The 72,089-nt window shown below is 44.5% G+C and overlaps 1 protein-coding gene across 1 annotated transcript; it reads left to right on the forward strand.

Annotated features, from left to right (window-relative positions):
- Nucleotides 1–22,853: 22,853 nt before the first annotated feature.
- LOC139274849 (mesenteric estrogen-dependent adipogenesis protein-like) lies at nucleotides 22,854–59,921 on the forward strand. Its single transcript, XM_070891550.1, has 5 exons — nucleotides 22,854–23,177; nucleotides 41,930–42,039; nucleotides 46,619–46,731; nucleotides 47,633–47,927; nucleotides 59,292–59,921. Exons 1-5 carry the CDS (start codon nucleotides 22,945–22,947, stop codon nucleotides 59,444–59,446), a joined length of 906 nt encoding a protein of 301 aa, XP_070747651.1. The 5' UTR covers nucleotides 22,854–22,944; the 3' UTR covers nucleotides 59,447–59,921.
- Nucleotides 59,922–72,089: the final 12,168 nt, after the last annotated feature.

A 72,089-nucleotide genomic window follows, 5' to 3' on the forward strand; every position in this document is an offset into this window, starting at 1 on the left:
TTCGGTTTAATAGGCCGATGTACAGGAAAGACTGTAAGAGAGGGTAAGGTTGGAGGTGAGCTGACAAGAGAAGTTTGGTAAAAGCTGGCTGAGGCTCATAATACATCATTTCAGCTTCATCTGCTTTCTCAAAGTATTGCAATATCCTTACACTCACCCTCTATTTCTTCAAGGGAAAATGCCACTGTGTGCACAGTTAAACAAGAACTTCTGTCTTTTGCATCATAAGGGAGGCCTTGAAGGAAGAAGCCAGCCATTTCAATAACTGACCAGGTATATCCAGATCCACAGCTGCTGCCACTTCACCAACAACACTGTCTTGACAGCTTACTTGTGCACGGATGAGCAGAGAGAAAGCATTCAATAGGAATTAGTTATATAGTTAGAAGAGTTGTCACTGGGTGAGTCACTGAACACGAGTGAAAATGAGGACCTAGAAGTGTAGGACCGAGAGAGAGGGAGAAAAACTAAGAGAAACGGGGAGAAACAATCATGTCCTTCTGAGGATCCTCAGGATCCAGATCTCAGGGGCCTGGTTTTCAAATGAGTAATGATTCAGAAGGCAGTGGAAATGGTTTCCATGCATATGGTTGAGATGATGAATGTGGGAGGAGTCAGTTTCCCGTGACTACAACAGGAAGGTTCTCATGGACTGCAGAACTTCCCAAAGACAGAAAGATAAGTGCTGCAATGGACATTTGAAACAGGACACTTTCACAGGGCTTCCACTATCTGATGGGGATGATTCAGTCCATAATACTAATGCCCAGTTACACCTCACAAACTGTGCCCCCTGTATCCAGTTGGCTGTAAACATTGAGCACAAATGTTGCTCTTTAAAGAGTGGCAATGGTCCCATTGTTTTCATGCCCCTTCGAATGGCTTCACAGAAGGGAACTTTAGACATGGGCCCAGTGTGATGAGGGTTGAGGGGGGGAGGGGGAGAGGGGTTTTGAGTGGGAGAAGAGGCAGGTGTAAAGTCACTTTATTTGACCAGTCAACCTTTATTTATTGAAGGTTCTGGTTATCCGTTGCGCTATCCTTGCTATGGAAACGGCTCTCCTCTTCCACGTCCTCCCCCTTCTTGTACACCCTTTTCATGTTGTGCAGCTGCCAAAAGAAGATCTCGATTTATAGACCCTGGTGAATGAGTGTTCACATGTCGGGAATTAATACCCTCAGAGCTTCTAACCTAGCCCCTTCCATGTCTTTAACCACCTTCTCTTTATAACATCAGAATAAAGGTATTCCCATTGAGCAATGTATGTGAAGAGTGGAAGGCAGAACCCTGAACAGAGCTGGGTGAGAGTAGCACCATAAGTCCTGGCTCCACCCTCCAAGTTCGAAAGCAATCACTAAGCAGGCTCAGAAACACCAATCTTCAGTAGTAGCATAAAAAAATGACCTTCTCAGTATGGAGTCCACCTCGGGGCTATCTTTCAGCTGCTCATACTGCCACTGATCGGGTGGTGGTGATTGTTAGGGGCATAAATAGAGGGAAAGGGGGCAGAGAAATTAACCACACCCCCTTTAATCTATTTAAATGCGGCGGAATGGGCTTGTGCCGGGTCTTAAAGGATACTGGTGGTTTTTAATGGAAGAGAATTTAGGGATTGTTTTTCTTATGGCGGGTTTAAAGCAGTAGCCTTTTAGAAACTATTCTCTGTTAAATTCCTTAAAATCGGGTGGTAACTCGGAAGAGGATCCAGGCCAAAGTTCTCTATTTACAGTATTGTTGGAGCAGAATTTCATTATGTTATTTAAAGGGAATGTTTTTCTCACTGCCATGCTCCACCTCAGTCAACAAGCTTCCTGCTGGAGTGGAACTAAACTACAGAACCAGTGGGAAGCTGTTTAACCTCTGCCGCCTCCAGGCCAGGTCCAAGATCACCCCAACCTCTGTCGTTGAGCTACAGTACGCGGACGACGCCTGCATCTGCGTACATTCTGAGGTTGAACTCCAGGATATGGTCGATGTATTCACTGAAGCATACGAAAGCATAGGCCTTACGCTTAACATCTGTAAGACAAAGGTCCTCCACCAGCCTGTCCTCGCCCCATAGCATTGTCCCCCAGTCATCAAGATTCACGGCGCGGCCCTCGACAACGTGGACCATTTCCCATACCTCAGGAGCCTCTTATCAACAAGAGCAGACATTGCGGAGATTCAACATCGCCTCCATTGCGCCAGTACAGCCTTCGGCCACCTGAGGAAAAGAGTGTTCGAAGACCAGGCACTCAAATCTTTCACCAAGCTTATGGTCTACAGGGCTGTAGTAATAGCCATCCTCCTGTATGGATCAGAGGCATGGACGATGTACAGAAGACACCTCAAGTCGCTGGAGATATATCACCAACGATGTCTCCGCAAGATCCTGCAAATTCCTTGGGAGAACAGGCGCACCAACATCAGTGTCCTCGCCCAGGCTAACATCCCTAGCATTGAAGCACTGACCACACTCAATCAACTTCACTGGGCGGGACACATAGTTCATATGCCAGACACGAGACTCTGTAAGCAAATGCTCTCTGCGGAGCTCCTTCACGGCAAACGAGCCAAAAGTGGGCAGCGGAAACATTACAAGGACACCCTCAAAGCTTCCCTGATAAAGTGCTACATCACTACTGATTCCTGGGAGTCCCTGGCCGAAGACCGCCCTAGGTGGAAAACTGCATCTGGGAGGTCGCTGAGCTCTTAGAATCTCAATGCCGAGAGCGTGAAGAAGTCAAGCACAGGCAGCGGAAGGAGCGTGCGGCAAACCAATCCCACACACCCCTTCCCTCAACGACTGCCTGTCCCACCTGTGACAGTGTCTGTGGCGCTCGTATTGGATTGTTCAACCACTAAAGAACTCACTTCAGGAGTGGAAGCAAGTCTTCCTCATTTCCGAGGGACTGCCTATGATGATGATGATGATGATTTTAGTAAAATGTCTGTTCCCCTAGCTATCTCTAATCAGCACAGTAACATGGACAACTGAAAGGCATCAGGGAATGTGGTTATCTGCTTTCACACCATTGAGTAATTCTGAAGCAATTCAGTAGAATTCTTTCCCCTTTAATAACATTGCAAAACCAGTTTTTCAAAAATATTTTACTTGTAATAAGAGTCCGTGTTGTGTACACAAGTGCTATATTTTACAGTGATGAATAGGAAAATTAGCCTATATGCAGCTTTAAAAGTATAGCTTCTTTAAAAAGAATTTGTTTCTGTAAAAAACTAAATATCTGCTACAGCAGGGTGACTATTAGTGTAGTGCTTACAGTACAGTAGTGCTTTGGTTATAACATTACTGCTGCTATCTATTCAGAATCTTTGATTATGGTACAAGCATTATCCCAACATGTCCACTGATAACACACCCAAGGTTCCATTTAAACAACTGTGCTGGTTAATCTTTGGATCCATGGACTCTACTTTCCTGCTTGCATGTGCAAATACTTTCTATAAAGTGTGAAACTGCACACACTATTAAGGAGCAGGAAATGACAGTCGTGCAGTGAAACCAAAGCAGAAAAGAAAGATTTCCCAGGCAAACAGTACAAGCCAATAGAGTTCATGGCACAACTCACATATCATCAGTAATATTTTATATTGTTGGTTTTGTCTACCATATGTCAATTCACAACCACCCATCACCACTGGGTCTGCAAGAATATAGAAAACTCAAAAGACAGTTGCAGACAAAAAAAACAGAAACAGGAACTCAAAAATAATTGAGAATCAATTGGCAAATAAAACAAATGCAGAACAAAATTTAGGAGCAGATTATGGGGTGGAAATTGCAGACGCAGGCCTGTTGGCGCAAATTGGGCACAAGGAACGATCCGTGTGCCGGTATAGCTAGGCCCAAGGCCTGATCTAAATTTCAATTAGATCGGCGAGCTGTGGACACCTGCTGTGCGTTCCCAGGCAGCTCGCTGGTGCAGTGGGCATCAATTTTGGGCCGCTACAGTGCCAGGTAGGTTCTGGGAGAGGGGAGGGTGGAGGTGACTGAGAGATGGAGAGAGGATTTCGGTATTGCGGGGGGGAAATTGGGAGATGCAATTGGGAGCGTGGATGAACCGATTGGGAGGGGGCCGAGTGAGGTCTGGCAATGGTCTCTGGGACTGCAGTGAAGCCGAGTGGAGCACTGCTGCTCACCCTGACTTTCCAGGATATCTTTGTTTTGAAATATTTTTTAAGCACTTACCTCTCATTGGTGGTCGTGGGAGTCAGTGAAGCCTGACATCTGTCGTCCTCATGCTGACCAATTTTCAAAAGCGGGTCCCAATTTACATGCTCAAGGCCTAGGACGCATATAAAATTAGCCTTACAAATTTAGCAGTGGGACCAAAGCCTGCTAAATTGGTATGCTTTACCCGTTTTATGCCCGAAAAATATTAACAATTTTTACCCCTATAACTTTAAATATAGGAAAATGCTCAAATTCTATTATTTGTTCAATAAGAACATAAGAACATAAGAAATAGGAACAGGAGTAGGCCATACGGCCCCTCGAACCTGCTCCGCCATTCAATAAGATCATGGCTGATCTGATCATGGACTCAGCTCCACTTCCCCGCCCCCTCCCCATAACCCCTTATCCCTTTATCATTTAAGAAACTGTCTATTTCTGTCTTAAATTTACTCAATGTCCCAGCTTCCACAGCTCTCTGAGGCAGCGAATTCCACTGATATACAACCCTCTGAGAGAAGAAATTTCTCTTCATCTGTTTTAAATGGGTGGTCCCTTATTCTAAGATCATTCCCTCTAGTTCTAGTCTCCCCAATCAGTGGAAACATCCTCTCTGCATCCATCTTGTCAAGCCCCCTCATAATCTTATACGTTTCGATAAGATCACCTCTCATTCTTCTGAATTCCACTGAGTAGAAGCCCAACCTACTCAGCCTTTCCTCATAAGCCAACCCCCTCATCCCCGGAATCAACCTAGTGAATCTTCTCTGAACTGCCTCCAAAGCAAGTATATCCTTTCGTAAATATGGAAACCAATACTGCAGTCATAAACCATAAATGCAATCCGTTTCTCAGCCAGTTATTAGTCACTTAATTTATACAAAAAAACACTGTCCATCTGGACCGCACATAGAGTTGAAGTGCTTGGATGAACTGAAAGCAGTCCGAGCGTCCAAGTTGATGGATCGGCGGGAGAGGATTATCCAATTTTTGTGTCGTTTCCCTGTGCTCTGCAGGAACCCTCATGGTATCTTTGAGGAAGAGAAGACAATTCACGATAAATACACTAATAAATTGCACCATAACTAAATAAAGGTGTTTTTTCACCCACTCATCAAAATGTTATTTTAGGAATATCACAGTGTCTCAGGGTTTCTATATGGTGAGAAGACCCTGCAAAAAGCTAGGTTATTTGTAAAAAATAAAGACTTGCATTTATATAGCGCCTTTCACGACCACCGGACATCTCAAAGCACTTTACAGCCAATGCAGTACTTTTGGAGTGTAGTCACTGTTGTAATGTGATAAGCTCTGACAAACAGTAATGTGATAATGACCAGATAATCTGTTTTGTTATGTTGATTGATGATTAAATATTGGCCAGGACACCTGGGATAACTCCCCTGCTCTTCTTCGAAATAGTGCCATGGGATCTTTTACATCCACCTGAGAGGGCAGATGGTTTAACGTCTCATCGGACAAACAGCACCTCTGACCCTTCGTCAGAACTGGAGTGTTTGGAAAGAACAGATTCTTAACAAGCTGACCTCTGACCTCGGTCTCCTACATTGTTCCAACGAAGCTTCACGCAAGCTCGAGGAACAGCACCTCATCTTTTGTTTAGGCACTTTACAGCCTTCTGGACTAAACATCGAGTTCAAAATTTCAGAACGTAACCGCTGGCAATATTTGGCTCCCTTTCCCCCCCCACCCTGCCAACCGCACCCTCCCTGCCCCCACACTCACCTCAGAGCCTGTTTCTTTCTCTTTTCTCTCCTTGTCTCTAATGGAAGTTGGTCATTATCCCACCATTCATACCCTATCTTTACTAATGTTTTTCTAATTCTTGGCATTACCATTTGAATTTGGGCCATCATCCCTTTTGTTTCTCTAATCTCTCCTGTCTTCCAACCTATCACAGACCTTCCCTTTTGTTCTTTCTTCCCCTCCCCCTTTCAGTGCTTGTTAAGAATCTGTTCTTTCTGAACACTCTCCAGTTCTGACGAAGGGTCATCGACCCGAAACATTAACTCTGCTTCCGCTCCACAGATGTTGCCCGACCTGCTGAGATTTCCAGCTTTTTCTGTTTTTAATCCATATTCCAGCATCAGCAGTATCTTGCTTTTCACGAACAAGAAATGCTCAGAGCAGCAAATAAAGAGATATAAATTAACCACTGGACATTCATTCTACAACTATAGCTACATTTAACTTACATCACTTGTTAACTTTCTTAACTCCTGAGGGTTAATCTTTAGGAAACATGTAGCAGCAGTGCTGGTGGGCTTAGACCTGCTCGTTGTGGAGAAAGCTTCTTCCCCACATAATTTGAGAGTTTCCTCAACATCTTGTTCTGAAACCTGGTGGACATAAGAACATAAGAAATAGGAGCATGAATAGGCCACCTGGCCCCTCGAGCCTGCTCCACCATTTAATAAGATCATGGCTGATCTGATCATGGACTCAGCTCCATTTCCCTGCCCACTCCCCATAACCCTTTATTCCTTTATCGCTCAAAAATCTGTCTATCTCCGCCTTAATGGCCCAGCCTCCACAGCTCTCTGGGGCAGAGAATTCCACAGATTTACAACCCTCTGAGAGAAGAAATTCCTGCTCATCTCAGTTTTAAATGGGCGGCCCCTTATTCTGAGACTATGTCCCCTAGTTTTAGTTTCCCCTTGTTGAGCCCCCCTCATTATCTTATATGAGGTTTGAGGTAGTGGTGTTCCAAGTTAAGGATTGGCTCAACTTTCGGGATCCCAAGGACAAACAATGAGATGTCAAACGACAAACCACAGGGCTCAGTACTAAGTTTCCTGCTTTTTGTGGCATATATCAATGATTTAGACTTGAATGTAGGCGGCATGATTAATGTGTTTTCAGATGATACAAAAATTGGCCTTGTGGTTGGCAATGAGAATGATCGCAGTAGGCTGCAGCAAGATATCCATGGACTGGCCAGGTAGGCAGAAACGTGACAAATGGAATTCAATCTGGAGAAGTCTGAGGTAATGTATTTGGGGAGGGCTAACAAGACAAGGGAATACACAATAAATGGTAGGATTCTGAGAAGTGTAGAGGAATAGAGGGACCTTGGAGTAAAGGTCCACAGATCCCTGCAGGTAGCAGGACAAGAAATTAAGGTGATTAAGAGGCATACGGAATACTTGTCTTTATTAGCCAAGGAATAGAAAATAAGAGTAGGGACGTTGTGCTAGAAATGTATAAAACACTAGTTAGGCCACAGCTAGAGTACTACGTGCAGTTCTGGTCACCACATTACAGGAAAGATATGTTTGCACTAGAGAGGGTACAGAGGAGATTTACAAGGATGTTGCCAGGACTGGAGAATTTTAGCTATGAGGAAAGATTGGATCGGCTGGGGCTGCTTTCCTTGGAACAGAGGAGGCCAGAGGGAGAGTTAATTGAGATGTGTAAAATTATGAGAGACCTAGACAGAGTGGATAGGAAGCATCTATTTCCTTTAGCAGAGAGGTCAATAACCAGGGGGCATAGATTTAAAGTAATTGGTCAAAGGATTAGAGGGGATTTGAGGAGAACTTTCTTCACCCAGAGGGCTGTGGGGGTCGGAAACATATTGCCTGAAAGGGTGGTAGAGGCAGAAACTCTCATTGCATTTTAAATGTACTTGGATATGTACTTGAAGTGCCATAACCTGCATGGCTATGGATCAAGAGCTGGAAAGGAGGATTAGGCTGATTAGTTCTTTTTCAACTGGCACAGACACGATGGGCTGAACGGTAAATTTCTATGATTTTATGCTCTGCTTCTCAAGTGCTAATTTCACAGGGCCAGCATGTTTCCCTTCCCCCCTCCCTCCCAATTATGGTCTGTTTCTCTCTCGTGATCATTCCAAGTTAGACTCAGTTCCCTGCACTCTTTCTTCACCTTATGACCAATCTCAGTCTAAGCTGTTAAGTTCACATTAGTTTAGGAAACCTGTGAGCCAGTCCCATGCAGGCCAGCCTTATGATGCATCACCGTAACCAGTAGAAACTCCAGGTCCCACTTCTTAAAATGAATCATCCAAGGAGGCTTATGGCTGGAAGAACTGAGCTTCTTTCCTCTACAATTTTATCCTTGGTGTATATGACCCTGGCATGGTTTACAGGCCCGATCCTGCAAGCAGCCTGTTTAAAATCCACATGAGTAACAGGGTAGATTTTCAACTTGCCTCCTGGGTGTAAAACTAGCGTTGTGAATCAGCCGCCTATTATAGGAGCTGCTCGATTTGCGTTTCTACAATGGAAATAAAAATAGGACAGTTACTACAATGGGCAGTCAATCCCAGGTCATAGGTCCTAGGCAGTTCCTCGAAATCGAGGAAGACACAATATTAGTTTTACACCCAGGTGGCAAGTTGAAAATAGATCCTAATGTCTTTTCAGCTGCTTATATCTTACACAGATTAGTGAGTACAAAATTGAGTTGGTGAAAAGAGAGAGACCCAGGGAATGGAATACTAAAATATATCATGAAGCAGGAACTATCTGATTTATTGTTAAAGAACTTGAACTTAGGCCAATGCGTTTACAGCTGGAGGGTACAGTGAGCTGATTAAATAAGGTGAGTCAGTTTATTTACCAGTATCTGTAAAGCCAGTTTACCTAAAAGTTCAATTTCAGCCCTGGCCAAAAAAAACATACAAATCAGAGACGCACCCATGGTTGCTGAAGTGTTTACCTGACAGTACATGCTTTGGTTACCTGCATTGTAAAACATTTTGGGAGAGAAATTCCTTCCTGGAGTGCAAGAGGCAGCAGGCGGGGAGGTACTTGTGCAGCACTGCACACTGGGCCGTGCAGCGCTGCCGTGTTGGAAGGCTCCTTCCCTGCCTTAAAGGGAAGGGCCATCGCTGCAGGCTCTGCAAAAAATTACGTGTTTCCAAACTGCAGCCATGATCCGGCCCGATCAGCCCAATGCACTGTGGGGGAGAAACTTGAAACAAAAATCAGAGAGAGCAATGTAAATTTTTTTTTAAAACATACCTCGGCCACCTCACCTTTAAGCATTGCCCCTGAAGTGCCCGGCCTCCCAATGAACGCCTCCGGCAGCTGCCGGTGTTTTCGCTCGGCGCTGCTGCAGGGTTCGGAACTGAAGTTCGGGTCGGGGCGCTACCGGGGCGATGTGCACGGCGAGTATGTTACGATTGCCAGATGAAGGAGATCGGGGCGCAGTGCTGTACCACCACTGCAAACCTCCCACCGATTATGCAGGGAGTCGATCTTCTCGCCGCGCCTGGTCAGTAAACACCGCATTACTGCCCCCTGAATCTTTTTTTGAATCAATTTCATGCAAGTGCAGTGCAGGTGGTGAGGTTCATTGTGAGAACTGTTGTTTATTGTAGTGTTGAACCATCCAGTTCTGAATGAGTCTTAACTTCTTCCAGCTAACAGCAACAACAACTTATATTTATATAGCGCTTTTAACATTGTAAAAATGTCCCAAGGTTCTTCACAGCAGAATAGTCATCAGCAGAATTTGACACTGAGCCACATAAAGATATCAGGACAGGTGATCAAAAGCTTGGTCAAGAGGTAGGTTTTAAGGAGTAAATTAAAGGGGGAGAAGGAGTGAGGCAAAGATATTTAGGGAGGGAATTCCAGAGATTAGGGTCTAGGGACCTGAAGGCACCACGTCAATGAAGAGTGGATCATAGATTTTAATGTGAAAAAAAAATTATCAACCCTTCTGTGCTGAGTTCTTCAGGGATCAAGCAATACAATATCCTATTATGTTATTACTCCGGCATAAATAAATTTCAGATTAGGGATCCAGAAGAGTATATGCTGGTTTCCCTCACCTTTGTAGATAGACTTAATTGTGCACTGTATTTGTTCATGAGAACCAAACTGTTCTACAGGAGGGATTATTTAGATTCACATAGTACAGCAGAAGCTACCTGGGTTCAGGTGGATCAAGATATTACCCACAATAGAGCACCGAACCTGTTATACACCTCTGGGGACAAATTACAATGGCAACTAAATTGGGACTATTTTAATAGGACCATTTAATTGATATCAGGCTAACGCAATCTCACCAGGCCAAAATAAACATCACAAGTGCCCTCCCCAGGAAGAGGGCACCAACATTCAAATGGCCACCCTCAAACTAAAAATGTGTTGATTAGATCATCGCCTGATTTTCTCCAACAAGAAAAATGTTGGCCCCCTAGAGGATGCGGCTGGGGAATTAATAATGGAGAATAGGTAAATGACAGAGATGTTGAACAAAATATTTTGTTTCGGTCTTCATGGTAGAAGACACTAAAAACATCCCAACAGTGGATAATCAAGGGGGTGTAGGGACAATCACTATCACTAAAGAAGTAATACTCAGTAAAATAATGGGACTAAAGGCGGACAAGTCCCTTGGACCTGATGGCTTACATCCTAGGGTCCTAAAAGAAGTGGCTGCAGAGATAGTGGAGGCATTGGTTGTAATCTACCAAAATTCCCTGGATTCTGGGGCGGTCCCAGCAGATTGGAAAACCGCAAATGTAACACCGAAAGCATGCAGAAAACAAGCGCAGGCAGCGGAAGGAGTGTGCGACAAACCAGTCCCACCCACCCTTTCCTTCAATAACTGCCTATCCCACCTGTGACAGAGACTGTAATTCCTGTATTGGACTGTTCAGTCACCGAAGAACTCACTTTTAAAGTGGAAGCATGTCTTTCTCGATTTCAAGGGACTTCCTATGATGATTTAAAAAAGGAGGCAGACAAAAAGCAGGAAACTAGAGACCAGTTAGCCTAACATCTGTTGTTGGGAAAATGCTGCAATTAAGTAAGCAGTAGTGGGATATTTGGAAAAGCATAATTCAATCAAGCAGAGTCAACATGGTTTTAAGAAAGGGAAATCATGTTTGACAAATTTGCTGGAATTCTTTGAGGATGTAATGAGCAGGGTGGATAAGGGGGGGACCAGTGGATGTGGTGTATTTGGGTTTCCAGAAGGAATTTTATACGGTGCCACATAAAAGGTTAGTGCACGATAAAACTTCACGGGGTTGGGGGTAATATATTAGCATGGATAAAGGATTGGCTAACCATCAGAAAACAGAGAGTCGGGCTAAATGGGCCATTTTCCAGTTAGCAAACAGTGACTAACTAGTGGGGTCTCAACTATTTACAATCTATATTAATGACGTGGATAAAGGGACAAAGTGTAATGTAGCCAAGTTTGCTGATGATACAAAGATGGGTGGGAAAGCAAATTGTGAGCAGGATACAAAAAATCTGCAAAGGGATATAGACAGTCTTAGTGAGTGGGCAAATATTTGGCAGATGGAGTATAATGTGGGAAAATGTGAGGTTATCCACTTTGGCAGGAAAAATAGAAAAGCAAATTATAATTTAAATGGAGAAAAATTGCAAAGTGCTGCAGTACAGAGGGACCTGGGGGTCCTTGTGCATGAAACACAAAAAGTTAGTATGCAGGTACAGCAAGTAATCAGGAAGGCAAATGGAATGTTGGCCTTTATTGCAAGGGGAATAGAGTATAAAATCAGAGAAGAATATTGGTGAGGCCACACCTGGAATACTGCATACAGTTTTGGTCTCCGTATTTAAGGAAGGCTATACTGGCATTGGAGGTTGTTCAGAGAAGGTTCACTAGGTTGATTCCGGACATGAGGGGGTTGACTTATGAAAATAGATTGAGTAGATTGGGCCTATATTCATTGGAGTTCAGAAGAATGAGAGGTGATCTTATTGAAACATATAAGACAATGAGGGGGCTCTACAAATGGATGCAGAGAGGATATTTCCACTCATAGGGGAAACTAAAACTAGGGGAGATAGTCTCAGAATAAAGGGCCATCCATTTAAAACTGAGATGAGGAGGAACTTCTTCTCTCAGATGGTTGTAAATCTGTGGAATTCTCTGCCCCAGAAAGCTGTGGAGGCTGGGGCATTGAATATATTTAAGGCAGAGATAGACAGATTTTTGAGTGATAATGGAATAAAGGGTTATGGGGAGCGGGCAGGGAATTGGAACTGAGTCCATGATCAGATCTGCCATGATCTTATTAAATGGCGGAGCAGGCTCAAGGTCTACTCCTGCTCCTATTTCTTATGTTCTTATGTTCTTAAAACAAACTGCATCCCATGGTGTCTACCAGTAACAGAAGGCTTCAAATGAATACCTGCAATATCTCTGTCTAAGGTCGCCCGGGCAAACACAAGGCTTGAAATAGCAACAGGCAGTCAAAGCACTCCTCCCTGGAAATCCTACACAACCTGAACCCGTGGATGTAACTGAATTGAGAAATGTTTGTGCAATTGGGGATTTTAATTTCCCAGGCATTCAATGGTTGGATAGTGATCCACCTTGTATTGAGGGTAGGTCAACTGAACGATTTGTAGATGTGATGCAGTATCAGACTTCAATGTGGGAGAATGTGTGGGCAACAGTGACTATAATATTAGATTCAACTTTAATCAAATAAAACATTTTTATGTTTACTACAGTGCTTTATGATTGGCCAATAGAGTTAGAAAGGGAGAGATGGATTTTTTTTCTCCAATTTTTCATTCATGGGACGTGTGTGGTGCTGGAAAGACTGTATTTATTGCCCATCCCTGGTTGCCCAGAAAGGATGGTGATGGGCCTTCACCTTGAAACTCTCTAGTTTTTGTGGTGATGGTGTTCCCACAATTATGTTAGGTAAGGAATTTCAGGATTTTGACCTAAGTGCCGATGAAGGAACTTTGATTTTTGTCCACATCAGGACAGTATACAACTGCAGAAAAGTTAAAATGGGCTCATAACACCTTCAATACTGAACATTATTTAAACATTTTTTTTAATATGCTTGTTCCTTTGTAACAACAACTTTTAGTCGCAAGTGGCAGTCATGGTATGGGACATGTAAAATAGTGCCATACATATGCACAACAAAATTACACTCCTCAGTGCATGTGTGCTGATATATTTTTTTAAAGGGAAAACCACATCTAAATATAAATCATAATAATGAGCCAAATTCAAATTCTTCCAAGGCAATAGATTTTTGCAAATTGCAAACATACAAGAACATTTGACATTACAAGTATGTTATTATTGGGCCTTGTCTGGCATCAAAACACATCAAACCTCCAACTCCAAGCCTAGGATTTGTGCAGAGAAGTTAGCTTCTGAGAAAGAACTATATACAAACAATTTTAATTCCATATTTTTCCAGACAGTAATGGATTATAAAATATCCTTGATCATTACCCTGCAGGCATGGCAGAATGTTTTCATATTTTCATTATAAGTAAAACAAATCTATTTAAAGTGTGATGGTTTTCAGTGATTGTGTTTTTCCATTGAATTGTCAATCAGGTATATTCTCTCTTTGCAAAAGTAGCAACAACAATAACTTGTATTTATATCGCGCCTTTAACATAGTGAAACATCCCAAGGTGCTTCACAGGAGTACTTTGAGACAAAAGAATTGATTCCGAGCCACATAAGGAGAAATTAGGGCAGGTGACCAAAAGCTCAGTCAAAAAGGAAGCAATAACTTGCTCTTTGATTTTTTTTCTGCCAAAGTGCATGACCTCACACTTTCCACCATTATACTCCATCTGCCAAATGTTTGCCCACTCACTTAGCCTGTCTATGTCCTTTTGCAGATTATTTGTGTCCTCCTCACACGTTAATTTTCCTCCCATCTTTGTATCGTGAGCAAACTTGGATACATTACACTCAGTCCCTTCTTCCAAGTCGTTAATATAGATTGTAAATAGTTGGACAAAGCAATAGCAGGACGTTTGGAAAAGCAAAATTCGGTCAGGCAGAGTCAGCATGGATTTATGAAGGGGAAGTCATGTATGACAAATTTGCTGGAGTTCTTTGAGGATGTAACGAACAGGGTGGATAGAGGGGAACCAGTGGATGTGATGTATTTGGACTTCCAGAAGGCATTTGGCAAGGTGCCACATAAAAGGTTACTGCACAAGATAAAAGTTCACGGGGTTGGGGGTAATATATTAGCATGGATAGAGGATTGGCTAACTAACAGAGAACAGAGAGAGTCAGGATAAATGGTTCATTCTCTGGTTGGCAACCAGTAACTAGTGGGGTGCCGCAGGGATCAGTGCTGGGACCCCAACTATTTACAATCTATATTAACGAATTGGAAGAAGGGACCGAGTGTAACGTAGCCAAGTTTGCTGATGATACAAAGATGGGAGGAAAAGCAATGTGTGAGGAGGACACAAAAGATCTGCAAAAGAATGTAGACAGGCTAAGTGAGTGGGCAAAAATTTGGCAGATGGAGTATAATGTTGGAAAGTGTGAGGTCATGCAATTGGGCAGAAAAAAAATCAAAGAGCAAGTTATTATTTAAATGGAGAAAGATTGCAAAGTGCCGCAGTACAACGGGACCTGAGGGTACTTGTGCATGAAACACAAAAGGATAGTATGCAGGTACAGCAAGTGATCAGAAAGGCCAATAGTATCTTGGCCTTTATTGCAAAAGGGATGGAGTATAACAGCAGGGAAGTCTTGCTACAGCTATATAAGGTATTGGTGATGTTGTGTGTGGAGAAAGAGTCAGACTGAACACTGTGAGCTCAAAGTAAGTGTGACCTTCGTCTTTTATTGTAGGTCTCCAGGATGCCTCCCCAACCTGTGAAGCCTCCTTAAATATCTGTGCTCCTAAGGGATTATGGGATCCCTTGGGACTCCAGGGGATGAGCCCTCTGGTGGCTGTACAGAGTATATACACAAGTATACATATATAACTCCCCCCTCAAAGTCAATAGTGCAACTATTTACAATGCGAGTCAATCTGGGGCCCTTCTTGCCCTGGTTGATCGTCTCAGTGTGAAAGCTGGTGTTGTTGAATCATTTGTTGGGCTGCTGTGCAGCTGGCCTTGCTGGGCTGTCTGGTGTGTTGGGCCCTGCTGGGCTGCTGTGGATGATGGGTTCTGCTTTGTGGTCAGCCGTGGTGCCGGTTGCCACTAGTCTGTATGTTGGGGGATCAAAAAAAGGTAGGGTCCAAGGAGGGTTGCTCAGGATAGTCCGTGAATCTGAGTTTGGTTCGGTCCAAGTGTTTCCGGTGAATGAGTCCATTTGAAAGTTTGATCTGAAACACCCTGCTCCTCTCTTTGGCCACAACAGTGAACCGGAAGCAACTTGGGGGACCTTGTCCATAATTCAATACAAATACAGGATAATTGATTTCAATCTCGCGTGACACATTTGTGCTATCATGGTATGCACTTTGTTGAAGCAGCCTGCTCTCTACCTGTTCATGTAAATCAGGGTGAACTAATGAGAGCCTTGTTTAAGTGCACTTTTCATGAGCAGTTCAGCAGGTGGGATCCCAGTGAGCGAGTGGGGTCTCGTGTGGTAGCTAAACAGGACTCGGGATAGGCGAGTCTGTAGTGAGCCTTCAGTTACCCTCTTCAAGCCTTGCTTGATGGTTTGCACTGCTCTCTCTGCCTGACCATTGGACACTGGTTTAAATGGGTCAGATGTGACATGTTTGATCCCGTTACGGGTCATGAATTCTTTGAACTCAGCTTTTGTAAAATATGGCCCGTTGTCGCTCACCAGAACATCGGGTAGGCCGTGTGTGGCAAAAATGGCCCGCAGGCTTTCAGTCGTGGCAGTGGACGTGCTAGCCAACATTATCTCGCATTCAATCCACTTGGAATACGCGTCTACAACCACAAGGAACATTTTACCCAAGAACGGGCCTGCATAGTCGACGTGTACCCTAGACCACGGTTTGGAGGGCCAAGACCGTAAACTTAGTGGCGCCTCCCTGGGTACATTGCTTAACTGTGAGCATGTATTATATCTGTGAACGTAGGACTCTAAGTCCGCATCGATACCGGGCCACCACACGAGGGATCTGGCTATCGCTTTCATCATTACGATGCCTGGGTGGGTACTGTGGAGGTCATTGATGAAGGTGTCTCTGCCCTTCTTGGTGACCACTACTCAATTGTCCCACAGGAGGCAGTCTGCCTGTATAGACATTTCATCTTTGCGCCGCTGGAATGGCTTTAACTCTTCCTGCATTTCCACTGGGACACTGAACCAGCTACCGTGAAGCACACAGCTTTTGACTCGAGATAATAAGGGGTCCTGGCTTATCCAGGTTTTGATCTGCCGGGCAGTGACGGATGATTGCTCACCCTCAAATGCTTTCATAACCATGGCTAGATCTGCGGGCGGCGCCATTTCCATTCCCGTGGTGGACAATGGCAGCCTACTGAGAGCATCGGTGCAGTTTTCTGTGCCTGGCCTGTGGCGGATGGCGTAGTTGTATGTGGACAACGTGAGAGTCCATCTCTGGATGTGGGCCGATCCATTGCTATTTATCCCATTACTCTCAGAGAACAGGGATATAAGTGGCTTATGGTCAGTTTCCAATTCGAATTTTAGCCCAAACAGATATTGATGCATTTTCTTTACCCTATAGACACACGCTAACGCTTCTTTCCCAATCATGCTGTAGGCTCTCTCAGCCTTAGACAGACTCCTGGATGCATAAGCAACCGGTTGCAGTTTCTCGAAATCATTAGCTTGTTGCAATATACACCTGACGCCATATGACGACATATCACATGCTAGTATCAAACGCTTACATGCATCATACAACACAAGCAATTTGTTGAGCATAACAATTTTCTCGCTTTTACAAAGGCATTTTCTTGACTTTTGCCCCAAACCCATTCGTCCCCTTTTCATAACAAGACATGCAGTGGTTCTAACAGTGTGCTGAGATCCGGTAAGAAGTTATCAAAGTAGTTCAGGAGTCCCAAAAACGACCGCAGCTCCGTCACATTCTGTGGCCTCGGTGCATTCTCGATTGCTTCCGTCTTCGTGTTGGTAGGCCTGATGCCGTCCGTCGCAATCCTCCTTCCCTGGAACTCCACTTCAGGCGCCAGGAAAATGCACTTCGCGCGTTTTAACCTGAGCCCCATGTGGTTGAGCCGAGTAAGAACCTCCTCCAGGTTCTGCAGATGCTCGACTGTGTTCCAACCTGTGACCAAGTTGTCGTCCTGGAAGACCATGATGTGTGGGACCGACTTCAGTAAGCTTTCCTTGTTTCTCTGGAATATCGCCGCCACCGATTGGATTCCAAACGGGCATCTGTTATAAACAAAAAGACCTTTGTGCCTGTTGATGCAGGTGAGGGCCTTCGATGATTCCTCCAGTTCCTGCGTCATGTAGGCTGCAGTCAGATCCAGCTTCATGAACGTCTTTCCTCCTGCTAGCGTTGCAAAGAGGTTGTCGGTCTTTGGTAGTGGGTATTGGTCCTGCAGGGAGAAACGATTGATAAGATACTTTGTAATCACCAGAGATTCTGACGGTGCAGTCTTCCTTGAGGACTGGCCCACTCATTTAACTTGATCGGTGAAATGATGCCCTCTCGTTTCAGCCAGTTTAGCTCGATCTCTACCCTTTCTCTCATCATGTATGGTACTGCTCTCACCTTGTGATGGATGGGTCGTACCCCTGGAATTAGGTGGACCTGTATTTTTGCTCCTTGGAATTTCCCGATGCCTGGTTTGAACAGCAAAGGAAATTTGTTTAAGACCTGGGCACATGAAGTGTCATCAGTGGGCGATAGTGCTCGAACGTCGTCCCAGTTCCAGCGTATCTTTCCCAGCCAGCTCCTGCCGAGCAGCGTGGGACCATCGCCCAGTACCACCCAGAGTGGTAGCTTGTGCACCGCTCCATCGTGGGAGACCTTTACGGTAGCACTGCTGATTACAGGAATCAGTTCTTTAGTGTAAGTTCTTAGTTTTGTGCGAATTGGAGTTAAGACTGGCCTTGAGGCCTTGTTGCACCACAACCTTTCAAAAGTCTTTTTGCCCATGATGGACTGGCTCGCACCCATGTCCAGCTGCATTGACACCGGGAGTCCATTTAGTTCAACATTCAGTATTATCGGGGGACAATTTGTGATGAATGTGTGCACCCAATGTATCTCTGCCTCCTTGATCTGAGGCTCTGGTTCATCGTGATCCTCTGTGGATCTGTCCTCCTCTGCAACATGGTGGTTTGCAGGTTTAAGAGGCTTTGCAGCTCGCCTGCACATTCATTGGAGGTGTCCCATTGTTCCACAGCCCTTGTAAATGTACTCTTTGAATCAGCAGTAATGAAACGATGATCACCCCCAGAGTGCCAACAAGGTGTTAATGACTTTGCATTCATCACCCTTGATGGTGGACTCTGAAACATCTGCGGACGTGTAGCTGCAGATATGTGTAATGTTACAATTTGAAAACAACATCAGTTTGTTCACAGTACTTGTAGCAGCACTTGTGTGCTGAGAGATTTGCTTCGTATTGTCACTGGTGGCAATGAATGCCTGGGCTATCGCTATGGCCTTACTCAAGGTTGGGATCTCTACAGTGAAAAGTTTGCGAAGTATGGTTTCGTGGCCAATACCAAGTACGAAAAAGTCTCTGAGCATGTGCTCCAAATGTCCTTCAAATTCGCAATGTCATCCAGGCGTCTTAGCTCGGCGATATAACTCGCCACTTCCTGGCCTTCAGACCTTTTGTAAGTGTAGAACTGGTACCTCGCCATCAGAACGCTTTCCTTCAGGTTCAAATGCTCTCGGACCAGTGTGCACAAATTGTGGTATGATTTTTCCGTGGGTTTCGCTGGAGTGAGCAAATTCTTCATGAGGCCATACGTTGGTGCCCCATAGACGGTGAGGAAGATCACCCTTCGTTTGGCAGCGCTCTCTTCCCCATCTAACTCGTGGCCACGAAGTAATGATCGAGTCGCTCCACAAAAGTTTCCCAATCATCTCCCTCCGAGAATTTCTCCAGGATGCCCACTGTTCTCTGCATCTTTGGGTTTGCTATCAGTATCTTGTCGCCGCCACTTGTTGTGTATGGAGAAAGAGTCAGACTGAACACTGTGAACTCAAAGTAAAGTGTGACCTTAGTCTTTTATTGCAGATCACCAGAGTGCCTCTACAACCTGTAAAGCCTCCTTAAATACCTGTGCTCCCAAGGGATTATGGGTCTCCTGAGACTCCAGGGACGAGCCCTCCGTCGGCTGTACAGAGCAAATACAAGTCCACATATATAACAGGTGAGGCCACACCTGGAATACTGTGTGCAGTTTTGGTTTTCATATTTACGAAAGGATATATTTGCTTTGGAGGCAGTTCAGAGAAGGTTCACTAGGGTGATTCCAGGGATGAGGGGGTTGACTTATGAGGAATGGTTGAGTAGGCTGGGCCTCTTCTCAATGGAATTCAGAAGAATGAGGGCTGATCTTAGCGAAACGTATAAGATTATGAGGGGGCTTGACTAGGTGGATGCAGAGAGGATGTTTCCACTGAAGGGGGAGACTAGAACTAGAGGGCATGATCTTAGAATAAGGGGCCGCCATTTAAAACAGAGATGAGGAGAAATTTCTTCTCTCAGAGGGTTGTAAATCTGTGGAATTCGCTGCCTCAGAGAGCTGTGGAAGCTGGGACATTGAATACATTTAAGACAGAAACAGACAGTTTCTTAAAGGATAAGGGGATAAGGAGTTATGGGGAGCGGGCGGGGAAGTGGAGCTGAGTCCATGATCAGTCAGCCATGATATTATTGAATGGCGGAGCAGGCTAGAAGGGCCGTATGGCTTACTCCTGTTCCTATTTCTTATGTTTTAAGGAACGTCTTAAAGCTGGAAAAAGAGGTAGAGAGACAGAGAAGTTTAGGCAGGGAATTTCAGAGCTTAGGGCCTAGGCAACGGAAGGCACAGCCACCAATGGTTGAGCGATTATAATTAGGGATGCTCAAGAGGGCAGAATTAGAGGGGCGCAGATATCTTGTGGGGGGAGGGGGGGCGGTGCCTGAAGGAGTTTACAGAGATAGGGAGGGGTTTGAAAACAAGGATGAAAATTTTGAAATCGAGGCTTGCATAACTGGGAGCCAATGTAGGTCAGCGAGCACAGGCGTGATGGTTGAGCGAGACTTGGTATGAGTTAGGATGTGGGCAGCCGAGTTTTGAATCGCCTCTAGTTTACGTAGGGTAGAATGTGGGAGGCCAGCCAGAAGTGCGTTGGAATAGTCATGTCTAGAGTTAACAAAGGATGAGTGTTTCTTCAGCGGATAAGCTTTTGCAAGGGCGGAGACGGGTGATGTTATGGAGGTGGAAATAGGCGGTCTTAGTTATGCTGATGGATATGTGGTCGACATCTCATTTCAGGGTCGAATATGACACCAAGGTTGCGAACAGTCCGGTTCAGACTCAGATAGAAGTTGGGGAGAGGGTGGAGTCAGTGGCTAGACATAACTGAAAGGATAGCGTGTTATTAAAAGAGAAGTTGTTTTGTTACTATGGCCCTGATATTTTGGGGGTGGTGGGAAGGGAACAAGGGGACAGTTTTACAGTAGGGAAACCTGGAAGAATTGGATTCCCTTAGGACTTGCCGAATTTAATGGCAGGACCTGATTACCATTTTTAAAATCCATTTCGCAGCTTCAGATGATCACGGTTAACCGGAGTGATTAGATGTGGAGGGGAGAAGTTCGCCGGGGCCCGGGAAGAACATTGGGAGGGCATCGGATGGCAGTGGGCGGGGGGTGGAGTCCAATCTCTGGGTGGTTTGCTTGGTGAGCTGGGGGGAAACATTCCTGCTCTTCGTGGCCCACAGGCAATGCTGGATAACCACTTAACTGTTCCACATCTCTCTCTAGAACATAAGAATATATGAAATAGGAGCAGGAGTAAGCCATTCGGCCCTTCAAGCCTGCTCCGCCATTTAATAAGATCATAGCTGATCTTCTACCTCAACTCCACCTTCACGCACTATCTCCCCTATTTAGCTGCCAGACTTCTCGAGGCCCGTCAGCATTAAAACTGGAACAGAGAAAACGATCTGAGGCACGCAGCCTCATTAAAAATGTAAATGCGAGCCCGTCTCCTAGGAGCAGGACGGTCACCCGCCCACCAGTTTTGGGGGTTAAAACTTCCCCTTATGTTTCCAAAAAACAAGAGAAAAGGAGGTTGCATTCTATAAGTATTCTTTGCTGTGCAGTGTGGTACAGCTGAAGACCAGTGAAACCAGCACTTAAAAAAAGCATTGAATAGCTGACAACTATTTTTGAAAAACATCTTTGATGGATTCCAAATTAATGTATGAAATTGCAAGCCAGCTTTATGTGCCCCTTTGTGACAGAAATACAGTGCACTTTGCACTAAGATGTGGACCAGCCAAACTGCTCTAGTAATCAGAAAGGAATTTATTTTAATGAATTCACACCCTTTGTGATGAAAATAGTTTCCAAGGTTAAAATCAACATTTAACTATATGGATTATTTTACTTGACCCAGATCCATTTTTATAATTTATCAAACATATACCTATGTATTAAATATACATATGTATCTACAGTACTTATATACAATAGTTTTTTTTTCTCAAAACGTTCTCCTAACAAAAAAGATGTGTCAGGGATGGCATAGCACCTTAAAGTGCCAATTTAAGTCACTTTGTGAACTCAAATACATCATCTCACCTTCAGAACATGATTATTTCCATAAGGTCCTTGTCCATCCCTCTTCCCTCTCAACGCTTTTCAATCTTGCTGGTTTACTTCCTGATCCATGTTGCTTAGTAAGTGGTTTGGGTCTGATATGATGGTTCTCTCCCTTTTTATTGCAGTGCACCATACTCTCCCAATACTCCCAGAACCACGCCCAGTGTTTATAAGTTAATGTCCATGGTAACTTGACGTAACAGTTCGTTCTTATAACACCTCTGACTGAATACGAGCAGGAAATCTGCTGATTCATTATTAAACATAGTGGGGTATCTTTTCAACTTGCGGTTCAGGAAGTTTTTATAATGGGCGGTTGATGCGCAACGCCAGTTTTACGCCGAGCAGAAAGTTGAAATCTAGCCTGGCGTTTCCAGTTAAAGAGTTAAAATGAAGAGTAAAGCACATCAAAAACTGACTTCTGATTGTAGCTGAACAAATGCTGAGATTCTCACTGGGAATGGGATCAGATTTGGGGAGTATATTCTCTGCTTTCTGTTTCAGCAAAGAATAAGCATCTTTTCAGAAAGCGGGAGACCAAGAAAGTATTCAACAGTTTCATGGGCGTTTTTTCCCCCTCAAAATGATAATGTGGCAATTTTCGTTGTCAGTAATAGCTAAAGTACTGGAATTTCCCATCTTTCTTTGGTATTTGTTGCTTTGAGTCTAACTCCAGCCCACTTGGTTTTGGCTTGTTATGGTATTCTTTGACGAAAAAACGGACATAATAGTGATTGTGCAACCATTCCGGTTCGTTTTCCTTTTGCTTATTAACGAATAATTGCAATTGATTAAAGCTTACTTCTGCTGTACTGAGGTTGATCTCCTCCAATGCCCATTTCTCCCACAACCTATCCCAGCATAGACACTACTGGGGATAAGTTTTGCAGCATTTTTTCCTGCCTATCCCACAAGAAAATGCAGCTACCTCAAAAAGGGACAGTTCTTAAAACACCCTGTCTGTCAGCCAGATTGAAACCGCTTGATCTGGTTCTACTGGCATCAGCTGTTCAAGGGTGAATCCCGGTTAAGGATATTTAACTTGACTCTTGACTCAAGTGTTGACTCATTTGCATTCCTCGCCTTTATATCACTTTTAGGAAGTAGAATAAGGCTCAGTTTGAGCCCATTCCAGTCCTGGCAGGTAACAACGCACCTGCATCGGCAGGCGTTACGTTTTCGAGCCTCGGATCTATTGTGTGACCGGCAATCGAGCCCGTCTTCATTCTGCCTGCGAGATGTCTGCCGCTGGCCCCGGGTCCCCTCTGCCGCCCGTCTCTCCCTCTGCCACGGACTGTGAGATCGCGGTGCTGCCCCTCGAGTTGCTGCTCAACTTGCAGCGATCGCAATTCCATTTGGTAGGGAAAAACATTCAAGTCAGCAAGGAACCGGGAGCCGGATACAACGTGATCTCCAACGGACAAGTCAAAGTGAACGGGCAGCAGTGTAACCTGACCAACTGCATCCAGAGGTGAGAATCGCAGCAAGTGTTAACTTGGGGACAACTCCACTGCATGAGTAGTGTCTCGTGGCTGGGTCTATTGAGGGCACCAGACCTGGCCATACTCTGGATTCATTTTTGGGGGGTGGAGAGATAGGTGGTGGATTCAAGGCAAGCGTCAGTCAGCAAATTTGTTTCTACACGAGTGATTGACAAGGGTTGAAACTCTTTTTGGAGTTCACCTGCAAAACATAAAACATTAAACGGTGCCACCCGACCTGGGTGACACTCCAGACATTTACAAGGCCCTTTTTTCCCCCCCCCTTTTTTTTTGACAAGGGTTGAATTCCAACTCCCTGAATTAACAGGTTATTAAATGAAATGATTTAGTTTCGGAAATGCTTCTACGCTTTTTTCATTCTGAACCTTTTTAAGCCATTGGCTTAAATAATGTTAGCTGTTGTTTAGTTTCATACATTTGGTGTAATGGTTTATAAATGACAAAATATTCACATTTCAGCTATGCTAGTGATCGGTAAAGTAAATAAGCCATTTGATGGAAAATAAACATATCTCTCAGAAAAGCGTCCCAAAGCACGTCACGTATAACACATTATGTTGCAGTGCAGTCAGTGTTAAGTAGGCGAATGTGGCAGCCAATTTTGCACACCGGAAGATTCCACAAAACGTAATGAATAGCCAGTTAATCTATATTGGTGAAGGAAAGAATGTTAATCCGGAGAACTTGCCACTCTTCTTATATGGCGTTGGTACCTTTTTTAATAACGGATTGAATCTTGGATCCTAGCTTTAACTGTTCATCTTCAGTGCAGCACCTCCAACAACGTGGTACTCCCTTATTACTGCACTGAGGCATCAGCCTTGAATATTTGCTCAAGTCCTGGAATCCACTATCTTCTGATTCAGAGGCGAGATTGCTACCAACTGAGCTACGCTGACATTGATTAATTTAGATACTCCTGTGCTGATTACCAGAACCACAAGAGGTTTGAAGTTTCCATGAATTTAAAGGAAAATGCACTGGTTGACCATTCTTAAGAATAAATACACAGTGAGGAACAATTAAAAAGGTCCTTCAGTCCATCAGCCCAGTTTCTTTCAGTGGACTTTAAAATCATCAACCTTCCCTCATTTGTTTAATGTCCTAAGAGAGGTGAATAACCATAAGTAATAATCCTAAATGGAGAAACTTCAGGTTCTACTGGACTATAGCTGTTCTTGTACGATGTGCTCTCAGGAGATTAATAATGGAACACACAAGTGCAGTGTTACGATTTTGGCGCTCTCCTGATATTCCTTATTTGTTCTCAATCAAAAGGTGGCTTACATAGGCAGACATATACATCATCATCATAGGCAGTCCCTTGAAATCGAGGAAAACTTGCTTCCACTCTGTGTACTCTGTGAAGTGAGTTCTCAGGTGACTGTACAGTACAATACAGGAATTACAGTCTCTGTCGCATGCTCTCGGCAACGAGACTCGAGTCAACCCCCCCTCCCGGATGCTCTTCCTCCACTTAGGCTGGTCTTGGGTCAGGGACTCCCAGGTGTCGGTGGAGATGTTGCATCTTATCAAGGAGACTTTCAGGCTGTCCTTGAAATGTTTCCTCTGCCTACCTGGGGCTCGCTTGCCGTGTAGGAGTTCCGTGTAGAGCGTTTGCTTTGGGAGTCTCCCGAAGCAAATACTCTTGCATGGAGTGAATGGATTAGCTCACATCAAAAGAAAGCTTCCATAGACAAACCCACACCTATAATCTAAATCTTATAATTTTATACATGGCGTAACATTTATCCATTACCCTTTGGCCAAATTCTTTGCACCAGAATTCCATGTGGATTGCTGACCATATGCTCCTATCCTCCTCAATAGTTGGAAAAAACACAATGCTGTCAAATCTTATAGTTATGGTTAGACTACAAACCAGCTTTATTACCAGAAATAAATTTACATAGAAGCAGAAATAAACTAGCAGTTAAACAGCACGATATTGCTTAACTTACACTGATACTTTTAAACTTGGATCCTGAAGCCAAAATGTTTTAAAAAAATATTCAAATTATTCTTATTCCCATCCTATCAGAACTCTGCAATTGAATCATTTGATGTTTTTTTACTTGGAGCACATTGTGGTCTCCAGAGTTCTGTTTAATCATAGTACCATGGAAATATGGTTAAAACAAATTAACTAAAGACACGGTGAAAGCTGGAGCATATATTTCAGAACAAAAGCAGACTTTTCAGAAGTAACGAATGTCTGGGGAAAATCCTAATTTTTTTTCTCAACAGCACAGTAATCGCTGAATTATATCTATAACTTTAAATAGGTGGGAAATGGATGCTGTTTAATGAATAGTTTCCTAACCCAGACCTGAAGAAGAGCTAACTGAAATATTCATCTGGCAGGACTCATGTGTGCCCCTATTTAGTTCTATCCACAAGCTCACAGGACAAATGATCAAGAAAATCCTAGAAGCCATAGATCTAATCCAGTGCGCCAATCTGGCTAAAGTTTATCAGGGAAAAAATATTTCAAACATGATGCTGAATAGAGCCTGCATCCATCACATATATACGGATATTGTCTCACCAGGGCCAAGTATAGATTTAGGCGGCGAAATTGCGGGTCGCGAAGCTGGCAGACATCCACTCCCATGGTGATGTTTAAAAGGGAGGCTTGCAGTGCCCCAATCCACCATCTTTATTTGTTGGTCAACTCTTGGGTCGGCCCAACCATAGCGGCTCTATTGTGGACCGGGCCTCCATCGTGTAGCCTGGCACTCCGTCAGGGCTGCTGGCCTGGTCTCGCGCTGCCCTGATGATCCAGTGGCAGCTACCAAAGGGCGATGCAGAGTGCGCAGTGGCCCTCTTTAATCCAAAGGGAGGGGCGTTGTAGCATGTCAATGCTGCACTACCGCCCCGGGAATGCTAGAAACAGTGCTGCGCTTTCTTTGAGGAGCGGTAGGCCCAATTCCACGTTGGGGGCGCGACTTCCAGACCAGGCAATAAAAGTCCCGGTCCCTGAAGGTTACCGCCCCCAATCGGGGTGAGGGGCAAATTTGCCCTTTTTTAAATTGAATTCTGTGTTTGTTGCCCTTTGCTATGCATCTCCAACTGGGAACATTGCGCTGATGGTTTTAGTGACCTTCCATGAAAACCCCAAGGTCTCTCTCTTGCTCTGATAGCTCAAGTACATTGCCATTTAGCACATAATCCACATGACCGTCCCTTTGCCAAATCACATGATATTTTCCTGCATTAAATTGCATCGGCAAGTCAATAGTTTTGTCAGTTACACTGTTTTATGCAAGTTTCTGATTCCATTGAGTTCACTGGAAAGGAAAATCAGACGGGGTGTACAATTGATCTGTGACCGCCCATTTTGCACCCTGCCGATGTTGAATTTCATCCCCTGAAAGTTTGTTTTTAAATTTTGAGTGGTGGTATATTCAAAATCCAGAAGTCCCAGTAACACTTTTTAATCCAGGAAAAATGTTCTGTTTACATCAAAGCGTGTGTTTGGTTCAATCAGTTTGAAATTCTTGAAAGAAAGAGAAATTGGTTTGAATGATAAGAACAGGAGCCTGGAATTTGCGGGCGGGATGATTGAGAACCGACAGCGTTCGCTGTTATTCCGCCTTTGAAACTGACCGCAACTTTGGGATTTGGCGATTTCAGAAGTCCCGAAGTTGCGATCTGCCACTGACCGCTCTGGAACTGGCTGCGCTGTGTCGGCACTGTGGGGTGGGGGACGCAATCAGTGAAATTACGTAAATCATTGAAACTGATGATAAACTCTTCCGCAGTAGTACCACTGTTAAATTCACCATTAAAAGTTGGACCCAAAATGATTAGGTATAACTTGGGTTTTAACAGCGTATTGACTGCTAAACAAATGTAAAGGGCCTGGAAAACTAATTTTAATTTTGTGCAGTGTAAAATTTGTCCATTTTAATGAAAATTTACATTTTTAAGAAACTTTTCAAAACTTTTTAAACAAAGTTTATTTATTCATTATTTCAAGTCTGCCTTTTCCCCATGTGAGAACCCCAATCTTTTACTCTCTCTAACTATTTTTAAAAGTTACGGTTAAAAATTCAAGGGCTTAACACCACCCATTATCGGCAAAAAAATGGCAAAGAGAGCAGCCGTGCTCTTTCACCAGCGGGCCCCGTGGCATGCTCCATTTTCCCAGGACTGCTGCCATTAAGAAGTATCGCCATGCAAAGAAAAATGAGGGAGTGGTGATGCCAACTTAACGTCACCACGGCGAACTTTGACCCTAGTGCTGAGTTCAGAGGATGACTTGCTTCCACGAGAGTTCACAGATGTTTCAATGAAGGACCCAATATTCCAGTCCTGAACTCCAGTTGAGGGGGTGGAAGATGCCTGCAGTGAATTTTTTTAATGTGTGGTGACCGTTGCACATCAGTCACCACACAGGCTTGACAGAGCTAGGCCTTTATCCAGTGGCAAGGATTAACCAGGACAACGGGAGACCTGCTCTGCTGCACGGACCTAGTGCGCACACACATCGCAGTGTGGGCAGGTCCGTGCTGCCCCTGGGCCCTCGGCTCTTCTGGGCCCCGTACTGGGTCCTAAGCACTTCTGGGCCCTAAGCACACCAGGTAAACACACTAGGCAAGCAGACTCAGAGATGCTATCAGTGGGACACACACATCTTTCAGGTAAGTTTGCATTTAAGCTTTTGGACTCTTTTTTTTTTTAATTTATTTTTTTATTTTACTGAAGTAGTAGCTTGCTGCAATAGATGTTAAACATTTTTTAAATGTGTAGGGAATCCTGCTGGATGCTTGTAAGGCCACAAATGGTAAAGGAACGCCTCTGAGAAGACACAAAATGCTGAAAATACTCAGCAAGTCAAGCAACATCTGTGAACAGAGAAATCGAGTTCACGTCTCCAGTCAAGATGCTGCTTGACCTGCTGAGTATTTCCAGCATTTTGTGCTGGCATTTCAGATTTACAGCATCTGCTCGCAGAGGGAAGAAGAAGATGCAGAAGAGGAAGAATGCGAAAAGGAAGAAGCATCAATCCATCCAATGTGACATCAAAAATCAACTCATCACCCTGATGCATTCTCTTAGTAGCTGTCTTGTGTGTGCCTTTGTCTGCCCTGCTGATGTCACACACTGTTACCCCAGTGGCTGCGGCATGGCTGGTGGAAGGTTGCTGCCTTTCAGTGGGGGATGCTGCAGATTGCCTTGCTGGTCGACCTTGAGGAGCTGGTGGCTTTGAGTGTCAAATCAATGGATAGAAACATAGAAACATAGAAAATAGGTGCAAGAGTAGGCCATTCAGCCCTTCTAGCCTGCACCGCCATTCAATGAGTTCATGGCTGAACATTCAACTTCAGTACCCCATTCCTGCTTTCTCGCTATACCCCTTGATCCCCCGAGTAGTAAGGACCTCATCTAACTCCTTTTTGAATATATTTAGTGAATTGGCCTCAACAACTTTCTGTGGTAGAGAATTCCACAGGTTCACCACTCTCTGGGTGAAGAAGTTCCTCCGCATCTCGGTCCTAAATGGCTTACCCCTTATCCTTAGACTGTGACCTCTAGTTCTGGACTTCCCCAACATTGGGAACATTCTTCCTGCATCTAACCTGTCTAACCCCGTCAGAATTTTAAATGTTTCTATGAGGTCCCCTCTCATTCTTCTGAACTCCAGTGAATACAAGCCCAGTTGATCCAGTCTTTCTTGATAGGCCAGTCCCGCTATCCCGGGAATCAGTCTGGTGAACCTTCGCTGCACTCCCTCAATAACAAGAATGTCCTTCCTCAAGTTAGGAGACCAAAACTGTTCACAATACTCCAGGTGTGGCCTCACCAATGCCCTGTACAACTGTAGCAACACCTCCCTGCCCCTGTGCTCAAATCCCCTTGCTATGAAGGCCAACATGCCATTTGCTTTCTTAACCGCCTGCTGCACCTGCATGCCAACCTTCAATGACTGATGTACCACGACACCCAGGTCTCTTTGCACCTCCCCTTTTCCTAATCTGTCACCATTCAGATAATAGTCTGTCTCTCTGTTTTTACCACCAAAGTGGATAACCTCACATTTATCCACATTATACTTCATCTGCCATGCATTTGCCCACTCACCTAACCTATCCAAGTCGCTCTGCAGCCTCACAGCATCCTCCTCGCAGCTCACACTGCCACCCAACTTAGTGTCATCCGCAAATTTGGAGATACTACATTTAATCCCCTCATCTAAATCATTAATGTACAGTGTAAACAGCTGGGGCCCCAGCACAGAACCTTGCGGTACCCCACTAGTCACTGCCTGCCATTCTGAAAAGTACCCATTTACTCCTAATCTTTGCTTCCTGTCTGACAACCAGTTCTCAATCCATGTCTGCACACTACCCCCAATCCCATGTGCTTTAACTTTGCACATCAATCTCTTGTGTGGGACCTTGTCGAACGCCTTCTGAAAGTCCAAATATACCACATCAACTGGTTCTCCCTTGTCCACTCTACTGGAAACATCCTCAAAAAATTCCAGAAGATTTGTCAAGCATGATTTCCCTTTCACAAATCCATGTTGACTTGGCCCTATCATGTCACCTCTTTCCAAATGCACTGCTATGACATCCTTAATAATTGATTCCATCATTTTACCCACTACCGATGTCAGGCTGACCGGTCTATAATTCCCTGTTTTCTCTCTCCCTCCTTTTTTTAAAAAGTGGGGTTACATTGGCTACCCTCCACTCTATAGGAACTGATCCAGAGTCAATGGAATGTTGGAAAATTACTGTCAATGCATCCACTATTTCCAAGGCCACCTCCTTAAGTACTCTGGGATGCAGTCCATCAGGCCCTGGGGATTTATCAGCCTTCAATCCCATCAATTTCCCCAACACAATTTCCCGGCTAATAAAGATTTCCCTCAGTTCCTCCTCCTTACTAGACCCCCCGACCCCTTTTTATAACCGGAAGGTTGTTTGTGTCCTCCTTCGTGAATACCGAACCAAAGTACTTGTTCAATTGGTCCGCCATTTCTTTGTTCCCCATTATGACTTCCCCTGATTCTGACTGCAGGGGACCTACGTTTGTCTTTACTAACCTTTTTCTCTTTACATATCTATAGAAAGTTTTGCAATCCGTCTTAATGTTCCCTGCAAGCTTCTTCTCATACTCCATTTTCCCTGCCCTAATCAAACCCTTTGTCCTCCTCTGCTGAGTTCTAAATTTCTCCCAGTCCCCAGGTTCGCTGCTATTTCTGGCCAATTTGTATGCCATTTCCTTGGCTTTAATACTATCCCTGATTTCCCTTGATAGCCACGGTTGAGCCACCTTCCCTTTTTTATTTTTATGCCAGACAGGAATGTACAATTGTTGTAGTTCATCCATGCGGTCTCTAAATGTCTGCCATTGCCCATCCACAGTCAACCCCTTAAGTATCATTCGCCAATCCATCCCAGCCAATTCACGCCTCATACCTTCAAAGTTAGCCTTCTTTAAGTTCTGGACCATGGTCTCTGAATTAACTGTTTCATTCTCCATCCTAATGCAGAATTCCACCATATTATGGTCACTCTTCCCCAAGGGGCCTCGCACAACGCGATTGCTAATTAATCCTCTCTCATTACATAACACCCAGTCTAAGATGGCCTCCCCCCTAGTTGGTTCCTCGACATATTGGTCTAAAAAACCATCCCTTATGCACTCCAGGAAATCCTCCTCCACTGTATTGCTTCCAGTTTGGTTAGCCCAATCTATGTGCATATTAAAGTCACCCATTATAACTGCTGCACCTTTATTACATGCACCCCTAATTTCCTGTTTGATGCCCTCCCGAACATCACTACTACTGTTTGGAGGTCTGTACACAACTCCCACTAATGTTTTTTGCCCTTTGGTGTTCTGTAGCTCTACCCATATAGATTCCACATCATCCAAGCTAATGTCCTTCCTAACTATTGCCTTAATCTCCTCCTTAACCAGCAATGCTACCCCACCTCCTTTTCCTTTTATTCTATCCTTCCTAAATGTTGAATACCCCTGGATGTTGAGTTCCCAGCCCTGATCATCCTGGAGCCACGTCTCCGTAATCCCAATCACATCATATTTGTTAACATCTATTTGCACAGTTAATTCATCCACCTTATTGCAGATACTCCTTGCATTAAGACACAAAGCCTTTAGGCTTGATTTTTTAACACCCTCTGTCCTTTTAGAATTTTGCTGTACAATGGTCCTTTTTGTTCTTTGCCTTGAGTTTCTCTGCCCTCCACTTTTCCTCATCTCCTTTCTGTCTTTTGCTTTTGCCTCCTTTTTGTTTCCCTCTATCTCCCTGCATTGGTTCCCATCCCCCTGCCAAATTAGTGTGTCTCCTGCTACTTCTTCACTCTCCTATCCCTCTTCTTGGCCAACTACTGGCTATCAGGCTGCATTTCCAGGGTGTGTGAAATGAAGTCCAAAGGGTGGAGTTGCGGTGAGGAGAGGGCGGGAAAGCAGGTGGTGCATGTCAGAAGGAGGATAATGAGGATGCCAGCATCTTCTATTCTTTCTGCCCCATCGCTAGCTAAGGGCTCAGCCATGCCAAGAATGGCCTGCACTGTCTCCTCCAAGGGTGTGAGATGTGCCTCGCGATTGGTACAGATTGATAGTAGGTGAGTGATTGAGGGGGAGTCATGTGTGCATTGAGCAGTGTGAGGCTAATGGTGCAGTTGGTAGGAGATGACCTTTTGAAGATGCATTCATTGACCTTGACTAATGATGTGAGGTCATGAAGCATCTTTGGGCACTAGAGGCAGGTGGTGGGGATGACACTGTTGGCAGTGACTGCCTCGGTGCTGAAGTCCCACATCGTTCTTTCTGGAGGGCCTCCTGGCCCCTGTGGGTAGAGGACCTCTCTTGCAGCGTTGACCCCCTACGCAAAGCTGGAGTGCTGCATGCGATCCCTGGGTGCCCCTTCCCTGGCTTGTTGAGCCATTTGTGCCAGTACTGAAGCACTTTTCCCATTTTTGAGGTTCGGAAGGGAATTCAGCTTTAAGTGCTGAAGACACCCATTTGGACTTTTTAATTAACAAAAAAAGGCAACAGGGGCTGAAAACTTTTTTTTTTACTTCATTTAAATTTTTTAGTTCTGAATGCATTGGCCCTTTAATTCATAGCTCTTTTAATTGCCCACAATTCATTGCAAACTCCATAGCTTTGTTCCCCGAGACTGTTCGAAGTTGGAATGTTACTTCAGGATGGGAACTTTGACTTCCAGGCCTGCACTAACGCCACCAGGTGGGTGTTACAATGTAAGTTAGTGCTGGGCTAAAAATCTTTAGTCCCCATCGCAAATTTTTCTTGGGTAATGCTGCGTCCATTTTCAGCAGTTCTTACCCCGAGTGACATCAGCAACTCTAGTGGTGGACATGAATTTCTCCCCCGTAGAATTTTAGGGGCTTACTCCTTGTTTGCTGTCTGTGATTATTCAGCTTTTTGGTTGGCTGCTTAGACAGCCTGTTTACATGACAACAGTTCGAACAAGAAGATCCCCAGTAAGTGCTGTGAATTGAATTGTAGGTCAGAAAACCCGAAGTCCTCAACACAGGGATCTCGAGAACCTTGTGCGGAGCATACTTCGGAGTCAGCAGCAAACACCTTCGCTTTGCTGCTGATCGCAAATTCCGGGCCATTAATTAGGCTCGCACAATAGTAATAATTACCAGGTAAAGAAACATTGGGGGCGAAATTGCCCCTTTGGGAAAGACTTGTTTGGGATGTTAACTTCTTTTTCTAAGTGCCCAATTCAGCAAGATTTAACTGCCCATCTCGCCAGGCGCGAAACCGTCACTTAATTCAAATTGGACGCCCCAAATGGGGCACAAGGTAACTTAGCTCCCATTGTGTATTATTTCAGTGCTATTTATAAAGGGATAGCTTAGTTCATTCTGTTTATTATTCTGTCTATTTGAGGAATTAGGTGGAAGGATGCCTTCTATAAATATCTAACTATGTTGTATAACTGTTATATTTTTAAAAACTTAAAATGAGGTCTGATGCGATGCTCCATTGCTTTTGAAGATTGGCGTGAATCCTTTTGGAAGTGTAGGATGTCCAGTAGCTAAAAGCAATTACTAGACATAGTTTGTTGTTTCCTGGATACATTATTGAAACTGTACCTAGATCCCTAGGCTAGGATAGACGCTCGCACAGATATGGGAAATTGGCACTCACCCACGAGAGTGATCTACGGTGTGAATCGAAATAACCTGGAGTATGAAGGTTAGTAAAGATGCTGAAACCTAACACGACCCAGTCCCAAAGTTCAAAAAATACCATAACTTGTTTAGGTCAGTCAGCATCTGCAAAGAAAAAAGCTTGGTTATCATTTTCAGTGTAATCCAAGATGCTGACAGACCTGCAGTATATTTCCAGTATTTTCTGTTAGTTTTTTTTCATATTTTTAGCAGCTTTTCTTTTTATCACCACACTAATTTTATCTTTTATACTCCCCAATCACTTCATGAATAAAATAAAAAACTGGTTCAGCTGCCACTTGTATTTGGCAACATTATCCGGTTGCCAGGCAGTTTCTTCACATATTCGCTGCCCTTTGTGAAATATTTAAATCTAAGCTCTCTGTTTACCTTCCCGATTCTGAGTCTGAACCCATGCCCACTGGTTACAGGTCTTGTGCTTATTTCCAAATAATTTATTAGGGTTCAATTAATATATGCCCCTTCGAATCTTGAAAATGTTTCCCCACAGCCTGCATGTTTTCCTTCATAAACATTTCCAGGTTCTTTAGTCTCTCTTTGTACCTCAGATCCCTCCTCCCTGGTATCCCAACTCAATATTTTCTCCAAAGCCAGGATATCATCACTGTAATACAATGATCAGTTTGAACACATTAATCTAGGTGTAACTAAACAGTGCTCTCTAGGGGCTCACTATAATGCCCTGGGATTTAACTTCTATCCCTGTGACTATACACCATAAGATTTTGTTTGCTTTCTTATTGCTGTCACAGATTATGTAGATCAGAGGTTCTCGGCCCACCCTCAGAGATTCATAGCCCATGCGAACCCCCTTCCTTCTAAGAAACAGTATTTTTGTATAATTAATGTTCATGTAGATATAGCTGGTAAGCCGGAATACTTCAGCAATTGTGTCACTTTAGCCATTTTAATTCTGCTCCCTTACACTTATTGAGTTTTAATATGAAGTCCAATTACATCTTTAGAATTCACTGGCCAGGAAATTCCTCGGATCTGCTCCCATTTCGTCGGCATCCCTTTGCCAGAAGTCCGGCAGAAACCTCGTTTCCGTCACACTTCTGGCAAAGTAGCACCGGTGAAGCAGGTGCTGATCCGAGGAATTTCCCGTCCACTATGTCCAGTGTCTATTTGCGCCACTCCCACCCAGTTTGGCTATGCACCAAAAATGCCAGATTGCTCTGCTGTGTTTTGTATTGCTAGCCACTGTGTTCCCATTGTTTACTTCCTACAGATTATTGTTCCCACCCCTCTCTTCCTGGAGCAACAGATATTGCTGTACAATATTTGCAATCTTTCATAAATGGTAGACCTGACAGAGGCCTCTTTCATAACATTTAAAAGGTTAAAGTTCACATGTCACTTTAGGATTTAAGAATCTTATAGTATATAGAATTTTTATGATAAATGCATAACAATACGCAATTAATTTCTGTAAATGTTTTCCCAATCTCCTCCCCTAACTTAGGTGTCCTGCCAATATTTATCCCTTAATCAACACAACAAAAAAACCTCAGATTATCTAGCCATGATCACATTGCTGTTTGTGGGAGCTTGCTGTGAGCAAATTGGCTGCCGCGTTTCCCACATTATAACCGTGACTACACTTCAAAAGTACTTCATTGGCTGTAAAGCGCTTTTGAGATGTCCGCTGGCCATGAAAAACACTATATATGAATGCAAGTCTTTCTCTCTTTTCTAATGTAGGAGTAAGATTGTCAAAACCCCCAGAAAAATCATGTTCACAATATTTCTCCAAGATTTCTGCTGATTGATTGATTAAATGGGAGAAATCAGAGAATAGAGTTGAGAGCAGTTTTTCAGTGGCTGGAAGTGGATAGTGGTTTTGGTTCTGGGACCACTTCAGGTTCACTATGTTTATCAATGATCTCGATGTAGACCTAGATGGAGTGGTGTCCAGATTTCAAGATGATACCAAAATAGAAGATGTAGTTAATCTTTCTTCGACCAAATTAAGCTGAAAAAGGATATTGATAATTTGGGGGAATGGGCTAAAAAGTGGTAGATGGAATTCAGTGTAATTAAGTCTGAGGTGATGCATTTTGTAAAAAAAAAAATAACAGTAATTATACTCTGAACGGAAGTAGCCTTGGTGCTGTGGAAGTGCAGAGGGATTTGGGGCTACAGGATATTAAAGGCAGTAAATCAGTTAAATCAGGCCATAAGAACAACGAATGAAATTCTAGGTTTTAACAAGAGGTACATAATCTAAAATCCAAGAGGTAATGATGAGCCTATAAGCCTTAAGAAGACCTCAGTTAGAGTAGTATGGGCAGTATCTCGAAAGCCTCAATATCCTTCCCCAGAGGAAGGATAATTAGGCTATAGAGAGAGTACAAATGAGATTCACTATGTCTGCTGCTTGACGTGAGGAAATACAAGAAGGCCTTGAACATTTTCATTAGAACAATGCAGATTATGGGGTGATATGAAGGAAGTGTTTAAAATGATGAAAGATTGGGATAAGTTGGTTGGAGCAGACTGTTTTCAGTAGTTGAGGGATCTAGAACAAAGGACCATAGAAACAAGTATAAATGTAAGAGATTTGGAACAGAAAGCAAGAGAATCAACTTTCTACATGAGGCTGTGGAATTCACTTCCAGAGTTAGTGGTTGAAGCAGGAACTATGTCAACAGTCAAGATTCGATTCAAAAAGTGGATGAAGGAAAAGTGTTTGAAGATATGATAAGGACTATTTTCTTGCATAGAGGGTAAGCATCAACATGGACTGATTGGGGCCGAATGACATGATTCCGGGTTTCAATTTCTGTGCATATGTTCAAAATCACGAGGGGTCTGGACAGAGTAGATAAAGAAACTGTTCCCATTGGCAGAAGGGTCGAGAACCAAAGAATACAGATTTAAGGTGATTGGCAAAAAACCAAAGGCGATGTAAGTAAAAACTTCTTTACGCAATGAGTGGTTGGGTTCTGGAATGCATTGCCTGAAAGGGTGGTGAAGGCAATCTCAATCTTATCTTTCCAAAGGGAGTTGGATAAGTATCTGAAGGAAAAGAAAGTTGCAGGGCTACGGGGAAAGGGCTGGGGAGTGGGACTAGCTGAGAGTCGGCACGGGCTCAACGGGCTAAATGGCCGCCTTCCATGCTGTAACCATTCTATGATTCAATATCTCGCTAAAGTTACGACAAGAGATTTGGGGGCTGAAATTAGTGAAGGCCCCCGCCCACCCAAGTGCCGCCCAAAGGACTACCGATGGCCGGCGAGATACCTGACTGTACTTTGGGCAGGGTTTTCATCAAAAAGGTCCTTGAAAGGACGGCAGTTGGCAAAAAAGGGACTAATGTCGCCAATCTGGGCGGCAGCCAGCAGGAGCTCCCAATCTCCGTGGCAAAGGTGCTTGCCGCCCAACTGCCGCCGAGGATGGAGACGGGCCCACGGAGGGTCGAAGATCTGAAAAGCCCATCGGAACACCTTCAGGGGACCCCATCCAGTTAAGTCACTGTAATAAAAAAATAAATAAATTAAATAAAATTTGTGTTTTTTTTAAAAAAACTTTATTTTTCAGTTCTTCATATTCACCGTCAGGGATAGAACAGCCTCCAGCCAGTGGTCCTTACTCGTTCTGACGCTGACTCCCGCCCGCATCAATATGGCATCTCGGCGGGCAGGAGGTCAGTTGCGCCACTCGGCCGTCCGCTGACGTCAGCGGGCGGTTGCCGGCGGTTCTCCCCTCCCGTCCACTCCACACCAAATGGAAAGTGGCACAGGGCGAAACTTCAAGAGGAATGTTGGCATCAGTGAGCGGTAAGACCATCAATTTCGGGCTGATGGAGAACCCCTCGGAAATTCTCCCTGTCTTGTTGAAAAATGGTGCATTTTTTAATTCTGCCACTACCTGGCTCTGTGAATGACTGAAGCAAATTATATGTAGTTGTTCTGCAGCTCTAAACACACAATGGTGGGAGTAAGGAAGGGAGAGGCTGTTGGATTAATCACAATGGAAAAGTGACAATCCATGGAATCTTGCTTCAGTCTCAGCTCTTGGTTATAATATATTAGAGCACTACAGTACTTCAAACTCACCTTTCAGTCTCATCATATTTTCCCTTTTTACAGTACAAGACCTTTTTCAAAGTCTTGTATACATTGCGCACTGTATCACTTACTTTTTGTAATGCTTCAGCTGTCACATTTTTGATAATGCCCGATTATTATAAAACAGCCTATCTTTCCATTCACATTGAGCAAAGTTTTCTTTGATAATCTCTAACCTTATTTGAGTCTTCTGTATGTTGTACTTGTGTCCTATAGTTCCATGCTCATTGTTAAAGTTAATTAAAAAAAAAAAAAATTCAACCTTATCTATACCTCTCTCTTTATTTTAAAGAAATGGCGGACCAATTGAACAAGTACTTTGGTTCGGTATTCACGAAGGAGGACACGAACAACCTTCCGGTTATAAAAGGGGTCGGGGGGTCTAGTAAGGAGGAGGAACTGAGGGAAATCCTTATTAGCCGGGAAATTGTGTTGGGGAAATTGATGGGATTGAAGGCCGATAAATCCCCAGGGCCTGATGGACTGCATCCCAGAGTACTTAAGGAGGTGGCCTTGGAAATAGTGGATGCGTTGACAGTCATTTTCCAACATTCCATTGACTCTGGATCAGTTCCTATGGAGTGGAGGGTAGCCAATGTAACCCCACTTTTTAAAAAAGGAGGGAGAGAGAAAACAGGGAATTATAGACCGGTCAGCCTGACATCGGTAGTGGGTAAAATGATGGAATCAATTATTAAGGATGTCATAGCAGTGCATTTGGAAAGAGGTGACATGATAGGTCCAAGTCAGCATGGATTTGTGAAAGGGAAATCATGCTTGACAAATCTTCTGGAATTTTTTGAGGATGTTTCCAGTAGAGTGGACAAGGGAGAACCAGTTGATGTGGTATATTTGGACTTTCAGAAGGCGTTCGACAAGGTCCCACACAAGAGATTGATGTGCAAAGTTAGAGCACATGGGATTGGGGGTAGTGTACTGACATGGATTGAGAACTGGTTGTCAGACAGGAAGCAAAGAGTAGGAGTAAATGGGTACTTTTCAGAATGGCAGGCAGTGACTAGTGGGGTACCGCAAGGTTCTGTGCTGGGGCCCCAGCTGTTTACACTGTACATTAATGATTTAGATGAGGGGATTAAATGTAGTATCTCCAAATTTGCGGATGACACTAAGTTGGGTGGCAGTGTGAGCTGCGAGGAGGATGCTGTGAGGCTGCAGAGCGACTTGGATAGGTTAGGTGAGTGGGCAAATGCATGGCAGATGAAGTATAATGTGGATAAATGTGAGGTTATCCACTTTGGTGGTAAAAACAGAGAGACAGACTATTATCTGAATGGTGACAGATTAGGAAAAGGGGAGGTGCAAAGAGACCTGGGTGTCATGGTACATCAGTCATTGAAGGTTGGCATGCAGGTGCAGCAGGCGGTTAAGAAAGCAAATGGCATGTTGGCCTTCATAGCAAGGGGATTTGAGTACAGGGGCAGGGAGGTGTTGCTACAGTTGTACAGGGCATTGGTGAGGCCACACCTGGAGTATTGTGTACAGTTTTGGTCTCCTAACCTGAGGAAGGACATTCTTGCTATTGAGGGAGTGCAGCGAAGGTTCACCAGACTGATTCCCGGGATGGCGGGACTGACCTATCAAGAAAGACTGGATCAACTGGGCTTGTATTCACTGGAGTTCAGAAGAATGAGAGGGGACCTCATAGAAACATATAAAATTCTGACGGGGTTAGACAGGTTAGATGCAGGAAGAATGTTCCCAATGTTGGGGAAGTCCAGAACCAGGGGTCACAGTCTAAGGATAAGGGGTAAGCCATTTAGGACCGAGATGCGGAGGAACTTCTTCACCCAGAGAGTGGTGAACCTGTGGAATTCTCTACCACAGAAAGTTGTTGAGGCCAATTCACTAAATATATTCAAAAAGGAGTTAGATGAGGTCCTTACTGCTAGGGGGATCAAGGGGTATGGCGAGAAAGCAGGAATGGGGTACTGAAGTTGAATGTTCAGCCATGAACTCATTGAATGGCGGTGCAGGCTAGAAGGGCCGAATGGCCTACTCCTGCACCTATTTTCTATGTTTCTATGTTTCTATGTTTCTAAGACCAGTATCAAATGTCTCCTTTAATCATCTTTTCTCAAATCAGTTGTTTGACTCTTTCATCATAACTTAGTCGCCTAAGGTCTGGGATCAATCAGGTCACTGTTTTCTGAATCCTTTCTGTATCCTTTCTGAAGTATGGAGATCAAAACAACAACATGTGTTTATATAATCCCATTAATGTCAAACGGAAGAAGACAAAACAGACACTGAGCAGTAATGAGAGAGAGATGATCAAAGACACATTCAATAGGGTACATTTTTTGGGAGGGTTTTGAAGGAGGTAAGCGAGATAGCAAAGTGGAGGGGTTCCTGAGCGAGGAGTCAAGATGCTTGAAGGACCAATGGTGGAGCGGAAGGGCATGAATGCAAAGGAGGCCAGAGTCACAATGTCAGAGGTCACGTACTGGCTCGTAGGACTCGTGGCGTGACTTGAAATTGAAGGCCAGGGTTTTCAGTTTGAGCCTTTGTAGGGTAAGGAGCCAGTGGAGCAAAACAGCAGTAACGAGGGTAAAAACAGAAAATATTGGTAATAATCAGTGAGTCAGGCAGCATCTGTGCAGAGAGAAACAGAGTTAACGTTTCAGGTCAACGACCTTTTGCCAGAATTGGAAGAAGTAGAGTGTAACAGTTTATAAGCGAGTACAGAGGCAAGGAAAGGACGGACGGGAGGAAAGCACTAAAAGGAAGGTCTGTGATAGGGTGGAAGGTAGGAGTGATTAAATGACAGAAGGGATCAAAGCAAAAGGGGATGGTACCCTCTAACCCTAAACCTCTGCACAGACACTGCCTGAACTGCTGAGTATTTCCAACATTTTCTGTGTTTATTTCAACTTTCCAGCATCCGCAGTATTTTGCTTTTGTTTAAGAGTAACAGAGGAGTGGGATTTTGTGTGGGATTTCTGCAGGCATGGAGTTTTGGCAGAGTTGTAGCTTACGTAGGGTGGAATTCAGGAGGCGGCAAGCAATGAGTTGGATTATTCCGGTCTGGAAGTGACACTGGTGTGGGTAAAGATGTTGATGGCAGTGGGAATGAGGTGGAGGCAGATGTGGCTAATTCAGAGGTGGAAATAGGTGGTCTTGGTGGTACCTAGGATGCAGGGTTTGAAGTTCAGCTCAGTCAAACAGAACACCAAGGTTGCAAACTGTTGGATTCAGCTTAAGTGAGCAACTGGACAGAGGGATGGAATCAGAGATGAACCTTTAGTAGGAATGTCTTTGATCTTATCGAAGTTAAGATGAAGAAAGGTCTTGCATGCCTACAACTTAATGTTGGGTAAACAGTCGGGTCTTATGATGGTCATGCAGTCATGGGTGACGATGGAGGTGTACAACTGGGTCTTGTCAGCATATTATACATACACACACAACGGCCTAAGATGAAACCTTAAGATACCTCAAGCTGATTTTGTGGAGGCAGCAGGAGAAGCTATCACAGGGAGTGCTCTGCTGTATTAGAAGAGATAGGAGTAGAAGGAAGAAGGGCCACAGAGAGATAATGGAACAGATGAAGCAGTTAATTGTGTTGAATACTGTGGGGAGGTCGCAAAGGATAAGGAGAGATGCAGTCACAGAGGACATACTTTGTGACTTTGACCAAGTCCATCTCAGTGATGTACACAGAGCAGAAGCTGGACTAAAATAATTAGAACAGAGTGATGGGGGAGGTGGGCACAGAGCTGGCTGATGACAATATACTTGAGGACATTAGAGAAGACAGGAGGTTGGAGATAGTGCAGTCGTTGAAAAAAAGAGGCTTTTTGAGGAAAGGGTGATGGCAGCAAGCTTGAAGGAGAGGGTGATAGTGCCTGGTGAGCAAAACTGTACATAGTGCTCCAGAACTGGTCACACCACTGACCCGTACTGTCACTATAACTTGTTCCTCCAGGTGCATCCCAGTACCCAATTTGCTTTATTGATAACTTTCTCACGCTGACCAGATTCATTCAGGTTATGACCAGTGATTTTCCCCAAATACTTTCTTTTTAAGAATCTACCAGTGTGGCTACAAAACAGGACCTTTACACATTATACACAAGAACTTGCATTTATGTAGTACCTTTAAATAAAAATATCCTATGTCAATTCAAGAATAAACAAAGAAGGGAAAACAGGCACTGAGCCAGGCAGAGAGAGATTAGGAGGGTCAACAGAAGGTTTGGCCGAAGAGACAAGTTTTAAGAGGGTTCTAAAGGTGGAGAGAAAGGGAAACAAGATTTAGCAATAGAGTTCCTGAGAGTAGGGCCCAGGCCATTGAAGGCTCTATCAATGAAAGGGCCGGCAATTGACTGCAACAAGGTCTATTACATCGAGGAATGTACATCGTTAAATTAATTTTCTGCACTGTATCAAATTCTGAGTTTCATTTTTGACTTCCAGGAAAATTACTCTGACTTCTCATAAGGAATACAGAAACCTCCAAGAGACTATATTAAGTAAACCGATGATCCTTTTTACTAGTGGTAAGCTCACTGAGGGTTCTACAAAAGGTATGTTTTTGTTACAGCTGTGTTTTGCATTGATATTTACTGTATTTAATGCTGTATTATTCTGCCGACAATTGACATTTTCTCCTGTATTGGGGCTTTTAGAGGGAGGAAGAAAGTGCAAAGGTATATCAAGACAGAAGTATTCATTATAAATGAGTTAGAAATATATAGCTAATTCCCCTCTCCCTCCAATGGCTCAGTGGATAACCTCTGTGCTGAGTACAATGCCCCACACTGGCAACACTATCGCCTCGGTTGGGGGCATTAATATTTCCCGCCCCAGAAGCGAAATTAGGGTTACCGCCTCTCACAGGAAGTGGAGCGCAATGTCATGTACTCCACTTCCTCTCTGGGTGGGATTGGGGGCATTACGCGGGCACATCATAGAGTGCTACACGGCCTCTCCGCGTAGCGCTGATGCGTTTCAACATCCATCCCCTACCGTTAAAGGAGAAGGACGCTGCGCGATCTGCAGGCTTTTTATTGGCCTCCATTCTGCCACCGGGGATGCGGGGTGCCGTGGACACAGCCCGGCACTGAAACAGAGCGCCGTGTTGTACAATCGCGGCCCAGACCCCATGACATCGTTGGACAACAGCCCGACCAGTGAGTCAGAGAAGAAAAAAAAAATGGCAATGCACGGTGGAGCAAACCTCCCCTTTAACTTTTGCCTCGCTCGTGGTGCGGCCTGGCTTGTGACCCACGTGACTGGCGCTGGCAGCATGCGCAGCAGCCTCATGGAGTGCTGCCCAATTTCCGCTGCAGGGCGAAAAGGGAATGCCGCACACGCGATGACGTCATTGCCGGAGATGCGGCGGCCTGGGGCGCTACCAGTGGGGCACGGTGTTACTGCATTCGCACCTCCGCTAACTCCCGCATGAGCCGGTAGTGTCCCACATCCCGGGCGAAAACACTTTTACGCCCCGTTAGCGCCTCCCTGGAGGCACTAACTGGAGTCTCAACAGGGGAATTTCACCACCATTGTCTCAGTTCACATCTGCCGGCCAGCCAGTTCACGCTGGGAGACTGCCTGAAACTATGCAGCTGAGGCCTGGGCGTTATAGGGGGAAAAATTCCATTGCGTCCCGTTTGGGGGCGGTAACACTCGCGAGCTGCGAGACTTTGCGTCAGGCACAGAAACATAGAAACATAGGGCCCAAGTTTCCACATGATTTGCGCCTGATTTTTAGGAGCAACTGGTGGAGAACGGACTATCTAAGAAATCGCAATTCTCCACTTTTTTTTTCTGCAGTTCGAGTCAGGTAGAACAGTTCTACTTTGGAACAGAATTTTTTCTTCAAAAGGGGGCGTGTCCGGCCACTGACGCCTGATTTGAAAGTTTCCACAGTGAAAACGTACTCCAAACTAAAGTAGAATGGAGCCAGTGAAGATTTTTGTAGAACTGAAAAAACCTGTTCTACACATTAAAAAATCAGGCGCAGGTTACAAATTAGGCGTCCAGAACGAGGTGGGGGGGGAAGGGAAGTCATTAAATTCTACAATAAATCCTTATTTATACTTCTACAAATATTATACAAATAAATCCAACCTGAATAAACATTTATAAGCCAAGAAAAGATTAAATAAACCATCTTCCTACCTGTGTGAAAGTGCTTCAGCCAGGGAGAATTCTGCAGCCGTTCGTGCTGCTGAGCGGGAGGGAGGGAGGGAGAGAGTGGGGGGGAGGAGCGGGTGTCTGGTCTGGTCGGCGGGGGGGGGGGGGGGGGAGGAGAGAGCGGGTGTCGGGTCGGGTCTGGTCGGCGGGGGGACAAGGAGGTGGGGGAGCGGGGGTCGGGTCTGGTCGGCGGGGGAGGGGGAGCGGGTGTCAGGTCTGGTCCGGAGGCTGGGGGGAGCGGGTGTCGGGGGGGGGGGGAAGCAGGAGCTGGCCGTGGGAGGAGCCTTATTCACGCAGCCCCAGTGAGGCCATTGGGCCAGGGCTAGGGGCTGCGTGCTTCGGGCCCCTCCCACACAGTTCGGTGCCTGGAGCTACTGCACTTGCGTGCCCACTGTAGCGCGAATGTGCAGAGGTCCCAGCACTGTTTTCAGCGCAGGGACCTGGCTCCGTCCCCCCACAGCTCGTGCTGGCTGCGCCGAGGGCCAGAGGCCCTGCAAGTAGGTGGAGAATACCGAGGATTTTTTTAGGTGCGAAAAACGGGCGCCCAGCTCGGAGGGTTGCTCGTTTTTTTTCTTGTGGAAACTTGGGCCCATAGAAACTTACAAAGCAGAAGGAGGCCATTTCGGCCCATCGTGTCCACGCCGGCCGACAAAGAGTCGCACGGCCCTTGGTCAGCAGCCCTGAAGGTTACATATAAATCTATGAACAATGACGGAAAGGCAAAGAGCACCCAGCCCAACCAGTCCGCCTCACACAACTGCGACACCCTCTTATACTGAAACATTCTACACTCCACCTCAACCGGAGCCATGTGATCTCCTGGGAGAGACAAAAACCAGATTTAAAAACTCAGGTCAATTTAGGGAGAAAAAATCTGGGAAAATTCCTCTCCGACCCATCCAGGCGATCAAAACTAGTCCAGATCATCACCCTGGCCATAATCTATTCCCTGCAGTACTTAATATTATATCTGCGCCGACCAACAAAAGGTCATCCAGTCTAATCCCAATTACCAGCTCTAGGTTCGTAACCCTGCAGGTTACGGCACTTTAAGTGCCCATCCAACCATCTCTTAAAAGTGGTGAGGGTTTCTGCATCCACTACTCTTCCAGGCAGCAAGTTCCAGATCCCCACAACCCTTTGAGTAAAGAAGCCCCCCGTCAAATCCCCTCTAAATCTTCCACCAACCACCTTAAAACTATGCCCCTCGTAATAGACCCCTCCACAAATGGAAATAAGCCCTTGCTATCCATTCTGTCCAGGCCCATCAATATTTTGTACACCTTAGTGAGGTCTCCGCTCAACCTCCTCTATTCCAATGAGAACAAATCCAGCCTATCCAATCTGCCCTCATAACTAAGATTCTCCATTCCAGGCAGCATCCTAGCAAATCTCTCCTGCACCTTCTCTAGTGCAATCATGTCCTTCCTATAATATGGTGACCAGAACGGGCATACAGTACTCCAGTTGTGGCCTAACCAAAGTATTACACAATTTAAGCATAACCTCCCTGCTCTTATATTCTATACCTCAGCCAATAAAGGCCTCGGCCAATAAAAGCAAGCATTCTGTATGCCTTCTTAACCACCTGGCCTACTTTCAGGGATCTATCGACAAGCACTCCAAGGTCCCTTTGTTCATCTACATTATTAAGTGGCCTACCGCTTAATGTGTATACACTTTCCTTTATTAGCCCTCCCAAGTTGCATTACCTCACACTTCTCTGAATTAAATTCCATTTGCAACTGCTCTGCCTACCAGACCAGTAGATTGATACCCTCCTGCAGCTCATGACTTTCCTCTTCATTATTAACCACAGCCAATTTTAGTGTTGCCTATAAACTTCTTAATCATACTCCCCCCTATTCAAATCTAGATCATTGATGTATACTACAAAAAGCAAGGGACCCAGTACTGAGCCCTGCGGGACCCCACTGGAAACATCCTTCCAGTCACACAAACCTCCATCAACCATTACCCTTTGCTTCCTACAGCCAAGCTAATTTTGGATTTAACTTGCCACTTTTCCCTGGATCCCATGGGCTTTAACCTTTGTGACCAGTCTACCATGTGAGACCTCATCAAAAGCTTTGCTAAAGTCCATATACATTTCATCGTACGCACTACCCTTGCCTCTTGAGAGAGATTGGTCTTGCCGCCTCTGAAAAGAAGTGGAACACAAAATAATGCGCTCCAATTCCTTTGAGGCGCTAGCGGGACAGACGCGTTGGGAGCTGGGCGCAGCGCTACACACTGAGTCGCATCGCGCTGCCACATAGGAGGGGCTGTTCCCTTAATTAAAGTGAAATGCCCAAGCTGAAAACTCTGCATTATAAAAATGGTCCTACTTGGACCACCGTGAAGTGGGTCTTTTTTTTAAAAAGCATTGCATCTCCCCTTTAACTATCACCCTGTAAGCAGCCTACCGCCCGGTTCACATCCCCTGATGCTTCGCTGTCATCGATACCCAATTTAGGGTCCATGTCGATAACGGGATGCTGCGCACGGTAATGACCATCATCGCCGGCGCAGCGCAGCGGGGCACTATGGGTTACCGCCACCGCCAAACTACCACCGAATTTATCGGGAGTCGTTAGTGGCGGCGCCGCCCCCTGAATTTCTAGGCCAAATGTCCCAAGTCACACATACCCAAGGTCAGGACAGTTTGCCATTTGCTTCAGCCTTCTCCAGCACAACTTTTGCCCGAATTAAAATCGGGGCTTTTGTCCCTGTTGCTGGGTTGTTGTGTGTTACCCAGGGTTATTTCTTTACATTAACCTGGCTTTACCTCAAAGCTACTATAATGGTAAACCATGGACAAAATAGTGCATTTTATCATAGTCATTCTGCAGTTAACCTGAACTTCCTATTTTGCCTACTCTTCATAGAACAACACAGCATCAGCAAAGAATGTGACGTCCTAAAATGAGTACTCACCACATGCCTTGCTTTATACTCTTGCAGACACAGTTTATGCCGTAATTGTGAACACTCGTCACCCCAGAATAAGACAGGAGATTGAAGATAGTATGAAAGATGTCACAGCATCTGAAGTGGGAGCAAACTATGTCCTCCAGGTAATCTCTACTTGGATAGAGATTAATGGCTTGACAGTACTTCTTTTTAAGGAGTCCTAAAGTACCTCTGCCCCATCTAATATAGATTCATGATTTTGTTAGAAGAAAGTATCACCCATTCTGCACAATAATATTGCACTATAATTGTGGCTTTCATTGTAGTGCAAAATATTGGCCTTGTTTCAGTTCCATGATATTGTACAAAGTTGGCTCAGTGTTGGCAATCAGTCACTAACAGAGAAACTCTACATTATTAATACAAAGAAACCACAAAAGGACTGATGTGACACATAACTCTTCTCTCAGCTAGCTAGACCTCCAGTTAAATGGGGAGTGGCCAGCTGATTCCATATCAGCGCTTGCTTTTCCCCCAAGGGTTTGTGAGACAGCCCATTCTGGATAGTGTAATGTAGAAGTTACATTTACTTACATAAAGCCTTTAAAGTAGAGAAATGTCCCAAGATGTTTCACAGAGGCACAATTACTAAATTGTGACATTTACTAAATTGTCTAGTCAAGGAGGACTTAATTTGAAGTCTGATTTGCGTGCTTTTCTTTGAGGGGAAAACCAGGGGAAGTATAACGTTCTGTATTACTGTATTGCATTTGGTGTCTCTCAAACTGTTCCCGAACAGGTGCAGCCATTTTGGCTCCGGCTTTTGGCGGATTAGAGCGCATGCAATACATTCCAAAATTCCTTTAATGGGAATTATATTTAAGATAAAATATTTAATTTTTTGATTTAAAATCGGTTTAATAGGCTATATTGTAGGAATTCTGAACGACATCACTGTTCACACGTATCCTTAAATCTTGGGTGCAGTTTAAATCTTGGTTTCTAATTTGTATTTCCTATAAAAAATGAGTTACTAGCTTGTGATTTTTTTTCTCTCTCTGTTAGTTCACCTTGCAAAAAACAATCCAGTCATACTTCAGTTTGAAAGAGGGATATAAAATGCATAGTCTAGGTTTGGATTTCACCTGTGAGCTTAAATGTGATTCGTTTGATGTTTTCCACTGGCTTGGGCGTATTGCAAAGACTAAGGAACTGAATGGAAAGATCGTGGACTTGTCTTGCACAACCGAAGATGAGAAATGCAAAGTGAAAAAGTTGTTGGACAAGTTAAGTGAGCCTAGTATTCAAATAGACAGTGTATCTGAGCCAAGCCCTGGTGCAGTTTCCTCATTTCAGACAGGTATGTACTTGTTCAGTTTAATATTGGTGTTGTCAGTAATAAAACACATCCTTGCCTTTTGATATTTATGGTAGCTGAATAAATAAGCAATTATTATATAATATTCAACCTTTTTTCAAAAGATTACTGATTCACGGCTTTGCAAATAGCTTTAATTTCAAAGTTTTGAAATCCTGCTGGCAATTTTTATTCTTCAAATAGGTGCCATCCCCAAATCTGTATATTTTGTACTAAAAACTCCTTAGTCTGCACATATGGCCTGGGGTAGAAATTGGTAGGTGTGTCCATTTTACGTCTGGAAAAATGGGCCCAGCATTGACAAATTTAGCAGTGGGCAGGTCCAATCTGCGCATTTGTTTGGGCCACTGATAATTTAGTCGTGCCCATTTTATAGGCGTCCCAGGCAGTCCACCAAAATACACCTTATCCCTTTGCATATGTTAATTAGAGGCCTAACACCTGTTTGAGGATTCCTCTGGGAAACCTTCAGCGGACGCTTCGCCCACCGACAAATAATAATTCTTAAAAAATTGTAATAAAAACCTTCCTGTGGAGCGCGAAACCAGGTCCAGACAAATTTCCATACCCTGTCTACAAAAGTTCACTTTCCTTTGTAAAATTTGGTCAGGCTTTTGTGTTAACATTTGCCATTTTAAATTCCTATGTCCACATTGATAGTGGAAATGACCTATATCAACTTATGACACTTATCTCACGCACATTATCAATTAGAATCTCTGTCTCATGGGTGCTAACAATTAAAACATTTATATTTTCTGTTAAGACACCGTTGAAATAATGAATGACTCTCTGTTAGCTTCAAAAATAATTTTGTTTTGAAAAATTAACATAAATTACCTGGAGGAAAGGTTCTCTCTCTCTAAGCTTATTAAACTTTCTGAAGTTTATAGCACATAAAACAAAAGCACCAAGAACTGTTGTGAAATCAGTACAATCTCATTTTTTCTCTCTCTCTCATGTGTACACATGCACATTTAACCTCATTTAAAAAAAAAAAACTTGACATACACTTTATTTGAATATAGCTTTTCAAATTTGTCATCTAGCTTTTCTTCAACAACAACATTTTATTTATATAGCACCTTTAATGTAGTAAATTGTCTCAAGGTGCTTTACAAAGTGTTATAAGACAAAACAGATAAATTTGACACCAAGCCACAAAAGAAGAAATTACGGCAGATGACCAAAAACTTGGTTAAAGAAGTAGATTTTAAAAGCGTCTTAAAGGAGGAAAGAGAGTTGTAGAGGTTTAGGGAAGATGTTCCACAGCTTGGGGCCCATCAGCTGAAGGCACAGTCACCGATGGTTGAGCAGTTATAATCAGGGATGCTGAAGAGGGCAGAATTTGAGGAGCACAGACATCTGAGGTTGTGAGGCTGAAATAGATTAGCAATAGGGAGGGATTTGTAAACAAGGATGAGAATTTTGAAATCAAGGCATTGTTTAAACCGGGAGCCAATGTAGATCAATGAACACAGGTGATCGTGACGTGGTGCGAGTTAGGACAAGGGCTGCCGAGTTTTGGATGACCTCAAGTTTACGTAGTGTAGAATGTGGGAGGCCAGCCAGGAGTGCATTGGAGTAGCCAAGTCTAGAGGTAACAAAGGCATGGATGAGGGTTTCAGCAGCATAAGAGCTGAGACGGAGGCGGGCAATGTTACGGAAGTGGAAATAGGCGGGTTTAGTTATGACGTGGATATGTGACTGGAAGCTCATTTCAGGGTCAAATATGATGCCTAGGTTGCGAACAGTCTGGTTTAGCCTCAGACAGATGGTAGAGAGAGGGATGGAGTCAGTGATTAGAGAACGCAGTTTGTGGCAGGGACCAAAGACAATGGCTTCGGTCTTCACAATATTTAATTGGAGAAAATTTCTGCTCATCCAGTACTGGATGCCAGACAAGCAGTCTGACAATTTAGAGACCATAGAGATATTGAGAGAAGTGGTAGAGAGGTAGAGCTGTATGTCATCAGCATACATGTGGAAACTGACTCCGTGTTTTCAGATGATATTGTCAAGGGGCAGCATATAGATGAGAAGTAGGAAGGGGCCAAGGATCGATCCTTGGGGGACACCAGAGGTAACGATGCGGGAGTGGGAAGAGAAACCATTGCAGGAGATTTTTTGGCTACGATTAGATAGATAGGAATGAAACCAGTCGAGTGCAGTCCCACCCAGCTGGACCATGGTGGAGAGGCGTTGGAGGAGGATGGAGTGGTCAACTGTGTCGAAGGCTGCAGACAGGTCCAGGAGGATAAGGAGGGATAGTTTACCTTAGTCACAGAGGTTGTCATTTGTGACTGAGTCATTTTGGTACTGTGGCAGGGGTGAAAACCAGATGGAAGGGGTTCAAACATTGAGTCCTGGGAAAGGTGGTTGCGGATTTGGGAGGCAACAACTTTTTCAAGGACTTTGGACAACAAGGGAGGTTCACAAGCACAGTGGGGTGAAGGGTCGTCTTTTTGAGGTGAGGGGTGATGACGGCAGATTTGAAGGCAAGGGGGACAGTATCTGAGGAGAGAGAACCGTCAACAATGTCGGCTAACATGGGAGCCAAAAAAGGAAGTTTGGTGGTCAGCAGTTTAGTGGGAATAGGGTCAAAGGAGCAGAAAGTGGGTCTTGTGGAAAAGATGAGTTTGGAGAGGTCAAGAGGGGAGATCAAAGAGAAACTAGAGAAATATGAGTTTAGGGCTAGGGCAGGTGGGAGCATCAGAGGCAGTTTGGCCCAGTGGGCTAGGGGAAGGAAGTGAAATTGCAGACAGCTGATCGGATGGTCTCAATCTTTGAGACAAAGAAGTCCATGAGCTTCTCCCACTTGTTGTTGGTGAGTGTGATGGAGACAGCGGAGAGGGGTTTAAGAAGACGGTTAGCAATAGAGAATAGTAGCCGGATGTTATCTTTGCATTCCAGAATGATCCTGGAATAGTGAGCAGTTTTTGTAGACAAGAGTAGGACCCGGAATGCATTATGTATTCAAGCCAGATCTGGCGATTAATGGCTAAACCAATTGTCCGCCACATCCGTTCAAGTCTGCGCCCCTTAGACTTGAGGGAGAGATGAGGGTTGTACCAGGGTGAATGGACAGGGTGGGAGAGAGTAATGGTTTTAATAGAGACTAGGGCATCAAAGGTGGTGATGAGGGTGTAGTTGAGCAGATCGGTGGTTGCAGAAATGTCATGGTGAAAGGAGGGCCAAAGGTTGGACAGTTTGGAGTTGATCAGTACAGTTGTAAGAGAGTTTGGAGAGAGATTTTTCCAGGGGCGGATGCAGAAGAAAGTAGGTTTGGATTGGGGAAGGGGGATGTAGGTAGAGGACGATACAAGGAAATGGTCAGAGATGGCCTTATCTTTAATTGACACAGTTGGAAAAGTGAGGCCACGAGAGATGGCAAGGTCAACGGCGTGGCCGTGAATATGGGTTGAGGAATTCACATGGAGGGAGAGACTAAGAGACAGGAGAGTAGTGAACTCGGAGGAGAGAGAGCATGATGAATTGAGATGGATGTTGAAATCACTGAGGATGAGAAGTCACTCAGTGCATAGGCTGAGGGAGGAAAGCAGTGAGACTATATCCGTGATAAATTTTTCATCATACTTGGGTGGGCGGTGGGGAACGAGAATTTTAAATGAGAGTTTATAAGGGTGGAATAAGGCGAGTTGTTCAATGGAGGAGAAGGTGCTGGAGGAGTCTGGGGCAGACCAAGGTATGATTTGGTGATGAGAGCCACACCACTACCATGGCAGTCTGGGCAGGGCAAGTGGTGGAAAGTATAGCCAGGCGGGGAGGCTTCATTTAAAGGTAATGTGTCATCATTTCTCAGCCAAGTTTCCAACAGTGCCAGAATGTTGCTGCAATCATCCACGATATGATCATGGATGGCAAGGGCCTTGTTCGCAAGTGAACGGACATTCTGCAAGGAGATCTGGAGAAGATCCATGATGGCTGATCCACTGCCAGAATACACATGGTCAATGCTTGGAGGGATGATTTGGAGGAGGAGGAGGAGGAGATTTGCAAGGTTAGCCCTCCCAGGGGCAAACCGGGTGGTAAGGTCAGTGAGAGAGTAGGATGGGTCAGTTGGGGTTGCTGCTTGTGAGGAGATAGCGACGAGTGCCATGGTGGGCCCTTCAGAGAATGCCAGGAGAGGCACAGAGGGAAGCTGCAGGCTTGTCTAAATGGGAATCGAACCTGCGACGGTGGCAGGAGAGTAGGATGGTTGAAGAGTAATGAAGGATTGGGGTAGTGATTGGGAGGGCAGAGTATCCGAGCGAGGAGAGATGAAAGGTGGCATGATGACAGGAGAGACTGATAGGGAGGAATTGAGAGAAAAAGCAGGAGAAGGAAGTGTAAATAAAAGTGAATGGCTCGGGTCCGAAGCGGCAGCCAAAATGCGCATGTAAATAGACACAGGCGAAAAAAAAAAAGAAAAACAATTTACATGGTAAATACTACAATAGGGATTCTACAATGTTAGAATCAGTATAATTAAGATTATATTAAAACAAAATTGATTTAATATAGAGAATAATTATAAATGAATTTAAAATCACAACTTCAGTAATTGAAAAGTTAAATCAGTTTCTAGCTGTCTTAATAAATCAATTCTCCTGTAGATCAAAAAGAACAATGAGAGGTAATCATTCCAAAGACTGTTGTTCTAACTTATTTCCTGCTATTGTTTGAAATCTCTCGCTCTGTCCTGCGATTGATATAACATGGTGCTCTCCATTCTCCTGTCCTGTGACAGTTGGAACTGATGCTTTCTACTCTCCTGTCCTGTGAACTGGCGCTTTCCGTTCTTCTCTCCTGCCATTCTTTGAAATTGCACTCTCCACTCTCCTGTGACAGTTGAACTGGCGCTCTCCACTCTTTGTCCGATGATTATTTGAATTTCCGCTCTCCACTCTCCCTGTTCTGTGACAGTTTCAACTCCGAGATATAGAGCTCAAAATTGGCCAAGAGTTGCTCTGTTTTTTTTTGGAGCAACTTGATTTTTCTGGAGTATCTTAAAAATCCCCATTTTTCACATTCCGTTTGCGCCAGTGTAAGTGAGTTAGTTAGGATTTTTTTAGTTTAGTTTAGTTTTTCTCAAAAGGGGGTGTTACCAGCCACCTACACCAGTTTTGGCCATTTAGGCCACTTTGGCCTGCTAATAGTTGCTCCAAATCTACTTGGGCCAGCGTATGTGGCCACTTCAGAAAATCGTTGCAGAGGGTTATGAAATTGGCGCAGGTAGGTACATCGGAGGCCAGCGGAACTTAATGACTCGACTAAAGAATGTGAATAGGATCAAACAGCTATGTAGGCCATCATATGACGAACTTTGCAAAGTTAATTTACTATACAACAGAAGCATTCATGGAAGCTTAAACTACAAAAATAAAAGAAGTAAAAGATAGTTGAATTAAATTGCCCAAGTATCTCAACTAATTTAAACAACTTTGTTTGCAATGATTTATACTGGGCCAAAATTGAGCCCATATTATCTAAATACAGTCTACAATAAATAAGATATTCTCTGTGTTCCTCTGTCACTTATGTTCTTCTGTCACAGTAGCCCTGCCCGCCTGTCCCTAGCCCTGGCCGAGTGGCTGATCGATGCAATTTCTAGATGATTAAAGCTGAAAATCAAATACCCCTACTCACAGCAACATTTGCCGGTATCGGGTCCTATGCTGCAGCAACAAACTGAGAGGCTGGGGATTCCAGTAGCTGGTATGATGATGATGATCGGGTCTCATGCTGCAGCACAGAGAGGCTGGGGGTGAGGAGCTACTGCGCATGCGCTCACACTCCAAAATGTATGCGCAGACGTCCCGGCACTGTTTGCAGCGAGGGATGCTGGCTCCACCCCCGACTCGACTGGTCACACTGTGCGAAGACCCGGGAGAGGCTGGACAGCAGCCTAAGTGGGGAGCATCTTTTTTTTCCCTCTTTCTCCACACCCCCCCCCCCCCTCCCCAGGAGCACTTTTCCACGCAAAAAAGCGCGCATCTCCGGTGAGTGCGCCGAAAAAAGGGGTGGGCCAATTTTGAGCCCATAGATTCTATATAGTTTCAGTTTCAAATACAGAATAAAGCTCTACACATTGTCCCATCAAACAAGTCCTTTTCTGCTCACTTTATTATTTACACACACTTCTTCAGGCCACAGTTTGTGAATTAAAACCAAATTTCTGATCACTGTAAATCCCTTTAGCTTTTCCACTCTCTCCGCTCCAGATTTAGTTGACTACAAGATAGCATGAGACAACAGGAACCACGGATTTTAGTATTTTAGTTTTAAAATTAAGATTTTAGTTCCTGTCAGTGGATTAAAGATTTGTTGTAGGTCGGTGGAACGGAGGTGAGTAATGGTCTGGCAGCTGTACAGCGAGGCTTCTTAAACAATTATTGTATGCCGCAAACCCGGAATAATAACCTAAACTACCGGCGCTTGCAGCTTCGGGGCTGTTATCATCCTCTCGCCAGCCATGCTGGACTCCACCCGCTGCCTTGCATGGCTCAATCCCACTCTTGCTCTCACTCCCTCCCTTTAAATCTAAGCTCTAAATCGCCCCATCCATGGCAGTGGCTGTCACTTCACTGCGGTCAGGTATATAGATAAATGGAGATTTAGATAGATAAATAAATAATTCACTCTTTTCAGCAGTAATTAAGTCACAATTGCTATCGGACATGGGAGACTTGCTTTGCCACCATTTTCAAATAAATTTGATAACCACTGAACCGAAACTAAAGAAAAATATTCCATTAAATTAGTTAATGTTGTCGGTCTGAAGTCCATGACCAGCCTTTCGGGAGAGGCTGAGGCTTTGGCTTTCGGGTAAAATGGTAATTAAAAACCTGAAAAGACACGCGACATAATTCCATGGATAAATGTAATCATGTTTTTCTGAAGTATTTCAAAAAAAATGTAACTCTTATTTTGGACACTGGAAATTTTGGTTACTGAGGATAAAAAGAAGGCGGGTGAAAGATTTTCAAGGATCATTTTGAGTGATTTGTGATCCGCGCCTGTAATTAAACAGTGATAGAAACCAGTTCAAGACTTGTCCATTAATATGGACATAAGAATTTGTAATGGGAAATTTGACCTGGAAGTGTAACAACAGGAAGTGAAGTTTTTTTTTAAGATGGAAATACATGGAGATGTAAGATTTTCAATAGGATATAGAATTTAAAATGACTTCTTAAATATAATAACCTTTTCCTCCCCCCCCCCCCCCCCCCCCCCCCCTTCTCGGTCTCTGACTTCCATTTTTTGTCTATTGCTTTCCTGCCTCTTTGCTCCTGGCCAACTGGATGAAAAAATAGTTTTAATCCCTTCTCCCATTCTGGCCCCATTGCTCACTAATTTTTGTCTTAAATACTGCCTCTTCATGAGACTCCTTCTCTCCCTGAAGAGACCTTTTCTGTTTTGGCTCTGGCCCCTTCCTTCTCCCAGCTCTGCCATGGCACCTCCAATGTTTCCAACTGTACCTCCAGCTTTGCGTGCCTGCCTTACTACTTGTCTCCAGCCACTCCGGCACTTCCTTGGAAAGTCCCACAGTCAGAATTCTGTCCCATTGCCAATCTTCACTGCTCTCTGCCCGCTGTTCAGCCCCTGACCCATTGCCAGCTGATTGCCCCACCCCCACCAGCATTCAGCCAATTCCATGGCTCTTTCGCCCTTGCACGTTCTGGAGTAGGGCTTAATGCCACAACCTTCCTATTCAGAGGCAGTTATCACTGAGCCAAGTAAATTCAAAATACAGTGTTGTAGACCAGTCTGACTTGTATTCCCTTTGGAACTGCAGGATTAGTGAATTTAATCTTTGTCTTTGGTCCTTTACTGCTCATCCCTTGTTATAGTGCTGTTACAGGACTTCAAGCATTTTTATAGATATTGTAAAATGCAAAGTGGTCAAATTTGAAAATAATACTAAGCTTGTCATCTATCCTACATGGTTACTGCTTGTACAATTACAAGGTGTGCCACCAGAGGGCACTGCAGTGGGAGATTTGTAGGTTACCTGTACAGGTGTGCCAGGCCTAGTATAAAAGGCAGGCCACCATGTGTGATCCTCACTTGAGTTACATTAAATTGTCTAAAGTCACTACAGTTCAAGAACAACTCAAGCCCAAAGAGAGCATCCTCATAGCCAGACACCGGTTTTATATACACCAACGGCCCGAAGGCCAGGAGATCGCGAAATATGCTTCAGACCTCGGGAGGCTGGCGGCACCATGTACTTTCAGGGACTACTTCACCAAAGCGCTGCGGGATATCTTTGTCATCAGAATCGGTCATGAGGGCCTTCTTCATAAGCTACTGTCTGCGGATACCACAGTCACACTGCAGAAGGCCATCTCCGTGAGCCAGGCATTCATGACCTTGACCTGCGGCTCTAGGCAGATGACTCATCCTCAGGACTCAAACCCAGCAAGTACTGTGCACAGAGTGGCGCCTTTTAGAGGCTGCACTGTAGAACGTGAATCTTCTCCGGGGAGAGAGAACAGTCCCCCGAGTCCCTTAACTCCGAGTCCGTCGAAGGGGGCTAATCGAGTAGCACCATGCTGGCATTGCGGAGGGAATCACAGGGCTCACCAGTGCCACTTTAAAGACTATGTGTGTAAAGGCTGCAGCACAAAGGGCCACCTCCAGTGAATGTGTAAAAGAAATATGACTCACTGTGTTGATGAGTCTGCAGATGGCCATGAATCCAGCGCGGATTATGAAGTGATAGTCAGAGAGGCTGCTCGACCCCATGATGAGGTGTATATAGCATGTTTACCTGCACTATCGAGTGTTCAACCATTGAGGATGGAAGTCGAGATAAATGGTGATCCAGTCTTCATGGAAGTGGACACGGGAGCGAGCCAGTCAGTAATGAATCAAGAAGTCCTTGTCCCATAGCCTCTCAATCAAGCTGAACAACCCAAGTTGGTCCCGTTTCAGGCAAAGCTGCGCACCTACACCAATGAATTTATCCCAGTTGTTGGTAGTGTGGATGTAAAGGTACTCCATGATGGCACGGTGCACAAGTTACCCCGTGGATTGTTGCAGGTGATGGGCCAACGCTACTCGGAAGAAGGTCAGTGGAGAAGATCCATTGGAGCTGGGAAAATTTCATCCCTCCAACGATTGACGTCCCCCGCGCTCAGAGGCAAAGCAATGCAAACTCCCACCTGTGGTTGGATCCGGCATCAGAGAGCAGGCCAGCACAGCACCTGAGGCACAGACCACTCAGCACGACTGCGTGGTGATGATCCAGCTGAGACGATCCGAATGCACCTTCCAGGCTCCAGTGGCAGGACTCCGGAGGAAGAAAATCGGATCCAGAGGCGAATTCCCAGCTTCGGTGGCAGAACCCGGGGAGAAGAGGATCACCGCAGTCGACATTGTGGAGGGAAGAAAGATGGTGCCCAAACCACGAGGTGAGGTGTTGATGAAGCAACATGTGGCACCAAGCAAAGAAGAGAATGGGGGTAAAGATAGCAAGGCTCTCTTCAAAGAGGCCCACAACACACCACACTTAAAAGGACAGCTCCACACTCTCAATCAATGTAACAGCAACTGTGAGTTAGATGTAAAATGTGTAACTGATCAGTGTTGTGTACATGCAATAAGCAAGGAAAAGTCGCGCGGTGGCGATGGTATCTAGGTAGCCTGGTGATGGCGCGGTGCCCAGTGCTGGCAGTGGGAACCCGGTTGGCTCAAGTTGCCTGCTCTCGGGGCCTTTGCCATTGCTTCTAGCGTCGGGCAGATTTGCAGATGCCTGTGACCTCAATCAATGTAACAGCAACTGTGAATTAGATGTAAAATGTGTAACTGATGGCGATCGGAGCAACAGGTTATTTACAATAAGTAATGAAACGTTGTAGGATTTCAACTGCATACAGTCAATGCAGTGGGCAAACATGCATCAGGAGTACACAGATCCAGCGAACTACCCGATGCTGTAGCCTGCGTCCCTGGGACCAGAGTGATGCACCACAGAGTGTAGCCACAAGCAGCTAATCTATACAAGCTGCAGAGCAAGCGATCTCAGGAGGGCAATGGCAACGGTATTAAAACCCTGCCCCCGATCGGCTCCACCTCTCAGGCACTCGATAGTACCAACCGCCACAAGCCTGAAAGAGCAAACTGCATTAAGGCACAGCCCCCAGACCCTATCGCCACCAAGGCTACACCTGGGAACAAAGGGTCACCTGCAATGGTTCTCCCAAATGGGACTGGGACCAGCCAGCATCCCAAACCAAACAACGCCCAGGCAAGTGAGTCAGCAGTTCCCTGTGCACTACTAGACGATAGCTCCTTGGGGAGCAGCAATGACGCGGGGCGCAAGGAGAGGACAGGGAGGTCATGGGCATCTGCAAACCTGCCCGACGCTAGAAGCAATGGCAAAGGCCCCGAGAGCAGGCAACTTGAGCCAACCAGGTTCCTACTGCCAGCACTTAGCACCATCACCAGGCTACCTGGACACCATCCAGCAGTTCTGGTACTAGTTTGTCGTGTGTGTGTAAGTAACTTGGGGGAGAGTGATGTCATGTATCCTACATGGTTACTGCTTGTAGCCACCAGAGGGCACTGCAGTGGGAGACTTGTAGGTTACCTGTACAGGTGGGACAGGCCTAGTATAAAAGGCAGGCTACCATGTGTGATCCTCACTCTGGAGTTACATTAAATGGACTAAGGTCACTACACTTCAAGCACAACACATTGTCTCGTGGAATCATTATTAGAGCATTTGAAGACAACAAAGCTAAACTGAAGGGCAATTGAATCTGAGGAGACAGTGGTGGACCAACACAATGTGACAGATAAAATATTAAAGTTAGCAGGTAAAATCTAATATGCAGTAGTGAAAAGTATTGAACAGCGGGGAAAATGAATGACTTAGTACCATGAATACCTACCAGTGAAATTGAAAGAGATCTAGGGGTTTTAGCAGACGGCACTTCTCTCTCTCTCTCTTCTCTCTCTCTTTCTCTCTCTCTTTCTCTCTCTCTTTCTCTCTCTCTTCTCTCTCTCTCTCTCTCTCTCTCCTTTTTCTTCTTTTTCTTTCCTTTCAACAACACTACATTTGGTTTTGATCAAATATATATTAATGACTGCATTAGATATGCACTGTTTTGTAATGCAGGAAATATTTCAGCAGCTTAGTGTCCACTTTAAATTAAGTGATGTCTCCTATCCCAAAATACTCTTCCAGCAGTGACTGTATGACAGTTCAATACAATCAGTTTGGTTATTAGATAGTCAGCATTTTCTCCCTCATATTCAAACATTTTATAAATTTGAAGTTTCCTCTTTGCTAAGCATTCAAAATAAAAAATCATATTTTCTTTTTTAAAACAGGCTCTTCTAAGGATGAAGTGTTTAATTCACCTCAAGCACAACCATGTGCAAAGCGGACATCTGTAAAGGAAATGTCTTCATCACAGCTGCCTGCAGTAAATGAGAAATCTTATCTCCTACAGTTTACACAACACTTGCCCAAATATATCGAATGAATGCCTTTAAGAAAATGAAAGTGAATACAAGTTTTTCAACTCAAAGGCAATGTCCCTCATTAGTTACCTTGGATGGTCTGAATGTGTGTGTAGATCTTGTCAAGCTGCCTCGGATTTGGAATAGCCTGGATCGTTTTTATTGTATGTCTTGGATGTGTTTTTTTGGTATGGCTTCAGGAATGTATTGCACTGTTAGTTCATGTGCTGGCACAAGTGATAATGGCATATCTTTCACTAACCACTACATCATTGCCACACATGGTTGGAAGGGCATTTTTGTTTGATCCATTATTTATAATGGGCTAAATTTTCAGCTTTGCAGCCTGGGCAGTAATCTGGTGGAGTGGATCACCTTGCCTTTGGAGAACTTACTTTGCCAGATTACCACCAGGTGGTGGGGCAATTTTTTGTCTTCAATATGTTTTCATTTTGAATAAAAAATATCTATTTTTGGATTAGTAGCCATATGCTAATGATGGGATCACTCTCAGGAGGCAGGCTCCGTAAGGGTGTTTACAACTCCTAAATAAGGAACAGTCCTCGTTTTCCGGTACTTGGGTAAGGAAGGAAACTCCAAGTATTGCCTCAAATGAATTTGTGTTTCTTGCCTTTGTGCCACTTTTGTTTCTCCTTCTCTGTTGGAAATTCAAGTGGAGAAATAAATGAGAGGCAAACAATTGCCAAATGGAAGTCATGGGGGTGTGTGTGTGTGTGAAGACAGAATGCAAAGCCCTGAATCATGTGTGTGCAAAGCTTGATCCTGATGATCCAAACTTGTCGATGACCTTCCCTACACTGCTAACAAACTTAATTTCACTAACTTGAACAAGAAGAATGTTGGGGTAAAAAGGTGTCTTTTCTTCAAGGTGGATTCCCTGAAATAAGGAATCGACACCTGCCCTTATAACGACCATGGAATCAAACAGATGAAACCTTGAATTCACTTTTACGATCTTTATTCAAGCATATGCAGGGGAAGCTCACAGTCTTAGCCACCTAAGGCAGGATCTTCCCCATTCTATGCACAGTTATACATTTTCTGAAGCATGCAATCCTCGTACAAAAGCCTTCTCCATCTACCAGTTGGCGTACAGCTTATCAGCGGAGCTACATTGATTTGTTAACCCTTATCAGATGGTCAGCTGAATGGCTCCACAGCATCTTCATTTCCTCAGCGCATGCACAGCTGACCTCAGTCTATTGGAATGTGTTGTTCTGCAGTTTCAACCTTGCTCTGGATTTTTAAGCTTGTTCTTCACTTTTTAAAGATAAGCACACAGGCACGAGCTACGATCTTTAACCTGATTTTGTATCATACCCTTATTTCGGTTTTAAATATACTTCTTACCCCCTTACAAAGAAGAAAGGAATGACTAGCATTTACATAGAGCCTTATTGCTTAAAGCAATGGGATTTTTATGATCTACTTACACTACATAAACTTGAAGTCATCCAAAACTCAGCAGCCTGTGTACTAACCCGCACCAAGTCAAGATCACCGATCACCCATCACCCCTGTGCTTTCTCACCTACATTGGCTCCCAGTTAAACAATGCCTTGATTTCAACATTCTCATCCTTGTTTACAAATCACTCCATGACTTTGCCCCCTCCCTATCTCTGTCATCTTTTTCAGCCTCACCATCCCACAAGATGTCTGCACTCCTCAAATTCTCGCCTCTTGAACATCCCATATTATAACTGCTCAACCATCGGTGGATGTGTCTTCAGCTGCCTGGGCCCTAAGCTCTGGAACTCCCTCCCTAAACCTCTATGCCTCTCTACCTCTCTTTTTCCCCTTTAAGATGCTTGTTAAAACCTACTTCTTTAAACAAACTTTTGATCATCTGCCTTACTTTCTTCTATGGCTCGGTGTCAAATTTATCTGTTTGTTTGTAACTGTTGTGAAGTGTCTTGGAATGTTTTACTACGTTAAAGGCGCTATATATAAATAAAAGTTATTATCTACCTGAATAGGTAAACACGACCTTGGTTTAATGGCTCATTTAAAGGACAGTGTGCCTTCAATATTGCATTGGAATATCAGCTTAGAATGTAAACTCAAGTCCAAATATGGAGTTTGAACTCACAGCATTCTGGGGTAAAAATTCAGGTCTGCCCGAAATGGGTCACACCTACCGCATCTGAAGTGTTTTTTCCACCGCATCGGATGAGGTTGCCTCTTTGGTGAAATTCAGCTCTTTGTCATTTTTTTTGAAGCGGACCGGAAGTCGGTCATAATGGGGGTGCAAGTGAAACGTTAAGCAGAAGATCGACAACAAGAGGGGCGGAAGTGGAGGCGGGACCGAGTCACTGCCGCTGTCAATCATCAGCAGAGCGGTGATGATAGCGTGATGCGTGTGCATCATCACGTCTCTCCCCTTCACTTAAAGGTGAAAGCCACTGTGAGCTCTGCGAAGATTTTAGTTAGGTCCACCAGGGAGGGTTTCAGCCGGGCCAGCGGCCTGGCACCCAAAAGGGGGTGCCAGGTTGCCTGTGGGCAGCCCAGCCGAACCTGGTGCATATTTGCCCGGCTGATCTGGAAGATGGCCGGCAGTGGGTCCTCGCCTTTAATGGCCACCGTGCCGCCATTTCTTATGAGGTGATCTTATCGAAACGCAGACGATTATGAGGGGGCTTGACAAGGTGGATGCAGAGAGGATGTTTCCACTGATGGGTGAGACTAGAACTAGAGGGCACGATCTTAGAATAAGGGGCCGTCCATTTCAAACTGAGATGAGGAGAAATTTCTTCTCTGAGGGTTGTAAATCTCTGGAATTCACTCCCTCCGAGAGCTGTGGAAGCTGGGACATTGAATAAATTTAAGACAGAAATAGACAGTTTTTTAAATGATAAGGGGATAAAGGGTGATGGAGAGCAGGCAGGGAAGTGGAGCTGAGTCCATGATCAGATCAACCATGATCTTATTGAATGGTGGAGCAGGCTCGAGGGGCCGTATGGCCTTCTCCTGCTTCTATTTCTTATGTTCTTATGTCCCACACACAGAAAACAAGGTGCACTGACAGAAAAAGCTGTCGGGGGCACCATGCGGTTTTTCAAGCTGAATTTAGATGGAGGTGCGGAAGATCGGCGATGTGTGCTTTTATTATGCACTTAGGACCGGTCGGCAGCAGCAGGGTGGAAGTGGGAACCGCCGGAAAATCCACCATGGTGAATTTCGACCCCAAATTGGCGGCCACTGGACTCCAGCATATGGCCGCTGCTTTCCACCAGTAAGAGGCCTTTTCGCGAGGCTGAATTTCAGCCCCTCTGACTCCGAGGCAAAAGTGCTACCAGCTGAGCAGAACAAAACATTGGCCTGGATTTTAACTGCCAGTGATTTTCCAGTAGGAAACCGCGCTGGCGAGTTCATTTCCTCCCGCAGCGGATTTTAGCAACCTCGCCTTATTTAAATACCGCTAGCCCACTTCACATCGCTTCTATCCGGGAAAGCTGTGGAATATCAATGGGTTTCGGAAGCCGCCCGCCGAGACCAAGTCGGTTGGATAGGCTGCTGGATCGTCCTGCGGGGGATCTCACAATCCAGAAAGGGAGCCCCAGTCCGTGGCAGGGGAGGCCTAAGCTTTCCTTGTGGGGCCTGAAGGAGCACTCCCACTTCTCCTGGCCTCACAAGAAAAGAAAAATAAACTCTTTTTAAAAATTGTACCCTTTTGTGCATTTACTGGCCCCAATCCTTTTCCTCACTAGGTTGGCCTTACTGCAGATTCATACTCAAACCACTGAGTTAAAATTGCAGCTGGGTTCCGATAACATAATTGGGACCCGATGTAAAAAAAGGACCCACTGGCCTGGGCAGACGTGCTTGCTGCTTGCTCAGTCGAGCAAAGTTAAAATCCCAAACGGTCAACTCCCAGTTGCTCCAGGTCAGGTACATAATGTGGCCGATTTTATTTGGCTACTGCCCATTTTCTGCTGGGTGAGTAGGGTTAAAATCTTCCCCCTCGTGTTTTTCATTGTTCTTTTCATGATGTCAATTTTGGGTCACCTTCCCCTGCTCCTGCCCCCAACCACCTCCAAAACAGCTGAAGTTCACAAGACCCAAAAAATACAAGTAGAATAGTCGAGGGAGACTAATTTTTCTGGGGCAGTCTAAAGTAAAGCAACTCCTATAATATAATTCCTGCCGCAGGGCCCTTGTGGCATCTGACAAATGTGACAAATCTGGAGGCAGTGGCCCCATCTCTACTATAAAGCTGATACTGCTTGTGCAAAAACTTAAAGGACAATTCAGACTGTCTATTCAACATACAGTGCATGTGGATCAGGCCTCCAACTCACCAACTAGAAAGCGAATGCGTGTCTTTGGGGACAGTGTCAGGACTAGGCAAGTGGTGGGAGGGGAGTTGGCAGAAAGGTGAATTTGGATATATGTCAAATGTCTCCAGTATAAGATGCAGGTAAGTTATCTGGCCAATTGTGTTATGGCCAAGAATCCAAAAGTTTCAGCTGATTTTTTTTGACATTCTCTGTCACCCACCTTCACTTAATCTGGCCAGAAAATGTTTCCTGCACAGCTGCTACACTCCTCCCACTACTCGAAGACTCCAGGGTCGCAGAAATACGCAACACTCCCACAATATTGTGTAATAAATTGTATTGTATAGGGTTAATCACATAGGGTTAATTATGATATTCCAACATTTACAGTGTATTTTCTGCTTCATGCCTCATGGAATGTTAATGCAGAGAGAGAGAGAGAGAGAGAGACCTTGATGCACACACCATCTTATTTATGGGACGATTGGTGCCTCGAGGTCCCATGCTTTGTGGAAGAACAGCTGGCGCCTTACAGATTAGGAGTTGGCCATAAGCCACATGCACCCATGTTTGTTCAATAGTATAAAGGAATGGAACTGTCCAGTAGCTCTTTGAACTTCACCTTGGACCGTGATTCGCGAGCGGTGCCAGACCCCCAAGCCTCCTGACCAGCCGTCGTTGTGGAGTTCCCGACGGACCGAAGGTTGTGAGCTTTGTTGCATCTTATCATACTTCTCTTTTCTTCGTAAACTGCACTATGTTTCTTTTCTCTCAGTAAACGGTGTTTTATCTTTACTTCATTTGTCTTGTCTCTTATTTAACATTCATCCAGATCCCGAACCTGGGTCTATTATTATCGATCCAACACATAAATATGCATATAAATTTGACACATTCAATCACCATTATTCGCTGTCCTGATAATATATTGTATGTTACGTGGGATAAGACAGCAAATCCTCTGGCTCACTCAAGTATCACACGTATAGGATGCATTGGCTCCTAATTGGTGCTAGATAAACTGTGGCTGAATGAGCACCTTTTTAATATTTTGTGTGCATGCCTCAGGTTTCTGCTCTATTGACATTAGTGAGTAATTAGATAAGGGCCCTTACTGAGAGTCATGTTTAATTTAACTCATTACACCGTTCACTGGGTCTCTCTGTGGAATCCTTTAGGACACAGGAATAGGCCGATTTGTTAACTTATTGTGATTTGACAGGTTGCTGTATCTCAGTTCACTGACTCTTAAAAAGAAAAACCAAAGTCTATCCCTTAATCAGGCTACGCTGTTGTACACATTAACCTTTTCTGTGATACTGCAAACAACATTGGACTTCCTGCTCTCTCCATATCTTACAATTTGGTTCGGGCTCCATTTCTTCCTTCCCAGCTCTACTTCCTCTTTGCCTTACGTGTTTCAGAGGTGACCTCCTTCTGTATATGTTTATTTACACCCTGCCTTCATGTTTACCTAGCGTGGAATCCCATTACTAGCTTCATTTGTTGGAAGCTCTCAATCCAATATTTATATAGCCTGATTATGTTTGCTATGTATTTTTGTGTAATGTTTTAAATGAAAGTTAGAAAAAAACGTGTTTTAAAAAAAAATTGTGTTTGAATACCTCTGTGGCCACACAATACAAAAATTGTGATGTTGCAGAAAATTTACAGACCATATCATTCTTTTCATACAATTAGCAGTGTCTGCTAATGCAAGATGTGGGGCTGTACGTATGGATTTCGAATAGTTTGAGGTCTTATGGTGAAGTCACAATAGCGTTCCATAGCATTCTGTGATGATGCTGGTGGAACTATTTAAATTTAATCGAACATTTAACTATCTTCCCCGAGCTGCTACATGCTGCGACCAGGAGGAGAGGGACATTCATCCACTACATGATGTGATGGCAAAATCGAGCAGAAATCCAGTCTAGTTGATTTAATTACAGAATGAAACCTGCAGAAGGAAGAGAAGTCTTTGTGGTATGAATCCAGGTGTTGGTTAGTTCTCTGGCCAATTTCTGATTTGGTAACAAATTCAAGTTTCAACTGATATTTTTCTGACAGTCTCTATCACCCACCTTCAGTTAACCTGGCCAGAAAATAGTTACTGCAAAGCTGAAACATCCCTCCCACTAATCGAAGACTCGAGGATCTCCTCACACAGCTCACGTATCTCAGGACCACCCCAATAACCCTGAAGCTCCTCTCTCGGCTTGTTCTAGACCTAGATACCCTCCTTATCGATGCTCCCGGACTGCTTGACCACCCACTTTCAGCACTCCTAGTTCTTGGGACCCCTGCCTCCTGAGTAGTACCACATCCAATACTCTCTCCTAATGCTGCCACATCCTGGGACTCCTCTCTCACTCCACCCAGAGCACTGGACTGCCTCCAGTGGTTCCAAACTCTAAGATCTCCTTCCCGACCCTGGTATTCCAGGGTCAAACAGGGCTGCGTCATTGCCCCAACTCTCTTTCTCGCCACCATGTTCCACCTCACAGTCAACAAGCTTCCCGCTGGAGTGGAACTAAACTACAGAACCAGTGGGAACCTGTTCAACCTGCGCCGTCTCCAGGCCAGATCCAAGACCATCCCAACCTCTGTCGTCGAGCTACAGTACGCTGACATAGAAACATAGAAACATAGAAAATAGGTGCAGGAGTAGGCCATTCGGCCCTTTGAGCCTGCAACGCCATTCAATAAGATCATGGCTGATCAGGACGATGCCTGCTTCTGCGCAGATAGTTCATTTAATTAGGAATCGTGTTTTTTATGCCGTGCTTCCTACTTCTCTGCCAGATTTATTAAGGCCCTTACGTACACGCACAGAGGCTGAACTCCAGGACATAGTCGACGTATTTACTGAGGCATACGAAAGCATAGGCCTTACTCTAAACATCCGTAAGACAAAGATCCTCCACCAGCCTGCCCTCACCGCACAGCACTGCCCCCCAGTCATCAAGATCCACGACGTGGCCCTGGACACCGTGGACCACTTCCCATATCTCAGGAGCCTCCTATCAACAAGAGCGGGCATCGATGACAAGATCCAACACCGCCTCCAGTGCGCCAGTGCAGCCTTCGGCCATCTGAGGAAAAGAGTGTTTGAAGACCAGGCCCCAAAAACTGTCACCAAGCTCATGGTCTACAGGGCTATAGTAATACCTGCCCTCCTGTATGGCTCAGAAACATGGACCATGTAGAGCAGACACCTCAAGTGGCTGGAAAAATATCACCAATGATGTCTCCGCAAGATCCTACAAATCCCCTGGGAGGACAGGTGCACCAACATCAGCGTCCTCATCCTGGCTAACATCCCCAGCATTGAAGCACTGACCACACTTGATCAGCTCCGCTGGGCAGACCACATAGTTCGTATGCCAGACACGAGACTCCCAAAGCAAGTGCTCTACTTGGAGTTCCTTCACAGCAAACGAGCCAAAGGTGGGCAGCGGAAATCCTACAAGGACACCCTCAAAGCCTCCCTGATAAAGTGCGGCATCTCCACTGACACCTGGGAGTCCCTGGCCCAAGACCGCCATAAGTAGAGGAAGTGCATCCAAGAGGGCGCTGAGCACCTCGAGTCTCAACGCCGAGAGCATGCCGAAATCAAATGCAGGCAGCGGAAAGAGCATGCGGCAAACCAGTCCCACCCACCCCTTCCCTCAACGACTATCTGTCCCACCTGTGACGGAGTCTGTACTCTCGTATTGGACTGTTCAGCCACCAAAGAACTCACTTCAGGAGTGGAAACAAGTCTTCCTCAATTCCGAGGGACTGCCTATGATGATGATGATTACATTTCCAATGCTTCTAATGTTGGAAAGTGTGAGGTCATGCACTTTGGCAGAAAAAAATCAAAGAGCAAGTTATTATTTAAATGGAGAAAGAGCCGCAGTACAGCGGGACCTGGGGGTACTTGTGCATGAAACACAAAAGGATAGTATGCAGCAGCAAGTGATCAGGAAGGCCATTGGTATCTTGGCCTTTATTGCAAAGGGGATGGAGTATAAAAGCAGGGAGGTCTTGCTGCAGCTATACAAGGTATTTTTGAGGCCGTACCTGGAATACTGCGTGCAGTTTTGGTTTCCATATTTACGAAAGGATATACTTGCTTTGGAGGCAGTTCAGAGAAGGTTCACTAGGTTGATTCTGGGGATGAGGGGTTTGACTTATGAGGAAAGGTTGAGTAGGTTGGGCCTCTACTCATTGGAATTCAGAAGAATGAAAGGTGATCTTATCGAAACGGGGGGAGAAAGGAATAGAGGGTTATGCTGATAGTTAGATGAGGGCGGCTGGGAGGAGGCTCGAGTGGAGTATAAATGCTGGCATGGACTGGTTAGGCTATATCCTATGTAATACTACTGTGTGCTGCAGTACTTTGGTATTTGAGGATTAGAGGTGAAGGCATAATATTTGCAGACCATAGTATGGTTGAATTTCAAATTCAATTGGAGGGTGAGAAAGTTGGATCACAAACCAGTATCCTAAGCTTAAATAAAGGAGACTACAAAGGAATGAAGGCAGAGTTGGCTAAAATGGACTGGGAAAATAGATTAAGGTGTGGATCAGTTGATGAGCAGTGGTGGACATTTAAGGAGATATTTCATAACGCTTAACAAAAATATATTCCAATGAGAAGGAAGGACTGTTAGTGAAGGGATAACCATCCGTGGCTAACTAAAGAAATAAAGGAGGGTATCAAATTGAAAACAACAGCATACAATGTGGCCAAGACTAGTGGGAGGCTAGAAGATTGGGAAAATTTTAAAAGGCAATAAAGAACAACTAAAAAAAAATAAAGAAAGGGAAGACAGATTATGAAAGTAAACTAGCACAAAATATAAAAACAGACAGTAAAAGTTTCTACAGGTATATAAAAAGGAAAAGAGTGGCTAAAGTAAATGTAGGTCCTTTCGAGGATGAGACGGACTAATTAATAATGGGGAACAGGGAAATGGCAGAGAATTTGGACAAATATTTTGTATCAGTCTTCATGGTAGAAGACACTAAAAATATCCCAATAGTGGCTAATCAAGAGGCTATAGGGAGGGAGGAACTTAAAACAATCACTTTCACTAAAGAGGTAGAACTCGGCAAAATAATGGGACTAAAGGTGGGCAAGTTCCCTAGACCTGATGGCTTGCATCCTAGGGTCTTAAAAGAAGTGACTGCAGTGAGAGTGGATTCTGGGGAGGTCCCAGCGGATTGGAAAATAGCAAATGTAACGTCCCTGTTTAAAAAAGGAGGCAGACAGATAGCAGGAAAACGCAGACCAGTTAGCCTAACATGCTGAAGGCCATTATTAAGGAAGCAGTCGCAGGACATTTGGAAAAGCCTCGTTCAATCAAGCAGAGTCAGCCTGGTTTTATAAAAGGGAAATCATGTTTGACAAATTTGCTGAAATTCTTTGAGGATGTAACGAGCAGGGTGGATAAAGTGGATGTGGTGTATTTGGATTTCCAGAAGGCATTCGATAAGGTGCCACATAAAAGGTTATTGCACAAGATAAAAGTTCACAGGGTTGGGGGTAATACATTAGCATGGATAGAGGATTGGCTAACTAACAGAAACAGAAAGTCAGGATAAATGGGTCATTTTACGGTTGGCAAACAGTAACGAGTGGGGTGCCACAGGGATCGGTGCTGGGGCCTCAACTATTTACAATCTACATTAATGACGTAGATGAAGGGACTGAGTGTAATGTAGCCAAGTTTGCTGATGATACAAAGATGGGTGGGAAAGCAAATTGTGAGGAGGACACGCAAAATCTGCAAAGGGATATAGACAGTCTAAGTGAGTCGGCAAAAAGATGGCAGATGGAGTATAATGTGGGAAAATGTGAGGTTATCCACTTTGGCAGAAAGAATAGAAAAGGAAATTATTTTTTAAATGGAGAAAAATTGCAAAGTGTTGCAGTACAGAGGGACCTGGGGGACCTTGTGCATGAAACACAAAAAGTTAATATGCAGGTAAAGCAAGTAATCAGGAAGGCAAATGAAATGTTGGCCTTTATTGCAAGGGGGATAGAGTATAAAAGCAGAGAAGTCCTGCTACAACTGAATTGGTGAGGCCACACCTTGAGTATTGCATGCAGTTTTGGTCTCCGTATTTAAGGAAGGATATACTTGCATTGGAGGCAGTTCAGAGAAGGTTCACTAGGTTGATTCCGGAGATGAGGGAGTTGACTTATGAAGATAGGTTGGGCCTGTACACATTGGAGTTCAGAAGAATGAGAGGTGATCTTATCAAAACATATAAAATAATGAGGGGATTGACAGGTGGATGCAGAGAGGATATTTCCACTCAAAGGGGAAACATAGAAACTTAGAAAGATAGAAAATAGGTGCAGGAGTAGGCCATTCGGCCCTTCTAGCCTGCACCGCCATTCAATGAGTTCATGGCTGAACATTCAACTTCAGTACCCCATTCCTGCTTTCTCGCCATACCCCTTGATCCCCCTAGTAGTAAGGACCTCATCTAACTCCTTTTTGAATATATTTAGTGAATTGGCCTCAACAACTTTCTGTGGTAGAGAATTCCACAGGTTCACCACTCTCTGGGTGAAGAAGTTCCTCCTCATCTCGGTCCTAAATGGCTTACCCCTTATCCTTAGACTGTGACCCCTGGTTCTGGACTTCCCCAACATTGGGAACATTCTTCCTGCATCTAACCTGTCTAACCCCGTCAGAATTTTAAATGTTTCTATGAGGTCCCCTCTCATTCAACTGAACTCCAGTGAATACAAGCCCAGTTGATCCAGTCTTTCTTGATAGGTCAGTCCCACCATCCCGGGAATCAGTCTGGTGAATCTTCGCTGCACTCCCTCAATAACAAGAATGTCCTTCCTCAAGTTAGGAGACCAAAACTGTACACAATACTCCAGGTGTGGCCTCACCAAGGCCCTGTACAACTGTAGCAACACCTCCCTGCCCCTGTACTCAAATCCCCTCGCTATGAAGGCCAACATGCCATTTGCTTTCTTAACTGCCTGCTGTACCTGCATGCCAACCTTCAATGACTGATGTACCATGACACCCAGGTCTTGTTGCACCTTCCCTTTTCCTAATCTGTCACCATTCAGATAATAATCTGTCTCTCTGTTTTTACCACCAAAGTGGATAACCTCACATTTATCCACATTATACTTCATCTGCCATGCATTTGCCCACTCACCTAACCTATCCAAGTCACTCTGCAGCCTCATAGCATCCTCCTCGCAGCTCACACTGCCACCCAACTTAGTGTCATCCGCAAATTTGGAGATACTACATTTAATCCCCTCGTCTAAATCATTAATGTACAATGTAAACAGCTGGGGCCCCAGCACAGAGCCTTGCGGTACCCCACCAGTCACTGCCTGCCATTCTGAAAAGTACCCATTTACTCCTACTCTTTGCTTCCTGTCTGACAACCAGTTCTCAATCCATGTCAGCACACTACCCCCAATCCCATATGCTTTAACTTTGCACATTAATCTCTTGCGTGGGACCTTGTCGAAAGCCTTCTGAAAGTCCAAATATACCACATCAACTGATTCTCCTTTGTCCACTTTACTGGAAACATCCTCAAAAAATTCCAGAAGATTTGTCAAGCATGATTTCCCTTTCACAAATCCATGCTGACTTGGACCTATCATGTCACCATTTTCCAAATGCGCTGCTATGACATCCTTAATAATTGATTGCATCATTTTACCCACTACTGAGGTCAGACTGACCGGTCTATAATTCCCTGTTTTCTCTCTCCCTCCTTTTTTAAAAAGTGGGGTTACATTGGCTACCCTCCACTCGATAGGAACTGATCCAGAGTCAATGGAATGTTGGAAAATGACTGTCAATGCATTCGCTATTTCCAAGGCCACCTCCTTAAGTACTCTGGGATGCTGTCCATCAGGCCCTGGGGATTTATCGGCCTTCAATCCCATCAATTTCCCCAACACAATTTCCCGCCTATAAGGATTTCCCTCAGTTCCTCCTCCTTACTAGACCCTCTGACCCGTTTTATATCCGGTTCTTATGTTCTTATATCCATATGAATGATGTGTCCTTATCTGTGGAGGGCATTTCCATATGAAATATTTATCCCCATATAATAATAAAACTATACAGACATCTTGAGAATCAAAGCCTACTGGTTTGAATAAAAAATAATCGCATATCATGGATGATGACTATTTACATGTGCTTTGAAAGTTATATATTTGCAATACACATAATACAATATGTAACAGTAATAGACATTGCTATTCCCAATCCGTCAATCACAGATAAGGCCATTTCGGTCACTTCCTGGTATCGCTATCCACCCACATCCCTCTTCCCCCTCCCAACCCTGCTTCCTTCTGTGTCCGTCCCTGG

The sequence above is a fragment of the Pristiophorus japonicus genome, chromosome 10, assembly GCF_044704955.1.
Source record: "Pristiophorus japonicus isolate sPriJap1 chromosome 10, sPriJap1.hap1, whole genome shotgun sequence".
Classification (NCBI taxonomy): Eukaryota; Metazoa; Chordata; class Chondrichthyes; family Pristiophoridae; genus Pristiophorus; species Pristiophorus japonicus.

Excerpts from the sequence above, each read along its gene's own strand:
- LOC139274849 (XM_070891550.1), top strand. The coding sequence starts at position 22,945 with ATGTCTGCCGCTGGCCCCGGGTCCCCTCTGCCGCCCGTCTCTCCCTCT. Across the intron at positions 42,040-46,618 it reads CACTGAGGGTTCTACAAAAG|ACACAGTTTATGCCGTAATT; the intron begins GTATGTTTTTGT and ends ATACTCTTGCAG. Across the intron at positions 46,732-47,632 it reads GAGCAAACTATGTCCTCCAG|TTCACCTTGCAAAAAACAAT; the intron begins GTAATCTCTACT and ends TCTCTCTGTTAG.